This window comes from Bufo bufo, chromosome 4 (genome assembly GCF_905171765.1).
Source record: "Bufo bufo chromosome 4, aBufBuf1.1, whole genome shotgun sequence".
Classification (NCBI taxonomy): domain Eukaryota; kingdom Metazoa; phylum Chordata; class Amphibia; order Anura; family Bufonidae; genus Bufo; species Bufo bufo.
In genome coordinates, this window is record NC_053392.1 from 22,896,727 (window position 1) to 22,968,815 (window position 72,089).

General features: G+C 47.6%; 1 protein-coding gene across 1 annotated transcript; it reads left to right on the plus strand.

Moving 5' to 3' along the window:
- The first annotated feature begins 22,451 nt into the window (after positions 1-22,451).
- Positions 22,452-59,243, plus strand: LOC120998906. The gene is made up of 4 exons (XM_040429785.1): positions 22,452-23,130; positions 25,558-26,280; positions 26,563-26,681; positions 59,199-59,243. Exons 1-4 carry the CDS (start codon positions 22,452-22,454, stop codon positions 59,241-59,243), a joined length of 1,566 nt encoding a protein of 521 aa, XP_040285719.1.
- Positions 59,244-72,089: the final 12,846 nt, after the last annotated feature.

Genomic DNA, 72,089 nt, shown 5'->3' on the forward strand with positions numbered 1-72,089 from the left:
AGCCCTTACCCCAGGCCCGGCCCACACCCAAATAGATACTGACACTTGGCTTGGATTAAATTGGCCACAGCAGCCATTTTATTACATACATACATATAAATAAATAACCATTTAATTCCAACCTGTAACATATTCCTGAATCCCAACGGGGGAGGTCCTGGAAGCCCCAAACAGCCGAAGCTTATTACCGGGTTGAGCCGCCTTGCCACCAGCCATTAAAACGCCAGCTCGGAGGCACCCCTGACGGCCCAGCCCCCAAAATTATCCACAACCGACCACCAACTATGGAAGTCCAGCCCCAACCGTGGAGCCCTCCCATCCTCATCCTTTAGAATCTCACCAACTTCAAGGACCTCCCACCGCCACAAACGCCCGGGCTTGACTCCTTAAGCCCCGGGCGTCCCTCCACATACGTAACATAGTAACATAGTACATAAGGCCGAAAAAAGACATTTGTCCATCCAGTTCGGCCTGTTATCCTGCAAGTTGATCCAGAGGAAGGCAAAAAACCCTGTGAGGTAGAAGCCAATTTTCTCCACTTTAGGGGAATAAAAAATTTCTTCCCGACTCCAATCAGAATAACTCCCTGGATCAACGACCCCTCTCTAGTAGCTATAGCCTGTAATATTATTACACTCCAGAAATACATCCAGGTCCCTCTTGAATTCCTTTATTGTACTCACCATCACCACCTCCTCAGGCAGAGAGTTCCATAGTCTCACTGCTCTTACCGTAAAGAATCCTCTTCTATGTTTGTGTACAAACCTTCTTTCCTCCAGACGCAGAGGATGTCCCCTCGTCACAGTCACAGTCCTGGGGATAAATAGCTGATGGGATAGATCTCTGTACTGACCCCTGATATATTTATACATATTAATTAGATCTCCCCTCAGTCGTCTTTTTTCTAAAGTGAATAACCCTAATTTTGATAATCTTTCAGGGTACTGTAGTTGCCCCATTGCAGTTATTACTTTAGTTGCCCTCCTCTGAACCCTCTCCAGCTCTGCTATGTCTGCCTTGTTCACAGGAGCCCAGAACTGTACACAGTACTCCATGTGTGGTCTGACTAGCGATTTGTAAAGTGGTAGGACTATGTTCATATCACGGGAATCTATGCCCCTTTTGATGCAACCCATTATCTTGTTGGCCTTGGCAGCAGCTGCCTGACACTGGTTTTTGCTGTTTAGTTTGCTGTTTATTAAAATTCCTAGATCCTTTACCATGTCAGTGTTACCGAGCACCACATATCCAACCCTACAGCATTTAAATGCACCCCATCTGCTCGCCAAAACCCCCCAACACCCCCCTCCAGGTCCACATGCCACACTGCCACATTCCTTGCCATGAACCGGCCTATGGCCCGGTTAACCTTCACTCTCGCCTTGTTCACTCCCTCTACCGAACCCCCCCCCCCCCCCCCCCCCCCTCCCCCCCTCCACACCTTCCGGGGAACTATGTCCGACCACACAAGGCTCGGAAACAGCGACCACAACCTAAGGAGATCGAACTTGATGTCCTTTACCAACTCTCTCAGCGGCCTCGCCTCCAAATCATTGCCCCCCACGTGCAGGACCAATACATCCGGGGCCCTATCCAATCTCACAAACCTGTGCACCTCAGCCATTACGCCTCCCCACATCATCCCCCGCCGACCCAGCCATCTTATCACAGCTGTAGACCGATCAAACCCTAACTGTTGACCATCCGGCCGAACCGCTGCCCGGATGGCTCCCCAAAAAACGTACGAATGGCCTAAGATCCACACTAAAGCCGGCTCAGAACCTGTAACGACAGAAATGAAAAACAATAGCAACAACACATTCCACCTGCAAAGTTAACACCCTCCATGCTACAATCTTTCTGGCCGGATATATGAACGAAACCGGACCGATTCCCACCTCCCTATGCGCTTAATCACCTCCTGCCCCAAACCCCACCAAGCTGCCTCCGTCGCTGCCCCAATTCTGAACGAATGACTCGAGTACCCCTCCACCTCTCTGCCCAACTGACCCAGGCACCTCCTAAAAACTGCTGAAAACTGAAAGCGCGAAAGGAAAGACCCATCCGCGTGCACAAGAAGAGGGGACACTGATCCTCGCCCTACCGCCCCATACTCCCGCATACACTTAACCGGACACATCAAACAACCCGAGACCTCGAATAGAACAACCCTGCGACCCCTGCCTTTCACATCCGTTTTTGATCTCCTAATGACGAACTCCACCCTATCTTCATAAAGGTCTACGTCCTCCCCCAGCAACCCCCCTCCCTTACTAACTGACGGACTCACCAGCTCCCCCAACCTCAAAGCCCCAAAGAACGCCAGCGCAAAAGCCAACTTGAACAACCGCAACTCCCATAAGGAAACGCAAACCTTTTCCAGTTGCTCCCCCAACTGCAGGAGCAAGGAAAACGACACTGGCCTATGACTGTCCTCAACCGACCTCAAATGCTGCCAACCCTTAAGTGCCCTCACCACCAGGAAGGACTTAGTGACGTCTGGCAACTTCCGAAGCTTGAAACCAAAAGCTAGCCCGGCCATACAACCATTCAGCTTTGAAACCGACCACCCGTCCTCCCTACACTGCCCTATAAATAACAGCAACGATATCTCCGCTTCCTCATCTCCCATCCCCAATCTAGCCTTCCAATCCTCCCAACACTGCCATGCCCTGTGATATGTCACCCACGTACCGGGAGCTAATGAAGACTGGATAAGCCCTATTACGTTGTCTCCAGGAGTTCCCAAAGGCAGACCGGGCAAATCAGCCCTTCCTCCTCCACTTCCGGAGCCAGCTGACGAAAACGTTCCCACTGAAAACGAGAAAGAGCATCAGCAATACAGTTGTCAACCCCCGGGACATGCACCGCCACCACCCACGCATTGATGGTCAAACACTCCAAAACCAATCTCTGCAACAACCGCACCACCCGAGGTGACGAGGCTGACAACCCGTTAATTGCCTGCACCACTCCCAAGTTATCACAGTGGAAACGGACCTTCTTGTTCCTAAATTTTTCCTTCCACAGTAGGACCGCTGCCACTATGGGGAAAAGTTCTAGCAGCGCCAAATCCCTTACCCAGCCTCTACTCACCCAAGCGTCAGGCCACGCCCCCGCACACCACTGCCCCGAACAATACGCCCCATAACCACACCCCCCGGCCGCGTCGGAAAAAAGGTCGAAGTCAAATGCCTCCACTACATCCCCCATAAACATATCCCGGCCATTATACTGACTCAGAAAAGACGCCCAAACCCCCAAATCCTCCCTCAACTCCCTCCCCAACCTTATGTAATGATGAGGTGCCGTTACCCCCGCTGTCGCAGCCGCCAAACGCCTGCTAAATATCCTCCCCATGGGCATTATACGGCACGCAAAGTTGAGCTTACCCAGGAGCGACTGCAGCTCCCTCAGCTGAAGTTTTGCCCGTCGCTGCGCTCTCCCCACCTCCCTTTCCAAATCCTCCAGCTTATCCCGGGGCAGTCTACACTCCATGCGCTCCGAATCGATCACTATCCCCAGGAAGCTCAACTCCGTCGCGGGACCCACCGTTTTTTCGGCCGCCAGGGAAACACCAAACGCAGCAAACATCACCTCCAGTGAATGCAACAATAATGAACACACCCTTGAGCCCGCAGGGCCAATACACAGAAAGTCGTCTAAATAGTGAATGATAGATTCACATCCAGCCGAGTCCTTAACCGCCCACTCTAGAAACGAGCTAAACTGTTCAAAGTACGCACACGATAGTGAACAACCCATCGGTAAACAACGATCAACAAAGAACCCCCCATCCCAAAAACACCCCAACAAATGTAGGCTATCCGGATGAACCGGCAATAACCTGAACGCGGCCTCGATGTCCGGCTTCGCCATCAAAGCCCCCCTCCCAAACCGTTTTACCCACTGCACTGCCGCGTCAAACGAGGTATATACCACCGAACATAACGCTGGATCAATACCATCGTTGACCGACGATCCCTTTGGGAAGGATAAATGATGAAAGAGGCGAAATTTATTCGCCTCCTTCTTCGGAACCGCCCCCAGAGGCGACAGGCGCAAATTCTCCAACGGAGGCTCCGAAAAAGGCCCATCCATCCTACCCAATCTCACCTCCTTCTCCAGCTTCTCAGACACTACTCCCGGGTGCTCCCTAGCCGACCGCAAATTTTTCTTAAACAACACCGGACCCGCCGGAACAAAAGGGATACGAAACCCCCAAAGGAAACCCTCCCGCAACAGTTCCGCGGCCTTTTCGTCCGAGTACCTAGCGAGGAACGGTTCCATCCTTTCCAGACGAACCGGCGTCACCCCCTTTGCTAGTACCCTCGCCAGGGCCGTCTTTTCGAATGGGCACGCTGGGCAGTTGCCCGGGGGCCCCACTTGCCTGGGGGCCCGCCTGCCCAGTGAACCCACCAGCCAACTTCCCAACCGTCATTTAGCAGCGTTGCCGCAGGCCAGCGGCAGCCTCCCGCGAGCCCGCGGGAACGGCCGCCTAACACACACAGGCATGGGCATGGATCACACTCGCGGCTCTCTCTCAGCCTCTGACCTGTACCCGCCAGCCTGAGCCAATAGACATCACCGCCGTCGCTGCCACCGTACCGCCCACGACTTCCCTCCCCCTGAGGTGTGACGTCACTCACGAGAGCTGCCTGTCTGCTGCAACGAAGAGGAGCCGCGCTAGAGCCGCCGAGGAGGAACAATTGAGACAGGAGTACAGTCAGTGTCAGACTGTATCTCAATTTTGCAAGTAAGAAAGCAGCGCTGCAGTAAATGTGTTCTTGTTTTTTTTTATATATACACAGCATGGCGGCGGGGGGGGGGGGGGGGGGGTAGAGGGGGCCAAATGTCCTGCTTCTGTCTGCACTGGTCATAGAAACTGATGTAGGGTAGGGGTACAAAGTGTATCACTCAAAATGTGTATTAGGTGGATAGATTCAATCAAAATCTGAAATACGTGTGAATACCTGGCTAATGTTTATCACAAAGATCTTGATTATGGTGACCTACTAAATGAATGTGAGCATCTCAAGCACTACATGATTCTTGATCAAAATTGTGAGACTCTTCCTGCATTGTACAGAAAAATAATTTCAGACAACTTGAAATCTGTTTTTCCGAATGTGGAAATTGCACTCAGAGTGTTCATGTGCATGATGGTGACCAACTGTGCAGGAGAGCGTTCGTTCTCAAGATTGAAACTGATAAAAAATGAGCTTCGCAGCACAATGGGGCAGCATCGTTTGAACTGGCTTTCACTAATGTGCATTGAAAATGACATCCTAAAAACCATTGACTTCAAGCCAGTTATAAAGGAATTCTGTACAAAAAAGTGTCGCAAATTTAATAAATGATTAGTGTTTTTGTACTGTCCAATTTTAATCAGTAATGTCTTGTTTTTCAATTTCTTGCTTTTCAAGCTCATGTTATATTGTTCAAACGTTGTGTTTAATGTTTAAACACTGATTTTGTTGAAAGTACCAATAAATATCGCCTTATTGATAATTTGCATTTTTATTCTAGTGCGTGATTGTGTAGACAGGGCCCCAGTGCACTGTATTGCCCGGGGGCCTATAATGCTCTTAAGATGGCACTGACCCTCGCCTCCCCTCTGCCTAACCCCCCTGAAGCACCGCGTGGCTCCATGGGACCCTCCACAGCTGGAGCACTCGTGCTTGAACTTGCACTTAGCCCCGAACTTGCACCCCCCTTCATTAAATAGGAAACACAGTCCCTTAGCTGAAGCCGCTGCAAAGGCCGACTGCCCTCCTGCTCCCGACTCCCCCCGAAACGACTGAGCTCCCGACTCCCCCCGAAAGGACTGGGTCGACCGAACCGGCGCTGTCACCTTCAACCACAAAGCTATATCTTTGTGGTCCCATCTAATACTCGGGCGCACCGCCTTACGCTGCCTAAATTGTTCATCGTAGCGCAGCCACGTCTGCCCCCCATAAACCCTATACGCTTCCCCAATGGAGTCCAGATAGCAAAAAAGCGCAGAGCAGCACTCTGGCGCCTTTTCCCCCACCACGCTGGCGAATATCGCAAAAGCCTGTAACCAATTAGGGAACGTGCGCGGTATTAACCGGTACCGCCGCTTCTCCTCCTCCTCCTCCTTTTTACCCTCATCCTTCCTAGCCCTATCCAGGTTAAATTTCTCCAAGGGGAGCAAGGAAAAAATCTCCACGTACTCCCCTCGCCAAATTTTTTCCCTAACTTCCTGCTTCAAATGGACCCCCAACGGCCCTTCAAAGCAGACGTATACCTCTCCCTTCGCCTTATCATCCAGCCGCACCCTATCCTCCTGCTCTGAACCACCCGCCTGCGTCTGCACTGACGCCGTGGCACTTTGCGAACTGAACACGGGCTGACCCATCCCCCCCAACCCCCAAAATCTGCCCCCCACACCCTAGGCCGGTAACGGGGACGAACCTCCCGCCCCCCACCCAGCCATCAACCCCGCCAAACCCCCCAGCAACTGCCCTAACCTCCTACCCAACTCCCCTTGGGGCCCCCCTGCCGCCCCACCAGAAGAACTAGCAATAAACTGCACTAAAGGTCCCCAGAGCGCCTCACCTGGCTGCCTGGGAGCTGTGATCCCATCAGCCGAAGATCCTGGCTCCAGACGTTCCTCCCTCAGCGATGAGACAGATGACAGCCGATCCCCAGACGGTCCCCTGGTCAGGCCGGGACCAGAGACGTGACATCCACGGTCTTCACTCGACGCCCCAGAAAAGGCGGAGCCTGGAGGATCCCGCTGCACCCTCGCCGAGGGCCGGCTGCTCTGGTCCGCAGCCGCCCCGTGGTCCTCAGACACTTGCTCCAGCCGAGGGGCCTCATCCACAATCGCCTCCTGGACAAGGCCCGCCGTACCCGGTCCTGAACACTGGAGGGCGCTGGTACTCTGCAGGACAGACCTTCCCAGGCCTGCTCGAGGGCTCCGCCTGCTGGTCGGATTCCTCCCACGCCGCGGCTTACAAGCAGAAGCTTTACCTGCGGCCTGCCGGCGTGAAGGGTCCTTTTCAGGGCTCCGTCTGCGGCGCTGAGCCCGAGGGGAGGACAACTCCGGACTGAGGCGCTCCGGCGGCCGGACCCGCCGAGGCCGTGACACTGCAGGCTGAGGCGAGACAGGTTCCTCAGCCACCCCTCTCAGCAGCTGCTGGACCTGCTCCTGAAGCCAGCCCGGTCCTCTACTTGCCGCCGCCGTCCTAAGCTCCGCGATCATAGCGTCCACCTCCATCTCGTGCACGCGTCAGGTCAGTTCAATCTGTACCCCAAAATGGCCACCGTTCTCCTCCAGCCCTGGCTACTTAACCCCTCCAGATCCGCCCCCCAGCTTAAACTAGCCAACCCTAATCCCCCAGGGGCTCGCTGAACCAAACCCCCGTCATGGTAGCCTCCCCCCAGGCTACGCCCCCAGTCCGGCTATTTCTTTCAAGGTGCAAATTCAAGTGCGGATAGTGTCATCCTCAATAACTTCACATGCTACCGTGCATCTCCAAGTGTAATTCTGTCCGTAAAAGGATACTTTTCTTCCAGGGCCTAAATACTAGGCCTAGAATTTATATTCCCCTAAATCTGTGGTTACTGCTGTGCCTGTATTAGTGTAATACAGTACTTAAATAAATAGCCAGATAGTGTTAGGTGTTAATATAGTGGGACAGCGCTGCTCCTTGTTCACACAAGGCGTTTTTCCAGGAATGCAGGTAATCACTTTCTCTGGCTCAAGACAGACACCCTTCAGTTGTATAGTGGTGTGCTTCAACCCAGATTGAAGCTCAGCAAATCTATGCTGGATCGTTAAAGGCTTTTCTGCAAGATGTTAGATTCTCGCCCCTGACGAAGCTTTATGTGAAACCCGGGTCGGGCTGTGCGGAAAGAATACTATCATATTGATATGCTGAATAACATTTTTACTTCTGTGAGTATAATAAAACAGAAAGTTTTTACTGTGCCGGAGGTACTCTCACTATTGTGTGATTTATGACATCTTGCAGAAAAGCCTTTAACGATCCAGCATAGATTTGCTGAGCTTCAATCTGGGTTGAAGCACACCACTATCCAACCGAAGGGTGTCTGTCTTGAGCCAGAGAAAGTGATTACCTGCATTCCTGGAAAAACGCCTTGTGTGAACAAGGAGCAGCGCGGTCCCACTATATTAACACTTTGCATTTGTGAAGAACCCACTTCATTTCAGGAGACCAGCAGCGCAAGTACCGTTGAAACCTAGTGACTCATTTTATTTCATTTTATTGCAGATAGTCATAGGTGCCTGTAAAAAAAAGGCCTGAATTTGAATTCAATACATTGGGCCAAATCATTTTTTTCTTATTGTGGTGAACGGTAACAATGAGGAAAACATCTAGTAAGGGACGCGGACATGGTCGTGGTGGTGTTAGTGGACCCTCTGATGCTGGGAGAGGACGTGGCCGTTCTGCCACAGCCACACGTCCTAGTGAACCAACTACCTCAGGTCCCAGTAGCCGCCAGAATTTACAGCGATATTTGGTGAGGCCCAATGCCGTTCTAAGGATGGTAAGGCCTGAGCAGGTACAGGCATTAGTCAATTGGGTGGCCGACAGTGCATCCAGCACGTTCACATTATCTCCCACCCAGTCTTCTGCAGAAAGCGCACAGATGGCGCCTGAAAACCAAGCCCATCAGTCTGTCACATCACCCCCATGCATATCAGGGAAACTGTCTGAGCCTCAAGTTATGCTGCAGTCTCTTATGCTGTTTGAAGACTCTGCTGGCAGGGTTTTCCAAGGGCATCTACCTAGCCCTTCCCCAGCGGTGGAAGAGATAGAATGCACTAACGCACAACCACTTATGTTTCCTGATGATGAGGACATGGGAATACCACCTCAGCTAGTCTATGATGATGATGAAACACAGGTGCCAACTGCAGCGTCTTTCTGCAGTGTGCAGACTAGTGATGAGCGGCAGGGGTCATATTCGAATTCGCGATATTTCGAAAATATTTTGTAGAATATTCATCGAATATTCGCAAATTCGAAATATTCTACGATTTTTTTTACTCAGAAAATCTGCAAGGTAATGATCGTGTTATATGCGAACTTTAAAATTTTTATTGCAAATTTTTCAACTTTTAGACAAAGAATATTATAGCACTATATTAGCTAAATTGCTCTATATTCGTTTTATTTTTTGAATATTCGCTATATTGCTATAACTTCGTTTTTTCGAATATTCATAATATTTTAAAACAAGAATATATAGCAATATAGCGAATATTCGAAAAAAACGAATATAGAGCAATTTAGCTAATATAGTGCTATATTCTTCTTTGTCTAATAGTTGCAATTTTTTTCTCATCAGAAGTTCAGATTGGAAAAAAATTACAACTATAAAAAAAAAAGATTATAGCACTATATTAGCTAAATTGCTCTATATTCGTTTTTTTCGAATATTCGCTATATTGCTAAAACCAGAATATATAGCAATATAGCGAATATTCGAAAAAAAAAGAATATAGAGCAAAATTCGCAAACAACACTACTCCTAAAGTCAAGTATATTGCAGCTTTCTTATTGGCCCACAAGCTAGAAGCAGGGAGGGATCATGTGTACTGATAAAAAAAAAATAATAATATTCGTGATCAACACTAGTGCACACTGAACAGGAGGTCAGGGAGGAAGACTGGGTGGAAGACAATGCAGGGGACGATGAGGTCCTAGACCCCACATTCAGAGGAAGAGGCAGTGGTGAGACCGAGCCAACAGCGTAGCAAAAGAGGGAGCAGTGGGCAAAAGCAGAGCACCCGCCACCAAGAGAGTTCGCCTGCTACTGGCCAATGCCACCTGGGACCGAGCACCCCAAAGGCAGCTTCAAGGAGTTCCCTGGCGTTGCAGTTCTTCAAACAATGTGCTGACGACAAGACCCGAGTGGTTTGCACGCTGTGCCATCAGAGCCTGAAGCGAGGCATTAACGTTCTGAACCTTAGCACAACCTGCATGACCAGGCACCTGCATGCAAAGCATGAACTGCAGTGGAGTAAACACCTTAAAAACAAGGAACTCACTCAGGCTCCCCCTGCTACCTCTTCTGCTGCTGCCTCGGCCTCTTCCTCCGCCTCTGGAGGAACGTTGGCACCTGCCGCCCAGCAAACAGAGGATGTACCACCAACACCACCACCTCCGTCACCAAGCATCTCCACCATGTCACACGGCAGCGTTCAGCTCTCCATCTCACAAACATTTGAGAGAAAGCTTAAATTCCCACCTAGCCACCCTCGATCCCTGGCCCTGAATGCCAGCATTTCTAAACTACTGGCCTATGAAATTCAGGCTGGTGGACACAGACAGCTTCAAACAGCTCATGTCGCTTGCTGTCCCACAGTATGTTGTTCCCAGCCGCCACTACTTCTCCAAGAGAGCCGTGCCTTCCCTGCACAACCAAGTATCCGATAAAATCAAGTGTGCACTGCGCAACGCCATCTGTGGCAAGGTCTACCTAACCACAGATACGTGGACCAGTAAGCACGGCCAGGGACGCTATATCTCCCTAACTGCACACTGGGTAAATGTAGTGGCGGCTGGGCCCCAGGCGGAGAGCTCTTTGGCGCACGTCTTTCCGCCGCCAAGGATCGCAGGGCAACATTCTTTGCCTCCTGTAGCCTGCTCCTCCTACTCAGCTTCCTCCTCCTCTTCTTCCACCTGCTCATCCAGTCAGCCACACACCTTCACCACCAACTTCAGCACAGCCCGGGGTAAACGTCAGCAGGCCATTCTGAAACTCATATGTTTGGGGGACAGGCCGCACACCGCACAGGAGTTGTGGCGGGTTATTGAACAACAGACCGACGAGTGGTTGCTGCCGATGAGCCTCAAGCCTGGCCTGGTGGTGTGCGATAATGGGCGAAATCTCGTCGCAGCTCTGGGACTAGCCGGTTTGACGCACATCCCTTGCCTGGCGCATGTGCTGAATTTGGTGGTGCAGAAGTTCATTCACAACTACCCCGATATGTCAGAGCTGCTGCATAAAGTGAGGGCCGTCTGTGCACGTTTCCGGCGTTCTTATCCTGCTGCTGCTCGCCTGTCTGCGCTACAGCGTAACTTCGGCCTTCCCGCTCACCGCCTCATGTGCGACGAGCCCACCAGGTGGAACTCCACCTTACACATGCTGGACAGACTGTGCGAGCAGCAGCAGGCCATAGTGGAGTTTCAGCTGCAGCACGCACGGGTGAGTCACACTGCGGAACAGCACCACTTCACCACCAATGACTGGGCCTCCATGCTAGACCTGTGTGCACTGTTTCGAGTACTCCACCAACATGGCCAGTGGCGATGACGCCATTATCAGCATTACAATACCACTTCTATGTCTCCTTGAGAAAACACTTAGGGCGATGATGGAAGAGGAGGTGGCCCAGGAGGAGGAGGAAGAGGGGTCATTTTAGCACTTTCAGGCCAGTCTCTTAGAAGTGACTCAGAGGGAGGTTTTTTGCAACAGCAGAGGCCAGGTACAAATGTGGCCAGACAGGGCCCACTACTGGAGGACGAGGAGGAGACTGTCTGGGTGCCGGGGCCTAAATATCTGGCAGTGGCCTGTTCCAGTGGTGGGTGACATGAAGCCTGATTCTCTGCTATGACATGAAGCCTGATTCTCTGTTATGGGACCTCTCTCCTTTGTCTGGGTGTCGGGGCCTAAATATCTGACAGTGGCCTGTTCCAGTGGTGGGTGACATGAAGCCTGATTCTCTGCTATGGGACCTCTCTCCTCTGTCTGGGTGCCGGGGCCTAAATATCTGACAGTGGCCTGTTCCAGTGGTGGGTGACATAAAGCCTGATTCTCTGCTATGACATGAAGCCTGATTCTCTGCTATGGGACCTCTCTCCTCTGTCTGGGTGCCGGGGCCTAAATATCTGACAGTCGCCTGTTCCAGTGATGGGTGACATGAAGCCTGATTCTCTGGTATGGGACCTCTCTCCTCTGTCTGGGTGCCCTTTCCTGGGCTATTTTACAGCCTTTTTTGTGCCGAAAAGTTCGGGTCCCCATTGACTTCAATGGGGTTCGGGGCAAAGTTCGGGTCGAGTTCGGATCCCTAACCCAAACATTTTCGGGAAGTTCGGCCGAACTGCTCGAACCCGAACATCCAGGTGTTCGCTCAACTCTAGTTCCCTGGCGTGGCAGTTCTTCAGAAAATGTGCTGACGACAAGACACGTGTGGTTTGCACGCTGAGAGCCTGAAGTGAGGCATAAACTTTCTCAACCTGAGCACAACCTGCATGACCAGGCATCTAAGTGCAAAGCACGAGCTGCAAAGGAGTAGACACCTCAAAAACCAAGAAAGATCTGTAGCTCCTCCTACTTCCTCTTCTGCTGCAGTCTCGGCCTCTTCATCCACCTCTGGAGTGACAGTGCCACCTGCCACCCCGCAAACAGAGGATCTGCCAGCACCACCACCATCTGGGTCACCAAGCATCCCCACAATGTCCCACGGAAGTGTTCAGCTCTCCATCTCCCAAACACTGGACCATAAGAGGGAGTACCCCCCCCCCACCCACCCGCGATCCCTGGCCCTGAATGCCAGGATTTCAAAATTACTGGCCTTTGAAATGCAGTCATTCCGCCTGGTGGAGACAGAGAGTTTTAAAAGCCTTATGGTGGTGGCTGTCCCACAGTATGTCGTGCCCAACCACCACTACTGGAGAGCACCCGACAGCAGTAGGGAGGGTGATGAGGGACTGGTGGTGCCCCTTCCCTTTCCCAGGTTATGAACAGGCCCCTCTACCTGGTTATATGGCCCAGTGGGCAATAGATGGCAAAAGAAGGGGATGGGATGGAAAGGGTTAATGCGGAGAGTGGTGTTGCTATGGAGAAGGAAGGGGAGGTGGCAATCGCAGGGGATATATACGCCCCCCTTTGCGCCTGCCTCTTCCTCTGTTCGGTGAAGGCAAGCTTGTCCCGCCCGCCCTCCCTTGTATTGGTTTTGATTATTTTATGTTTGGATGGTCATGTTGTATTTCCTTTTTTTCGAGGTTCCTGGTTGGTGTGGAATTCGGAAGTCACAGCTGGCGGCAATGTAGAGAACAGGAGCATGATGGGAGCAGATTTGGCGCATGTGCCCTCTGGTGTCCAGGGGTTGGCACACGCACAGAAGGAGTGGTTGGAGGAGGAGTTAAAAATTGCCTTTGTAATGTGAGCTGTGGCCGACAATCACCCAGTAAAAGAGAGTTTTAAAGTTGAACGGTGCCCGTGTCCTTTGTCTTATGATAAGTTAATAAAGGGGGTGGGCCTGAAGGTATGTTTTATCCTAACCCCCCTTTTCCCTGAATACCAACAGTCTTTTCCAGGCATGCCATCCCTTCCCTGCACAACCAAGTGGGGAAAAAAATCAGGTGTGCACTGCGCAACTCCATCTGTGGCAAAGTGCACCTCACTACGGATACGTGGACCAGTAAGCACGGTCAGGGATGTTATATCTCCAAACAGCACACTGGGTAAATGCAGTGGCGGCTGGGCCTGAGGCAGATAGCAGTTTGTCTCATGTCCTTCCACCACCGAGGATTGCAGGGCGCTTCAGTTTGCCTCCTGTTGCTTCATCCTCCTACTCCGCTTCCTCATCTTCTACCGACTCTTCATCCAGTCAGCTTAACACCTTCACCACCAACTTTAGCACAGCCAGCGATAAACGACAGCAGGCAGTTTTAAAACTTATCTGTTTGGGGGACAAACCCCACACCGCGCAGGAGCTGTGGACGGGTCTTGAACAACAGACCGATGAGTGGTTGGTGCCAGTGAGCCTCAAGCCCGGCCTGGTGGTGTGCGATAATGGGCGAAATCTCGTAGCAGCTCTGGAACTAGCCGATTTGACGCACATCCCTTGCCTGGCGCATTTGCTGAATTTGGATGTGCAGAGGTTCCTTAAAAATTACCCCGAAATGTCATAGCTGCTGCATAAAGTGCGTGCCGCCTGTGCTCGCTTTCGGCGTTCTCACCCTGCTGCTGCTCGCCTGTCAGTGCTGCAGCGTAACTTCGGCCTTCCCGCTCACCGCCTCATATGCGACGTGCCCTCAAGGTGGAACTCCACCTTGCACATGCTGGCCAGACTGTGTGAGCAGCAGCAGGCGATAGTGGAGTTTCAGCTGCAGCACGTACGGGTGAGTCGCTCTGTGGAACAGCACCACTTCACCACCAATGACTGAGCCTCCATGTGAGACCTGTGTTCCTTGTTGAGCTGTTTTAAGTACTCCACCAACATGGCCAGTGCCGATAACGCCGTTCTCAGCGTTACTATTACAGTTGAGCGGACACCTGGATGTTTGGGTTCGAAAGAGTCGGCCGAACTTCACAAAAAAGTTCAAGTTCGGGACCCAAACTGTACCCGAACTTAAACCCCGAACCCCATTGAAGTCAAGGTGGACCCAAACTTTTGAGCACTAAAATGGCTGTAAAAATGGAAAGGGCTAGAGGGCTGTAAATGGCATCAAAATGTGGTTAAAAGCATGGCAAGTGCTCTGCAAACATATGTGGATAGGGAAATGACTTTAAATAACATAAAATACGTAAAAATATAAATAATAATCTTGATCTAGGAGGACGAGGTCCATATGGAGTAGGAGGTTGAGGAGGCGGTGGATGTGGCGGTGTATGTGGAAGCGGCGGTGGAGGAGGAGGAGGTAGCCTACACTGCTTTTTAGTTTTACATTTTAATATTTTTTTTTTAAATTAGGGTACACCTCAAAACATTGGGAAATATAACCTGTGATAACCCCCTCCAGTCGTGCTAAACACACGTTCAGACAATACACCGGCTGCAGGGCAGGCAAGCACCTCCAAGGGGTAAAGGGCAAGCTCATGCCATGTGCCCAATTTGGAGACCCAGAAGTTGCAGGGGCTGACCCCTGTCAGTCAGTTTGTGTAGGCGTGTGCACACTCACTGCCCCACCATGTCGCACATCCCCGTGATGTTCACGATCAAATTTGATATCTGCTCTATTAACTTTCAATGTTCTTTTATACGCCTAACATGATGATCACGGGTGGCGGGGAATCAGAATTCCAGGCCGGAGAGGGAGCCTGAGAAAAGGATACCACATGCAAGGGAGGTCAATGAATGAAATTAAATGTAATCAAGCAGAAATGTGGAACAAAGTATTGAAACATAAGCTTCCAAGTTAAAGAGGGGACGCGCGGCAATTACCCACTCACGACTCGGGGAGGTAGTGACGATAAATAACAATACAGGACTCTTAAGATGCCCTGTTATTGGAATGATTTATAGAGATGTCGCAAACATAAAATTTTCTGTTCGCGAACGGCGAACGCGAATTTCTGCAAATGTTCGCGAACGGGCGAACCGCCATAGACTTCAATAGGCAGGCGAAATTTAGAACCCACAGGGACTCTTTATGGCCACAATAGTGATGGAAAAGTTGTTTCAAGGGGACTAACACCTGGACTGTGGCATGCTGGAGGGGGATCCATGGCAAAACTCCCATGAAAAATGATGTAGTTGACGCAGAGTCGGGTTTTAATCCATAAAGGGCATAAATCACCTAACATTCCTAAATTGTTTGGAATAACGTGCTTTAAAACATCCAGTGTGTGTATACGATCAGGTAGGATGTTGTATCGATTAGATAGTGTAAGGGTTACGCCCGCTTCACAGTGACAGACCAAACTCCCCGTTTAACGCACCGCAAACAACCACAAACAGTCCATTTGCAGAACCGCAAACTCCCCATTTGCACAAGGTTGGATACCAAGCTAGCCATGTCCCGTTCCTTGTCCTCACTGTCGTCATTGAAGGTCTCTTCCTCCACCCAGCCACGTACAACACCAAGGGTCCCTGAAAGGTGACTACAAGCCCCCTGGCACGCCTGCTGTGGTTCGTCTTCCACCTCCTCAAAGCCACCTTCCTCCTCTGACTCCTCTTCTTCAGACTCCTCTCTCTGCATTGCCGCAGGTCCATCAATCGACAACGACAAGGCTGCTTCTGGTGGTGATGGTGACCACAACTCTTCCTTTTCATACTCATCTACGGCCTGATCCAGCACTCTTCGCAGGGCACGCTCCAGAAAAAACGCATATGGGATGAGGTCGATGATGTTGCCTTGGGTTTGACTGACCAGGTTTGTCACCTCCGCAAAAGGACGCATGAGCCTACAGCCATTGTGCATGAGCGTTCAGTAACGTGGCCAAAAAATACCCAGCTCCGCAGAGGCTGTCCTCTTTTTTTTTAATTAAAAAAATGTTTTAAAATTAAAAAAGATGGTTGGTCGGTCCTCTTACTTCCAATTTGGGCCACTGTGTGTGCGCCGTGCAATGTACTGTGCCACCCTATATGAGTGGTGTGTTAAGTAGTACTATTCTTATCAGTTTAATCCCTGTTACGTCCCCTATCCGGGGCCAGTGTATGGAATAGATTTTAGGAACCGGGAGATGGAAAAAGATGGTTGGTCGGTCCTCTTACTTCCAATTTGGGGCACTGCGCGTGCGCCGTGCAATGTATTGTGCCACCCTATATGAGTGGTGTGTTAAGTAGTACTATTCTTATCAGTTTAATCCCTGTTACGTCCCCTATCAGGGGACGTTTATCGAATAGATTTTAGACAAAAGCAAAGAGTTGTCAATAGTTGACACACTCATGACATAAATTTTATTCCTCTATGCGTCAATTTTGGTGTAGTGATGACTGTGCTCGTGCGCACGTTTGGGAGATTGCAGGCGGTGGTGGTTTTTCAAAGCCTATGGTCGTGCTGAGGTAGTTCAGTGACCCAGAAAACAATGATTCTGCAGTGTGGGCCCATTGTTGGCCTAGTAGGCTTTAATGATCACCTTAGATGATCACAAAGAAAATTAATGTTTTTTCTATGCAAAATTATCCAGCCGATCGCTTTTGGTCTGTTCACAATGAAGCAATGACCTTATCATCTGGGGTGTGCCAACATTGCCAACACACTCATAGAGGTGATCGCTTCATTGTGATACGCAAGCCCCTTCACCAAAACAAGGTAACGATCACGAAGGGGAATTGACACATGTATGTGCCTTTTTGTTTGTTTTGTTTTTGCAGCTACAGTGTAGCACCAGAGGCCCTAAAAATTAGGCATGTACACATGCCTGAAAACTAGGTATTGTTGCAGCCGCTGAAAGGCAGAAAGTGAACTAAAACATTGCGGCTTGAACCCTAGTTGGTGGCGGAGAAGTCACGCAAGTCATCCGGCATGCAGAGATTAAATACAGCAGCGTGTGGACCATTTTTAGCCCAAGGCATCTCATCAGGCTTTTTTTAGTCAAATGCATCGCCCACTTTCAGTCCCTTCGGGATCCATGCCTCATTCATCTTAATAAAGGTGAGGTAATCTAGACTTTTTTGACCTAGGCGACTTCTCTTCTTAGTGACAATACCTCCTGCTGCGCTGAAGGTCCTTTCTGAGAGGATACTTAAAGCGGGGCAGGCCAGAAGTTCTATCGCAAATTGGGATAGCTCAGGCCAAAGGTCAAGCCTGCACACCCAGTAGTCAAGGGGTTCATCGCTCCTCAGAGTGCCGATATCTGCAGTTAAGACGAGGTAGTCTGCTACCTGTCGGTCGAGTCGTTCTCTGAGGGTGGACCCCGAAGGGCTGTGACGATGCGTAGGACTTAAAAAGCTCTGCATGTCGTCCATCAACACGTCTGTAAAGCATCCTGTCCTTGCCGGCGTGGTCGTGGTAGGAGGAGGATTACTTTCGCCTCTTCCCCTGTTAGATTCCCGTTGTGCTCTGACATCACCCTTATATGCTGTGTAAAGCATACTTTTTAACTTGTTTTAGAACTGCTGCATTATTTACGACTTCCGGTAATTCGGTAACATTTCAGCCACTTTCTGCTTATACCGGGGGTCTAGTAGCGTGGCCACCAAGTACAGGTCGTTCTCATTCAGCCTTTTTATACGAGGGTCCCTCAACAGGCATGACAGCATGAAAGACCCCATTTGCACAAGGTTGGATGCCAAGCTACTAATGTCCCGTTCCTCATCCTCACTGATCTCATTGAAGGTCTGTTTTTCCCCCCAGCCACGTACAACACCACGGGTACCAGATAGGTGACAACGAGCACCCTGGGATGCCTGCTGTGGTTGGTCTTCCTCCTCCTCAAAGCCACATTCCTCCTCTGACTCCTATTCCTCAGACTCCTCTTCCAGCGTTGCCGCAGGTCCAGCAAGCGATGATGATAAGGCTGTTTCTGGTGGTGATGGTGACCACAACTCTTCCTCTTCACGATCATCTACGGCCTGATCCAGCACTCTTCGCAGGGCACGCTCCAGGAAGAAAACAAATAGGATGATGTCGCTGATGGTGCCTTCGGTGCGACTGACTAGGTTTGTCACCTCCTCAAAAGGACGTATGAGCCTACAGACATTGCGCATGAGCGTCCAGTAACGTGGCAAGAAAATACCCAGCTCCGCAGAGGCTGTCCTAGCACCCCGGTCATACAAATACTCGTTAACGGCTTTTTCTTGTTGGAGCAGGTGGTCGAACATTAGGAGTGTTGAATTCCAATGTGTCGGACTGTCGCAAATCAAGCGGCTCACTGGCACGCCATGGCCGTGTAGGAACGCCTGAAATGGCCACACACCTTCCTGGCTTGCTTGAGGACGTCCTGTAAGCGTGGGTACTTATGCACAAAGCATTGTACGTTCAGATTCAGCACATGTGCCATGCACGGCACATGTGTCAACTTGCCCAAATCCAATGTCGCCAACAAATTGCTTCCCTTGTCACACACCACTTTGCCAATCTCCAGTTGGTGCGGGGTCAGCCACTTATCCACCTGTGCGTTCAGGGCAGACAGGAGTGCTGGTCCGGTGTGACTCTCTGCTTTCAGGCAAGTCAACCCCAAGACGGCGTGACACTGTCGTATCCGGGATGTGGAATAGCCCCTGGGGAGCTGGGGGGGTGCAGTTGATGTGGATCAAGACGCAGTAGCAGAAGAGGACTCAGCCGAGGAGGTTAGCAAAGAGGATGGAGTAGGAGGAGTAGAGGAGGTGGCAGCAGGCCTGCCTGCAAGTCGTGGCGGTGTCACCAACTCCTCTGCAGAGCCACGCATTCCATGCTTGGCAGCCGTCAGCAGGTTTACCCAATGCGCAGTGTAGGTGATATACCTGCCCTGACCGTGCTTTGCAGAACAGGTATCAGTGGTCAGATGGACCCTTGCTTCAACACTGTGTGCCAGACATGCCATGACTTCCTTTTCCACAATAGAGTACAGGTTGGGGATTGCCTTTTGTGAAAAAAAAATTCGGCCGGCTACCTTCCACTGCGGTGTCCCAAAAGCTAAAATTTTTTTGAAGGCCTCAGACTCCACCAGCTTGTATGGTAAAAGCTGGCGGGCTACAAGTTCTGACAAGCCAGCTGTCAGACGCCGGGCAAGGGGGTGACTCTATGACATTGGCTTCTTATGCTCAAACATTTCCTTGACAGACACCTGACTGTGGGCAGATGAGCAGGAACTGCTGAAGGTGAGAGGCGGTATGGAGGGTGAGAGGGGGCAAGGAGGACAGCAGTGGTTGACGTGGCAGAAGATGCTGGACCAGGAGGAGGATGGTGGCTTTGAGTTTGTGTGCTGCTTGTACTCATCATGTGTTGATCACATAGGCGTTTGTGATGTGAGATCATGTGCCATCGCAAATCAGTTGCACCTAGGTGGGTGTTGGACTTCCCACGACTCAGTTTCTTTTGGCACAGGTTGCAAATGGCATCGCTGTTATCAGAGGCAGACACACAAAAAAAATGCCACACTGCTGAGCTTTGCAATGACGGCATTCTGGTGGTGGCAACAGCATGCGTTGATTGGCGTGCTGTCTGGCTGACCTCGGGTGCCGATACATGCTGTCTGACTGTGCCACTAACTCCTTGCGACGACCTCCCCCTGCTTCTAACTCGTCTTCTCCTCCTCTCTGTCTCCCCATCTGAACTTTCCCCCTGTTTTTCTTCTCTTCGAGCGAGCTCCCACGTGACATCCATGGACACATCGTCATCATCAACCGCTTCACTTGTATCTGACAACTCAGCAAAGGAAGCAGCAGCGGGTACAACATCATCATCATCACACCGTACGTCCGTGTGTGTAATGCTGCCTGACTGAGACATATCCCTGTTATCTACATCCTCTGGCAATAATGGTTGCACATCACTCATTTATTCCAACTGATGTGTAAATAACTCATCTGACAGATCAAGTGAAGCGGCTGTGGTGCTAGTGTTGGTGGTGGTGGCGGGCGGGCGAGTGGTAACTTGAGAGGTGCCCGAAGCTGAGCAGGAGGAGGATGGTGCGTCAAGGTTCCGAGCGGAAGCTGTAGAAGATAGGGTGTCCTGTGTAAACCAGTCAACTATGTCCTCAGAATTTTTTGAATTTAGGGTACGTGGCCTCTGAACACTGGGCATTGTTCTAGGGCCAAAGGAAATCACAGCACCACGACCACAATGGCCCCTGCGGGGTGGCCTGCTCTGCCTGTCATTTTTTTTTAGATTAGTGGTACTATGCGTGCAAGGTACTGTGCCACCCTATATGAGTGGTGGGCAGTGGGCACAGTACAGTCTGTGGGCCTGACACACACTGGCAGGCAACTGCAATTATATTACAGAGAAAAAATTTAATTACTTTTTTATCTGCAAGGTACTGTGCCACCCGATATGAGTGGTGGGCACTGGCAGTGGGCACAGTACAGTCTGTGGGCCTGACACACACAGGCAGGCAACTGCAATTATATTAAAGGGTAAAAATTAAATGACTTTTATCTGCAAGGTACTGTGCCACCCGATATGAGTGGTGGGCAGTGGGCACAGTACAGTCTGTGGGCCTGACACTCACTGGCAGGCAACTGCAATTATATTACAGAGAAAAAATTTAATGACTTTATCTGCAAGGTACTGTGCCACCCGATATGAGTGGTGGGCAGTGGGCACAGTACAGTCTGTGGGCCTGACACACACTGGCAGGCAACTGCAATTATATTACAGAGAAAAAATGTAATTACTTTTTTATCTGCAAGGTACTGTGCCACCCGATATGAGTGGTAGGCAGTGGGCACAGTACAGTCTGTGGGCCTGATACTCACTGGCAGGCAACTGCAATTATATAACAGAGAAAAAATTAAATGACTTTTTTATCTGCAAGGTACTGTGCCACCCGATATGAGTGGTGGGCACTGGCAGTGGGCACAGTACAGTCAGTGGGCCTGACACACACAGGCAGGCAACTGCAATTATATTAAAGGGTAAAAATTAAATGACTTTTATCTGCAAGGTACTGTGCCACCCGATATGAGTGGTGGGCAGTGGGCACAGTACAGTCTGTGGGCCTGACACTCACTGGCAGGCAACTGCAATTATATTACAGAGAAAAAATTTAATGACTTTTATCTGCAAGGTACTGTGCCACCCGATATGAGTGGTGGGCATGGGCACAGTGCAGTCTGTGGGCCTGACACTCACTGGCAGGCAACTGCAATTATATTACAGAGAAAAAATTAAATGACTTTATCTGCAAGGTACTGTGCCACCCGATATGTGGACCTGACATTCACTGGCAGGCAACTGCAATTATATTACAGAGAAAAAATTAAATTACTTTTTTTATCTGCAAGGTACTGTGCCACCCAATATGAGTAATGGGCACTGGCAGTGGGCACAGTACAGTCAGTGGGCCTGACACACACCGGCAGGCAACTGCAATTATATTACAGAGAAAAAAATTTATGACTTTTTTATCTGCAAGGTACTGTGCCACCCAATATGAGTGGTGGGCAGTGGGCACAGTACAGTCTGTGGGCCTGACACCTACTGGCAGGCAACTGCAATTATATTAAAGGGTAAAAATTAAATGACTTTTTTATCTGCAAGGTACTGTGCCACCCGATATGAGTGGTGGGCAGTGGGCACAGTACAGTCAGTGGGCCTGACACACACTGGCAGGCAACTGCAATTATATTAAAGGGTAAAAATTAAATGAGGCCTGTGGCCTCTCACACACGGGCAGGCAACTGCAATATATATATCAAAAAAAAAAAAAAAAAAAAGCAGACTGATGTACCAGCCCTAAAAAGGGCTTTTTGGGCTGCTGACAGGATGCTGTCCTTACAGCAGATGAGTCTTTGATGACTGGAGTGGACACAGAACACTGGCCTAGCTAACGGTTTCCCTATTAATTCAGCAGCAGCAGCACTCTCCCTGCTCTAACTAACACTGCAGCTTCAGAAAGTCAGTCCGGACTGGAGCGCAGCGGTGGGGGAGGACGCGCATGAAGAGGCCGGGCGGTGAAGGAGAGGTGAGGAAAGGGTTAGTTGTTTGTGGGGGCGGGTTAGGAGGAAAGGCGCGAGTTGGCAGGGCAGCGGTGGGCGTGGCCGGAGCAGAGACGGAGGAAGGAGGCGGAAGTGAGGTCAGTGCGGCCAGGGGATCCAAACGTGCAGGACGGACCTCAGGATGTCGGCGCCAGGAATGTCGGTGGAAGAGATGCTGGAGAGGTTGCGGCGAGAGGCGGAGGTGAGGGGGCCTGGCTGGCTGCAGGAACAGGTGGGTGCCTGCATAGTTTCGCCTGCTCCTGTGGCTACCCCCATTGCTAGGGCTGCCCGGCTGCGGCGGAGTATACCGCCGGCGCGCCTAAGCCCTGAAATCACCCCCCGGGCCCGGCGCCGAATAGGGAGCCCCCCTGTGGACCCTCGGCGGCGGAGAGCGGCCGCTCAGCCTTCTGCGAGCCGCTCTCGCCGTGGGAGGAATCCCGATTCTCGGCGGGGCCCTGTGAGGAGCGGGACGCCCCTTCCCCCGTTCCCTGCAGCAGTGGACTTGGAGGCGGGACCAGGAACGGTGGACCGGCCCAGTCCTTCCTTAAGCGGGCGGTCCACTCGGCGTTCAGAAAGTATCCGGGTTCCTCGGGCTGCTCTGATGGGAGAGGAATACCAGGGCAGGCCCAGAGAAGATGTTAGCAGTGTGGAGGAAGATCCCCTTGCGGTGGCGGGTGCTGCGGTATCGTCCAGGCGTCCAGCTAGCGTGGTGCAGAGGGTCGTGCAGATGGTCCAAGAAGAGCAGCCGTCGACATCCAGGAGCTTTGACGGTGAAGTGTCGTTACGGCGGGAGTCAGGATCTACGGCAGCGGGAGTCACAGCGCCCGTGGTGCCTGGTGAGATTGGTTGGGGATCTGTTTTAGCGCAGGGTTTCCCGGGTGGGGGGGGTGGGACCATGGGTGAGTTTGGTAAGGGTTTGGGGCAGTTTTTGGGGGGATTGGCGGGTTGGTTGTCGGGTATGGGTGCTGGTGCTGGGTCTCCGTTGCCGGGGTGGGGAGTGGTGCCGGGGTTAGGGGCAGGGACGCAGGTTGTTACGGCAGGGTCGGTGTCGGTGGAGACGCAAGCGGGGGGGGAGGAGGAGGTGCAGAGGTTGGATGATAGGGCCCGGGGTGAGGTGTATGTGTGCTTTGAGGGGCCGCTGGGGGCTCATTTAAAGCAGGAAGTGAGAGAAAAGATCTGGAAGGGAGAGTATGTGGAGATATTTTCGCTGCTCCCATTGGAAAGGTTTAACTTGGATAGGGGCAAGAAGGATGAGGGAAAAAAGGAGGATGAGGATAAGCGTAGGCATAGATTGATTCCACGTACCTTTGCTAATTGGCTACAGGCGTTTGCCATATTAGCAAGTGTCATTGGGGAACGGGCGCCGGAATGCTGTTCGGCGCTGTTTTGCTACCAAGACGCTATTGGGGAGGCTTATAGGGTGTATGGTGGTGTGGGCTGGCTCCGTTATGACGAGCAGTTCCGGAAGCGTAAGGCGGTGAGGCCTGATATCCGGTGGGATCATAAGGATATTGGGTTGTGGTTGAGGGTGACGGCGCCTCCTAGGGCTGGGCAGTCCTTTCGTGGGGAGTCCGGGGGGGCATCCCCTGGGGCGTTGGCAGCGGCATCGGCAAAAGGGTTGTGCTTCCTTTTTAATGAAGGAAATTGCAGATTTGGTGCCAAGTGCAAATTTAAGCACGAGTGCACAGGGTGTGGGGGAGCCCATGGAGCTAACCGTTGCTTCAAAGGGGGAAAGAATAGGGGGGGTGATGGTGCTGGAAAAGGGACGGATGCTGATGCGGGTGGAAGAGATGCAGGTGTTCCTAGATAGATATCCGGATCGGGTGGCGGCCGGGTTGTTGGGGGATGGTTTTAGGTTTGGCTTTCGTATTCCATCAGTGGTTACGGCGGGGCCTACGGTTCTTAAGAATCTTAGGTCCGCGCTTGTTCACGCTGTTGTGGCAGAAAAGTTGAAGAAGGAGGTGGAGTTGGGGCGGATGGCGGGTCCATTCAAGGTGCCGCCGATTCTGGGATTGAGGGTGTCCCCGTTAGGTGTGGTGCCAAAAAAGGAGCCGAACAAGTTTCGGCTCATTCATCATTTGTCTTATCCAAAAGGTGCGTCGGTCAATGATGGTATAGATCCTGAACTTTGTTCGGTGGTATATACCTCCTTTGATGCGGCTGTAAGATGGGTGAGGCGGTTGGGGCAGGGGACGTTGATGGCTAAGGTGGATGTGGAGGCGGCCTTTCGATTGCTTCCGGTACACGTGGAGAGCATGGGTTTGTTGGGTTGTTTTTGGGAGGGGGAATATTTTGTGGATAGGTGTTTGCCAATGGGGTGCTCTCTGTCGTGTGCATATTTTGAGACCTTTAGCTCATTTTTGGAATGGGTAGTGGTGGAAGTTTCAGGTTGTTCATCCGTTATCCATTATTTAGACGATTTTTTGTGTTTAGGGCCGGCGAATTCGCGGGTGTGTTCTTTGTTGCTGCACACGGTGCAGTCGGTTTTTGCGCGTTTTGGGGTACCATTGGCGCGGGAGAAGACGTTGGGGCCGGTGACAGAGTTGTGTTTTTTGGGGATTGTTATAGATACTGAGCGGATGGAGTGCAGGCTTCCGCAGGATAAGTTGGTGGATTTGCGTTTGGAGATTGGCAGGGCCTTGGTCAAGGAGAAGATTAGGCTGAGGGATTTGCAGTCATTGCTGGGTAAATTAAATTTTGCTTGTCAAATTATGCCAATGGGTAGAATTTTTTGTAGACGGCTGGCTGCGGCTACGGCGGGGGTGTCAGCACCGTATCATTTTATCAGGTTACGCAAAGAGTTAAAAGGGGATTTAAGGGAGTGGGCGGAGTTTTTGGGTCAGTACAATGGCAGGTCTTTAGTGATGGCGGAGTTGTGTGATAGTGTGGAGTTCGAGTTGTATACCGATGCATCGGGGGGAGTGGGTTTTGGGGCTTATTGCCAGGGACAATGGTGTGCGGGAGTATGGCCGGATTCGTGGGTAAGTCGGGGTTGGGTGAGGAACATGGCGTTGTTGGAACTTTTTCCCATTGTGATGGCGGTTGTGTTGTGGGGTGAGAAATTTGAAAACAGGAAGGTGCGTTTTCATTGTGACAATTTGGGGGTGGTTCAGGCTATCAACAGTTTGTCCGCATCTTCTCCGCCGGTGGTTAGGCTGTTACAGTTTTTGGTATTACGATGTTTGTCAATTAACATGTGGTTGGTGGCAGAACATGTGGCTGGAGTGTCTAATTCAGTGGCGGATTCTCTTTCTCGTTTACAGTGGGAGCGGTTTCGGCTTCTTGCGCCAGAAGCAGAGCTGGAAGGTCTGGAGTGTCCGCCGTGGCTGTGGGGGATCCTGGAGGAGAAGTGATGGGGATGTTGAGGGATTCGTTGAGCCCGGGTACTTGGAGGGAGTATGGTAAGGCGTGGGCGACCTGGGAAACTTGGAACGGATCCTGGGGGGCTGGTGTTGAGGATGGGGATGTGAGGTTGTTGATGTTGTTAGGACAGTTGAAGGGCGAGGGGTGGTCGGTGTCAAAGGTGAATCATTTGATTGCGGGGGTTGCGTTTGGTCTTAAGTTGCGGGGGTTGCCGGATTTGACTAAGGGTTTTTTGGTTAGGCAGGTGTTGAAAGGGTGGCGTAGGGGTGCAGGCAAGGTGCCGGATTATCGGAGGCCGGTGTCCTTTGAGTTGCTGGTGCAAATGGGCGATAAGTTGAGTTGTGTTTGTAGTTCTGGATGGGAGTTAGTGCTGTTCAGGGCTGCATTTGCTTTGGCGTTTTTCGGTGCTTTTCGCTTGGGGGAGTTGGTGTGTGATAGTGTGAGTAGAGCGGGGGGACTTAGGAGTGAAGATGTTGAGTTAGCGGGGGATAGGGTGTATGTCCGGATTCGGAGGTCAAAGACTGATCAGGAGGGCAGGGGGCAGCGGTTTACGTTGTTCCCGGTACCAGGTTGTAGTATGTGTCCGGTGCGGTGTGCAGGTTCTTATGGGGCAGGGCTACAGCGTAATGAGGTTCCTTTTCTTAGGCACGAGGATGGCTCCTTTTTGTCTAGGTTTCAGTTCCTGGCAGTTTTTAAAAAATGTTTAAAGCTCTTGGGTTATTCTGGTCATTCGTTCAGAATTGGTGCGGCAACTGAGGCAGCCAGGTGGGGCGCCAGTGAGGAGGTGATTAGGAAGATTGGGCATTGGGAGTCGGTGCGTTTCAAATCATATGTGAGGCCTGCATTATTGTAGTTGTACGGTAGGTGATAGGTGGGTCTTAATTTGTTCTTTTTTGTGTTCACAGGTCGGACGGTGACGGCTTTGGTATGGATTCTGGGGCACTCCTATGTGTTCTGGGGTGCGATCAGAGCAGATGTGAGGCCGAGTGGGCGACAGTTGGGTTTTAGTCCGGAGTGTGCTACGGTCAGGTGGTTAGGGGTTAGAGGTATGTTGTGGGGTGGAGTTTTGCGGGAGGTGCATCATTTCGTGCGATTGGATCGTCCTCCGGATGTGTTAGTTTTACATGTGGGGGGGAACAATTTGGGCAAGCGTCCTTTTAGGGAGTTGGTTCGGGACGTCAAGTTTGACTTGCTCAGGATCTGGGCGTTGTTTCCAGGGATGATAACAGTTTGGTCAGACATTGTGCCGCGGAAGGCGTGGAGGGGTGCGAGGTCAGTGGAGAGCCTTAACAAGGCTCGGATTAAGGTAAACAGAGCAGTTGGCCGGTTTATGGCAAGGAATGGCGGTGTGGTGGTGCGGCATGAGGTGTTGGAGAAAGGGGAGGGTGCATTTTGGAGAGCAGATGGAGTGCACCTGAATGCGGTGGGTACGGATTTGTGGGCTCTGGGGCTCCAGAGTGGCGTTGAAGTTGCTTTGCGTATGTGGAGGGACGCGCAAGGTTGAGGTGGTCAAGCTGCGCGTTCTTGGAGGCGGGGGAGGTCCTTGAAGTGGAGGAATATGGTGGTACCTGAGGATGGGAGGGCCCCGCGGGAGGGGCTGGACTCTCATTGAGGAGCTGGTAGGAACTAATTACGCGTCCATCAGTTGCTGCCTCCGAGCTGGGTTCAACGGCTGGGGGCAAGATGGAGACGCAGGTGTTCCAGCGTTTATGGAGTTATTGGGGCTTCTAGGACCTCCCTCGTCATGGGTTAACTTATGTTATATATTTTGTATGTATTCAATAAACGGCTGCTGTGGCCGATTAAATCCAAGCAGTGGTGTGGTGTGTTTATTTCCTGGGGTCAGGATGTGGGTTTGGGGGTAGGATGATGGTTGAGCTAGTGGGACTGAACAAATAGCCAGTGCCCTCTTCATGAATCTAAGGGCTCTTTCACACTTGCGTTCTTTTCTTCCGGCATAGAGTTCTGTCGTCGGGGCTCTATGCCGGAAGAATCCTGATCAGGATTATCCCCATGCATTCTGAATGGAGAGAAATCCGTTCAGGATGCATCAGGATGTCTTCAGTTCCAGACCGGAACGTTTTTTGGCCGGAGAAAATACCGCAGCATGCTGCGCTTTTTGCTCCGGCCAAAAATCCTGAACACTTGCCGCAAGGCCGGATCCGGAATTAATGCCCATTGAAAGGCATTGATCCGGATCCGGCCTTAAGCTAAACGTCGTTTCGGCGCATTAACGGATCCGACGTTTAGCTTTTTCTAAATGGTTACCATGGCTGCAAGGACGCTAAAGTCCTGGCAGCCATGGTAAAGTGTAGTGGGGAGTGGGGGAGCAGTATACTTACCGTCCGTGTGGCTCCCCGGGCGCTCCAGAGTGACGTCAGAGCGCCCCACGCGCATGGGTGACGTGATCACATGGATCACGTCATCCATGCGCATGGGGCGCTCTGACGTCATTCTGGAGCGTCCCGGGAGCCGCACGGACTGTAAGTATACTGCTCCCCCGCTCCCCACTACTACTATGGCAGCCAGGACTTTAATAGCGTCCTGGCTGCCATTGTAACACTGAACGCATTTTGAAGACGGATCTGTCTTTAAATGCTTTCAGTTCACTTGCGTTTTTCCGGATCTGGCGGGCACCTCCGGCAAATGGAGTGCACGACGGATCCGGACAACGCAAGTGTGAAAGAGCCCTAAGATGGATGCTGTCCTTGCTTGCTTGTCCTTTGATAGGAGGTGGGAGAGTCGGGGAGGGAGGGTTTGCTGATTGGCTGGAATGTGTCTGCTGACTGTGAGGTACAGGGTCAAAGTTTGCTCAATAATGACGTATAGGGGGCGGACCGAACATCGCATATGTTTGCCCGCCGCGGCGAACGCGAACAAGCGATGTTCGCTGGGAATTGTTCGCCGGCGAATAGTTTGGGACATCTCTAATGATTAATAAAAAATTATAGGCAATGTCACTGTGGTATTTTTGATTTGTAAACGTTAGCCAGGAGAGGCCCAGCTGCCGCTTTGTTGACTCTAGATAACTTCTGCCTAATCGCACGCCCCTGTGACGTCCACCATACATTTGGATATCTTCTCTATCAACTTTCGATGTTCTTTTCTGAGCCTACCATGTTGATCACGGTTATCGGCAAATCAGGGTTCCACGCCGGAGAGGGAGCGTGAGAAAGAGAGACCTCATCCAAGGGAGATAAATGGAATAATTTTATTTTTGGATCGAGCGAAAATGTGGGAAAAGCTGTTAAAGCGCAAATTTTGAACAAATTATTTAAGCGCAAATGTGGGACAAATTATTAAAGCACAAATATGGTAAAATATATTGAAGCGCAAATGTGGGAAAAATTTGTAAAGCGCAAATGTGGTACAAATTATTGAAGTGCAAATGTGGGACAGATTGTTAAAGTTTAAGCATTGAATAAAAGGAGTTGGCGCGCATCAATTAACCACCTCAGCCCCCCTAGCTTAAACACCCTTAGGCCCCTTTCACAAGGGCGTTACGGGAAAATGTGCGGGTGCATTGCGGGAACACACGCGATTTTTCCGCGCGAGTGCAAAACATTGTAATGCGTTTTGCACGCGCGTGAGAAAAATCGCACATGTTTGGTACCCAAACCCGAACTTCTTCACAGAAGTTCGGGCTTGGGATCGGTGTTCTGTAGATTGTATTATTTTCCCTTATAACATGGTTATAAAGGGAAAATAATAGCATTCTGAATAGTAAAACAGCGCTGGAGGGGTTAAAAAAAAAAGAAAAAATAATTTAACTCACCTTAATCCACTTGATCGCGGCCCGGCATCTACTTCTGTCTCCTTTGTTGAATAGAACCTGTGGTGAGCATTAAATACAGTTACAGGACCTTTGATGACGTCACTCCGGTCATCACATGATCCATCACCATGGTAAAAGATCATGTGACGTACCATGTGATGACCGGAGTGACGTCATCAAAGGTCCTGTAACTGTATTTAATGCTCACCACAGGTCCTATTCAACAAAGGAGACACAAGGAGATGCCGGGCTACGCGATCAAGTGGACTAAGGTGAGTTAAATTATTATTATATTTTTTTTAACCCCTCCAGCGCTGTTTTACTTTGCATTCTGTATTCAGAATGCTATTATTTTCCCTTACAACCATGTTATAGCAACCGTGCGTGAAAATCGCACCGCATCCGCACTTGCTATAGATCATACTGCGATTTTCACGCAACGCATAAGTGATGCGCGAAAATCACTGCTCATCTGAACAGCCCCATAGAAATGAATGAGTCGGTATTCAGTGCGGGTGCAATGCGTTCACCTCACGCATGGCATCTGCGCGAAATACTCGCCCGTGTGAAAGGGGCCTTAATGACCAGGCCACTTTTTGCACTTCTGCACTACACTACTTTCACCGTTTATTGCTCGGTCATGCAACTTACCACCCAAATGAATTTTACCTCCTTTTCTTCTCACTAATAGAGCTTTCATTTGGTATTTCATTGCTGCTGACATTTTTACTTTTTTTGTTATTAATTGAAATTTAACGAAATTTTTGCAAAAAAATGTCATTTTTCACTTTCAGTTGTAATTATTTTTTTAAAACACGACATCTATATATACATTTTCTCTAAATTTATTGTTCTACATGTCTTTGATAAAAAAAAAATGTTTGGGTAAAAAAAAAATGGTTTGGGTAAAAGTTATAGCGTTTACAAACTATGGTACAAAAATGTGAATTTCCGCTTTTTGAAGCAGCTCTGACTTTCTGAGCACCTGTCATGTTTCCTGAGGTTCTACAATGCCCAGACAGTAGAAAAACCCCACAAATAACCCCATTTCGGAAAGTAGACACCCTAAGGTATTAGCTGATGGGCATAGTGAGTTCATAGAACTTTATATTTTTTGTCACAAGTTAGCGGAAAATGATGATTTTTTTTTCTTTTCTTACAAAGTCTCACTAACTTGTGACAAAAAATAAAAACTTCCATGAACTCACTATGCCCATCACGAAATACCTTGGGGTGTCGTCTTTCCAAAATGGGGTCACTTGTGGGGTAGTTATACTGCCCTGGCATTTTAGGGGCCCTAATGTGTGGGAAGTAGTTTGAAATCAAAATGTGTAAAAAATGCCCTGTGAAATCCTAAAGGTGCTCTTTGGAATGTGGGCCCTTTTGCCCACCTAGGCTGCAAAAAAGTGTCACACATGTGGTATCGCCGTACTCAGGAGAAGTTGGGCAATGTGTTTTGGGGTGTCTTCTTTCCAAAAATGGGGTCACTTGTGGGGTAGTTATACTGCCCTGGCATTTTAGGGGCGCTAATGTGTGAGAAGTAGTTTGAAATCAAAATGTGTAAAAAATGCCCTGTGAAATCTGAAAGGTGCTCTTTGGAATGTGGGCCTATTTTTCCACCTAGGCTGCAAAAAAGTGTCACACATCTGGTATCGCCATACTCAGAAGAAGTAGGGCAATGTGTTTTGGGGTGTCTTTTTACATATACCCATGCTGGGTGAGAGAAATATCTCGGCAAAAAACTACTTTTCCCATTTTTTTTATACAAAGTTGGCATTTGACCAAGATATTTATCTCACCCAGCATGGGTATATGTAAAATGACACCCCAAAACACATTGCCCAACTACTCCTGAGTACGGCGATACCACATGTGTGACACCTTTTTGCAGCCTAGATGCGCAAAGGGGCCCAAATTCCTTTTAGGAGGGCATTTTTTGACATTTGGATCCCAGACTTCTTCTCACGCTTTATGGTCCCTAAAATGCCAGGGCAGTATAAATACCCCACATGTGACCCCATTTTGGAAAGAAGACACCCCAAGGTATTCAATGAGGGGCATGGCGAGTTCATAGAAGATTTATTTTTTTTGGCACAAGTTAGCGGAAATTGATTTATTTATTTTTTCTCACAAAGTCTCCCTTTCCGCTAACTTGGGACAAAAAGTTCAATCTTTCATGGACTCAATATGCCCCTCAGCAAATACCTTGGGGTGTCTTCTTTCCAAAATGGGGTCACATGTGGGGTATTTATACTGCCCTGACATTTTAGGGGCCCTAAAGCGTGAGAAGAAGTCTGGAATATAAAGGTCTAAAAATTTTTACGAATTTGGATTCCGTGAGGGGTATGGTGAGTTCATGTGAGATTTTATTTTTTGTCACAAGTTAGTGGAATATGAGACTTTGTAAGAAAAAACAAAAAAACAAAATCAATTTCCACTAACTTGTGCCAAATGGAGCCTTACAGGGGGGTGATCAATGACAGGGGGGTGATCAGGGAGTCTATATGGGGTGATCACCCCCCTGTAATTGATCACCCCCCTGTAAGGCTCCATTCAGACGTCCGTATGTGTTTTGCGGATCCGATCCATGGATTCGTGGATCCGTAAAACACATACGGACGTCTGAATGGAGCCTTACAGGGGGGTGATCAATGACAGGGGGGTGATTAATGACAGGGGGGTGATCAGAGAGTCTATATGGGGTGATCACCCCCCTGTCATTGATAACCCCCCTGTAAGGCTCCATTCAGACGTCCGTATGTGTTTTGCTGATCCGATCCATGGATCCGTGGATCCGTAAAACACATACGGACGTCTGAATGGAGCCTTACAGGGGGGTGATCAATGACAGGGGGGTGATCAATGACAGGGGGGTGATCAGGGAGTCTATATGGGGTGATCACCCCCCTGTAATTGATCACCCCCCTGTAAGGCTCCATTCAGACATCCGTATGTGTTTTGCGGATCCGATCCATGGATCCGTGGATCCGTAAAACACATACGGACGTCTGAATGGAGCCTTACAGGGGGGTGATAAATGACAGGGGGTGATCAATGACAGGGGGTGATCAGGGAGTCTATATGGGGTGATCAGGGGTTAATAAGGGGTTAATAAGTGACAGGGGGGGTATAGTGTAGTGTGGTGCTTGGTGCTACTTATTACAGAGCTGCCTGTGTCCTCTGGTTGTCGATCCAAGCAAAAGGGACCACCAGAGGACCAGATAGCAGGTATATTAGACGATGTTATCAAAACAGCGTTTAATATACCTGTTAGGGGTTAAAAAAAAATCGCATCTACAGCCTGCCAGTGAACGATCGCCGCTGGCAGGCTGTAGATCCACTCGCTTACCTGCAGTTCCTGTGAACGTGCGCACCTGTGTGCGCGCGTTCACAGGAAATCTCTCGTCTCGCGAGATGACGCGTATATGCGTGACTCTGCCTGAGACTGCTGCCTCCGGAACGCGATCCTGCGTTAGGCGGTTCGGAGGCGGTTAAAGAAGAATTTCTTAAATTTTATTCCCTGTCAACTATGCAGAGCAGGAGTTTATTCACGTCCAAAATTGTAAAGTGTCAACCCAAGAATGTAACAGAAAAATTACAGAAATGTATTAACCTGTCTACTTGGTAGAGTAGGGGTCTATGACAGAAAAAAATTGTTTATTGTCACCCGAAAATGTAAAAGAAAAATTATTTAAATTTATTAAGCTGTCAACTAGGTAGAGGAGGGGTATATTACACCCAAAAATTTGTGAATTTCACCTGAAAATGTAACAGACAAATGAGTTATTTTTTATTACCTGTCTATTAGGTATAGCAATAGTACATCGCACCCAAAAATTTGTGAATTTTACCCGAAAATGTAACTGACAATTTATTTTTATTTTTACCTGTCTACTAGGTATAGCAATGGTACATCGCACCCAAAAATTTGTGAATTTCACCTGAAAATGTAACAGACAATTTTTTTCTTTTTACCTGTCGACTAGGTATAGCAGTGGTACATCACACCCAAAAATTGGTGAATTTCACCCGAAAATGTAACTGCCAATTTATTTTTATTTTTACCTGTCTACTAGGTATAGCAATGGTACATCGCACCCAAAAATTTGTGAATTTCACCTGAAAATGTAACAGACAAAATAGTGAAATGACATAAAATAAAATAAACTTTTCAAAAAAAATAAAAATAAATTTGATTTAAGAGGTGGAGTTCCATATGGAGTAGGAGTTTGAGTAGGCGGTGGACGTAGCAGTGAAGGTGGAAGCGGCGGTGGAGGAGGACGAGGTAGCCAACATTTTTTATTTTTTTTTATTATCATTTTTTTTAATATGGGTACACTCCAAAAGAGTGTGAAATATCCAAAATGCAAGAATGAGCAATTGCGCTGCAGTATAACAATGGCTGGTTAAGGCCGTTATACATGTCTATTCTGCACAAGGTATGGACAAGTCCTGTGGGATCCATGCCTGGTTCATTTTAATGAACATGAGATTGTCCACATTGGCTGTGGACAGGCGGCTACGGTTGTCTGTGATGACTCCCCATGCCGAGCTAAACACGTGTTCAGATAATACACTGGCTGCAGGGCAGGCCAGCACCTCCAAGGCGTAAAGTGCAAGCTCAGGCCATGTGCCCAATTTGGAGACCCAGAAGTTGAAGGGGGCAGACCCGTTATTCAGTACGTGTAGGCGTGTGTTCACATACTGCTCCACCATGTTGGTGAAATGCTGCCTCCTGCTAAGATGTTTCATATCAGCTGGTGGTGCTGGTTGTTGTGGCGTGCTGACAAAGCTTTTCTACATTTCGACCATGCTAACCCTGCCTTATGAGGTGCTGGCGGTGCCCCAGCTGCATTGGCGACCTCTTCCTCGTCCTCTGCCTCCACCTTGTGCTTCCACTGTGCCCCCGCTGTCAGGTGGGAATGCCACCAGCAGCGCGTCTACCAGCATGCGCTTGTAATCACACATCTTGCGATCACGCTCCAGTGAGGGAATTAAGGACGGTACGTTGTCCTTGTAACGGGGATCCAGCAACGTGGCCACCCAGTAATCAGCACAAGTTAGAATGTTGGCAACTCGGCGGTCGTTGTGGAGACACTGCAGCATGTAAACGCTCATGTGTGCCAGGCTGCCCAGAGGCAACGAAAAGCTGTCCTCTGTGGGAGGTGTATCGTCTATGTCCTCTGTATCTCCCCAGCCACGCACCATTGATGGCCATGAGCTGGTTTGGGTGCCACCCTGCTGTGAACATGGTTCCTCCTCCTCCATCTCCTCCTCCTCATCCTCCACCTCGTCATCCTCCAGAACTGTGCCCTGGCTGGACAATTGTGTACCTGCCGTTTGTGGGTGCAGGAACCCACCCTCGGAGCCACTTGTGAATGACTAGCCGGAAACCCTATAAAATGATCACTCTTCCTCCTCATCCTTTTGTGCCACATCCTCTTCCATCATCGCAAGCAGCGTTTTTTCAAGGAGGCATAGAAGTGGGATAGTTACGCTGAGAATGGCGTTATCAGCACTGGCCATGTTGGTGGAGTACTCGAAACAGAGCAACAAGGAACACAGGTCTTGCATGGAGGCCCAGTCATTGGTGGTGAAGTGGTTCTGTTTCGAAGAGCGACTCACCCGTGCGTGCTGCAGCTGAAACTCCACTATCGCCTGCTGCTGCTCACACAGTCTGGCCAGCATGTGCAAGGTGGGAGTTCCACCTTGTGGGCACGTCGCGTATGAGGCGAGCAGCAGCAGGGTGAGAACGCCGAAAGCGCGCACAGATGGCCCGCACTTTATGCAGCAGCTCTGACATATTGGGGTAATTTTTAAGGAATCTCTGCACCACCAAATTAAGCACATGGGATGTGCGTCAAACCGGCTAGTCCCAAAGCTGCTATGAGATTTCGCCCATTATCGCACACCACCAGGCCGGGCTTGAGGCTCACTAGCAGAAACCACTCATCGGTCTGTTGTTCAAGGCCCGTCTACAGCTCCTGCGTGGTGTGGGGTTTGTCCCCCAAACAGATAAGTTTTAAAACTGCCTGCTGTCATTTACCTCTGGCTGTGCTGAAGTTGGTGGTGAAGGTGTTACACTAACCGGATGAGGAGCCGGTAGAGGATGAGGAAGCGGAGTAGGAGGAGGAAGCAACAGGAGGCAAACTGAAGTGCCCTGCAATCATCTGTGGTGAAAGGATATGCGCCAAACTGCTATCCGCCTCAGTCCCAGCCGCCACTGCATTTACCCAGTGTGCTGTTATGGAGATATAACATCCCTGACCGTGCTTACTGGTCCACGTATCCGTAGTGAGGTGCACTTTGCCACAGATGGCGTTGCGCAGTGCACACCTGATTTTGTTCCCCTACTTGGTTGCGCAGGAAAGGGATGGCTCGCCTGGAAAAGTAGTGCCGGCTGGGCACGACGTACTGTGGGACGGCCACCGCCATAAGGCCTTTAAAACTATCCGTCTCCACCAGACGGAATGACAGTAATTTAGAAATGCTGGCATTTAGGGCTAGGGATCGCGAGTGGGTAGGGGGGTAATTCCTCTTCCTCTCCATAGTTTGGGAGATGGAGAGCTGAACGCTTCCGTGGGACATTGTGGAGATGCTTGGTGACCCAGGTGGTGGTGTTGCTGGCAGATCCTCTGTTTTCGGGGTGGCAGGTGGCACTGTCACTCCAGAGGTGGATGAAGAGGCCGAGACTGCAGCATAAGAGGGAGCAGGAGGAGCCAGAGACCTTTCTTGGTTTTTGAGGTGTCTACTCCACTGCAGCTCGTGCTTAGCACTTAAATGCCTGGTCATGCAGGTTGTGCTCAGGTTGAGAACGTTTATGCCTCACTTCAGGCTCTGATTGCACAGCGTGCAAACCACACGTGTCTTGTCGTCAGCACATTGTCTGAAGAACTGCCACGCCAGGGAAGCTGGCTTTGGTGTGCTCGGTCCCTTGGTGCGGTGGGCAGTAGCAGGCATACTGTCTAGGGGATGGCCGCTCCGCTTTTGCACCCTGCTCCCTCTTCTGTTGTGCTGGTGGCTCTGTGCGACCACCGCCTCTTCCTCCGAACTACACAGGTCACTCGCATGACCTTGATTCCATGTGGGGTCGAGGACCTCATCGTCCTCCACATCATCTTCCACCCAGTCTTCACCCATGGTCCTCCTATGTACTCATCTTGAAACATAAGTGGTTGGACATCAATGCACTAAATCTCTTCCACTTCTGGGGCAGGGATAGGTGGATGGCCCTGGGAAAACCTGCTAACAGAGTCTTCAAAAAGCAGAAGAGACTGCTGCATGACTTGGGGCTCAGACTGCTTGGCTGATTTGCAAGGGGGTGAGGTAAAGGACTGATGGACATCGGCTGCAGGTGCCAACTCTGATCTTTTAGCAGGAGACTGGGTGGGAGACAATGTGAAGAAACTAGAGGCACTGTCAGCAACCCAATCTACTATCGCCTATACTTGTTCAGGCTTACCCATTCGTACAGCCGCATTAGGCCCAACCAAATACTGCTGCAGGTTCTGTCGCATACTCGCACCTGAAGAAGGGGTTTCACTTGTGCGTGTAGCTGGCACAGATTGACCACATCCTCTCCCTGCAACAGGAGCTCCATCAGCAGCACCACGACCTGGGCCACTTCCCTTATTGGACACTCTCCTCATATTTTTCAAATTTAGGATCTTGCCCTAAATGGGTGTTTAATTAATAGCAGAATAGAACCACAGTATGTAAAGGGTGTATCTCACACACCCTGATCCAGACTAGGCCGCAACTATAGATTTGTGCCCAAAATGGGTGTTTGTTTAATGACTGAATAGTACCACATTATTGTTTTAACCATAAGAGCAGGAGTACAAGCAAATGGTGATGGACACGTATTAGTGTCATACAGCATCACCTTACATTAGATGATATTATGACAAGTAACAATAACACGAACAGGCGGAAGTCTGCACATTGGATCAAGGACGCATTCTGCATCAAATGGATTATATCTCCATAAAGGTTTAGAATCACAGAGAATATTTCGTGAAGTCCAGCCATAGTTTCCAAAGAGCTCAGAAGTTTCTGTGAGAGTGGTTCTTCCAAGCGGACAGTTCTTCAAACCTAGATAGTAAGCTAGCCATATTATATGCTGCAGGGTCAGGAAGATTAATGCCAACTGAAGATTTAGGTATCTCCAGAATGTGGAGGCCTATGCGAGCTTTTTTTCTTGTTCCAAATGAATTTACGGATATCTCTATTAAGGGATTGGAAATAAGTGTTGGGGATAGGAAGAGGTAGGACCTGTTGCAGATAATTTAGTCTTGGCAGGACAAGGGAAGTAAATAGTTTTTTTTTCGGCCAAACCATGATAGTGTTGGGAAATATAAGTTATTGATTTGAGATTGCATGGATTGTAGCAGAGGGACATAGTTAAGATTGCATAGATTGGAGAGATCAGAACTAATTTTGACTCCTAGGTACGTTATGATAGGTGAATCCGAGTTGAAAGGTAAACGGGAAGCGAGTTTAGATTTGGTGTGAGGGTTTAACCCTATATCTAGGACATGGGATTTCTTCATATTGATTTTAAAGTTAGACAGGGGGCTAAACCTTTCTAATTGATCATAGAAACGGGGTAGAGAAGTAGAGGGGTTGGTAGTTAGGAGTAATAAGTCGTCCGCGAAGGCAGCATCTTTATGTTCCTGGCCACCTAGCTTGATGCCTTCGATCAGGGGGTCTTGGCGTAAGGATTGGAGCAGGGGTTCCATGACCAGAACAAAGACCAGAGGGGATAAGGGGCAACCTTGGCGGGTTCCGTTCTTAATGGGGAAAGGGGGAGAGAAGGTGTCATTTACCAGCACCGACGCCGAGGCATTGAGGAACATTTAGAAGACCGCCTGTATGAAGGGGTCGGGAAGCCCAAATTTCATAAGGGCAAGGCGCATAAAGTCCCAATTGACTCTATCAAATGCTTTTTCGGCGTCAGTGCTGACAAGGACTAATGGGCAAGGTTTCTTTTTAGCGTAAAAGATAGCGTTCAGGATCCTCGTTGAGTTATCTTTACCCTCCCTGCCAGAGACAAAACCTGTTTGGACTTTGTAGATTAAAGAGGGTAGTAGCGGGGATAAACGGTTAGCAAGTATTTTAGCCAGAGGTTTTAGGTCCAGGTTCAGTAAGGATATAGAGCGATAATTTTCACAATAAGCAGGATCTTTATCAGTTTTGGGGATAATTGTAATATGTGCTCTGGTCATATCTGGGGTTAGGGGTATTCTTTTAAGAGACTGGTTAAAAAGTAGAAGTAAATGGGGAGCGAGGGAGTCACTGAATATGCGGTAATATATGGCTGAGAGACCATCTGGCCCGGGGGCTTTATTTCTTGGGAGTTGTTTTATAGCTTCCTTCAATTCTTTGGGCGTAAAAAGAGATTCTAAGGAGATCTTTTGAGATTGATTTAAGTCTGGGAGGGATAGGGACTGAAGAAACTTCTGAAATTGCTTCGGAATTGAAGGGAGCCTCGGCTGGATAGGTAGCTTTAGGAATGTTGTATAGAGCGTGATAGAAGTCTCGGAATTGAGAGGCTATATCTTTGGTTTTGATGACAGTTCCCCCATTTTTGGTGTGGAGTTTACATATATGGTTATCGGATCGTCTTTGTTTTATCCTATTCATCATGAATCTCGATGCCCAATCGCCGTGGGTGAAAAATTTTAATTGGGAGTTGACACAGTGTTTAGCTGAGGCAGTATTTAATAGGTTCTTTAATTCGGATCTGAGTCTATTGAGGTCAGCAAGTTGTGGGTCAGAGAGAGTTTGTTTATGTTGAGTCGCCAGTTTTTTAATATTCAGGAGAAGATTATCTATTTGGGCCGTTCTTAACTTTTTTTTTAATCAAATCTTTATTTAGATTTTCTTTCATCATCATGACATTAGCGTACATACGGGTGTACATCGAGAACAAAACAAAGTAAAGTTGAACAACGAAACAGTACATCTATGATCTGGTACAGAGATAGCATATGGACATGTATGAATTCACAAGAAGCAGTGATAAGGTTTCAAATAAGTGATACTACTTAATTAACGTGGTGACTAAAGCATCCAGGTAAAATTTGTCAATACTGACAGTTCTGCTCCTCCCCAACTGTACATAGCAAAACAGATAATCATATATTTTTTAAAACATCAGACTCAAGATTCCTTAGCCATACATGCATACACAGGCAAGAAACGTTCTTAACTTTTTAACATGAGAACCTAAGCTAATAAGTTGCCCTCGCATATAAGCTTTATGGGTATCCCACAGAGTGTGGGAGAGGTTTCTGGAAGGGCATTCAAAGTGAAAAAGTCTTCCAGGACTTTTTTTAGTTTGGAGACATGGGTTGGGTTGGAGAGAAGCTGCTCATTAAGTCTCCACCTAAATGCCCTGGGAAGGGCCAGTGAGGGGGAGACGGAAAAAAAGATATAGGGGCATGGTCAGAAAGGTGAATTGAATCAATACAAGGGTTAAGAAGACAAGATTGAATATGTTCCTTAGAAACTAATAAATAATCGAGTCTCTGATATGAACCATGTACATTTGAGTAAAAGGTATAATCCCTTACAAAGGGATTTAGCAATCTCCAAACGTCGACCAGGTGTAAGTCAGCTAATGAATTGCTAATTGTTCGGAGTGCACGTTTAGATAATGCAGATTTGCTGGTGAATGAATCAAAAAACGGGTACAGATTGACGTTGAGGTCACCGCCTAGAACCATGGTGCCTTCCTGAAAGGGGGTTATTATAGGGATAAGGTCTTTGAACCAGGCTGCCTGGTCGACGTTTGGGGCATATACATTTATAAAGGTGTATCTCACACGGTCTGAACCAGTGTAGGCCTGAATTAAATATTTCTTTGCCCAAAATAGCTGTATTTCAAATGGCTGTATTTCAAATGCCTGAATCAAACCCCTCTATGTAGAGTGTGTATCTCACACGGTCTGAACCAGTGTAGGCCTGAAATAAATATTTCTTTTCCCAACAAGGCTGAATTTGAAATGGCTGTATTTCAAATGCCTGAATCAAACCCCTGTATTTAGAGGGTGTATCTCACACGTTCTGAACCAGTGTAGGCCTAAATTAAATATTTCTTTGCCCAAAATGGCTGTATTTTAAATGGCTGTATTTCAAATGCCTGAATCAAACCCCTGTATGTAGAGGGTGTATCTCACATGGTCTGAACCAGTGTAGGCCTGAATTAAATATTTATTTGCCCAAAATAGCTGTATTTCAAATGGCTGTATTTCAAATGCCTGAATCAAACCCCTGTATGTAGAGGGTGTATCTCACACGGTCTGAACCAGTGTAGGCCTAAATTAAATATTTCGTTGCCCAACAAGGCTGTATTTCAAATGCCTGAATTAAACCCCTGTATGTAGATGGTGTATCTCAAAGAGCCTGAACCAGTGTAGGCCTAAATTAAATATTTCGTTGCCCAACAAGGCTGTATTTCAAATGGCTGTATTTCAAATGCCTAAATCAAACCCCTGTATGTAGAGGGTGTATCTCACACGGTCTGAACCAGTGTAGGCCTAAATTAAATATTTATTTGCACAAAATAACTGTATTTCAAATGGCTGTATTTCAAATGCCTAAATAAAACCCCTGTATGTAGATGGTGTATCTCAAAGGGCCTGAACCAGTGTAGGCCTAAATTAAATATTTCTTTGCCCAAAATGGCTGCATTTCAAATTGCTATATTTCAAATGCCTGAATCAAACCCCTGTATGTAGAGGGTGTATCTCGCAGGGTCTGAACCAGTGTAGGCCTGAATTAAATATTGTGCAATATGGGATTGGCACACTCAAACATGCGGAGCCCCACGGAGTTGAAACAATTTATTGTAACTACGTTTGGTAAAATGTAATAAAATACAATAAAATACAAATATAATAAAATGCAATTGTAAATAAAATAGAATTAAACAATGGTTGTAGTTGCTCCTATGTTGTTCAGATCAACTTATAACAGATACTAATAAGTATCCTAAACTAGTAAGATGTTCTGAGTATTTTCAATGGCGGGTGGACCTGCAATGATATACAGTAGAGTCTATGTATATTTGATTGCAGATCCTAACAACAAGGTATCATCATACAAATTAATAGCACTCTGTATGACTACAATTCATGCATTTCCTAACTATTATGTACTCAATTTCTCATGGATCTATGTTCAAGTTTTTAGAGAATTATCGAAAATAACTTCAGAAAAACCTATTCAAATTTTCGAGGGTTGCCGAAAATAATTTTTCGAAAAAAATTATTTTCGGAAAGATTTTTCCACACAAAGTTCTGATTATATTCGCATTCAGAAAACAACGTTACGAAAGTCTTTATGCAATAATCACATGCAATAGTTCTTTATATAGGCACTGTGTTGTTATCTCTTTGTAAGATGTAAGTTTGAAATCAGTACCGATAACCCACACTTGTGGGCTTACCTGTCCTTTTTGTTCAGCTGGTTTTTCTGAGTAGTTGTCACTTCCGACTTTAGGCCGGCGTCCCGGTCTTTACTGTGTCGGCATCTTAGTACTCTGTATTTCGCATGGGGTATATCCCCAATGATGGATTTCAGCTGATTAAAGGCAGGTTAATATAGAGCGTCTTGTTTGAATCCTCGGTGTCCTTAAGTTTTAACAGTGCACTGTTCGTTCGAGGTTCAAATCTTTCCGTGGCGAAAGTTTCACCCCGGAAAGATTTGAACCCCGAACGAACAGTGCACTGTTAAAACTAAAGGACAACGAGGATTCAAACAAGACGCTCTACACTGCGTGCAGAATTATTAGGCAAATGAGTATTTTGACCACATCATCCTCTTTATGCATGTTGTCTTACTCCAAGCTGTATAGGCTCGAAAGCCTACTACCAATTAAGCATATTAGGTGATGTGCATCTCTGTAATGAGAAGGGGTGTGGTCTAATGACATCAACACCCTATATCAGGTGTGCATAATTATTAGGCAACTTCCTTTCCTTTGGCAAAATGGGTCAAAAGAAGGACTTGACAGGCTCAGAAAAGTCAAAAATAGTGAGATATCTTGCAGAGGGATGCAGCATTTTTAAAATTGCAAAGCTTCTGAAGCATGATCATCGAACAATCAAGCCTTTCATTCAAAATAGTCAACAGGGTCGCAAGAAGCGTGTGGAAAAACCAAGGCGCAAAATAACTGCCCATGAACTGAGAAAAGTCAAGCATGCAGCTGCCAAGATGCCACTTGCCACCAGTTTGGCCATATTTCAGAGCTGCAACATCACTGGAGTGCCCAAAAGCACAAGGTGTGCAATACTCAGAGACATGGCCAAGGTAAGAAAGGCTGAAAGACGACCACCACTGAACAAGACACACAAGCTGAAACGTCAAGACTGGGCCAAAAAATATCTCAAGACTGATTTTTCTAAGGTTTTATGGACTGATGAAATGAGAGTGAGTCTTGATGGGCCAGATGGATGGGCCCGTGGCTGGATTGGTAAAGGGCAGAGAGCTCCAGTCCGACTCCGACGCCAGCAAGGTGGAGGTGGAGTACTGGTTTGGGCTGGTATCATCAAAGATGAGCTTGTGGGGCCTTTTCGGGTTGAGGATGGAGTCAAGCTCAACTCCCAGTCCTACTGCCAGTTTCTGGAAGACACCTTCTTCAAGCAGTGGTACAGGAAGAAGTCTGCATCCTTCAAGAAAAACATGATTTTCATGCAGGACAATGCTCCATCACACGCGTCCAAGTACTCCACAGCGTGGCTGGCAAGAAAGGGTATAAAAGAAGAAAATCTAATGACATGGCCTCCTTGTTCACCTGATCTGAACCCCATTGAGAACCTGTGGTCCATCATCAAATGTGAGATTTACAAGGAGGGAAAACAGTACACCTCTCTGAACAGTATCTGGGAGGCTGTGGTTGCTGCTGCACGCAATGTTGATGGTGAACAGATCAAAACACTGACAGAATCCATGGATGGCAGGCTTTTGAGTGTCCTTGCAAAGAAAGGTGGCTATATTGGTCACTGATTTGTTTTTGTTTTGTTTTTGAATGTCAGAAATGTATATTTGTGAATGTTGAGATGTTATATTGGTTTCACTGGTAAAAATAAATAATTGAAATGGGTATATATTAGTTTTTTGTTAAGTTGCCTAATAATTATGCACAGTAATAGTCACCTGCACACACAGATATCCCCCTAAAATAGCTAAAACTAAAAACAAACTAAAAACTACTTCCAAAAATATTCAGCTTTGATATTAATGAGTTTTTTGGGTTCATTGAGAACATGGTTGTTGTTCAATAATAAAATTAATCCTCAAAAATACAACTTGCCTAATAATTCTGCACTCCCTGTATATAGAGAACTATTGCATGTGATTATTGCATAAAGACTTTCGTAACGTTGTTTTCTGAATGCGAATATAATCGGAACTTTGTGTGGAAAAATCTTCCCGAAGATGTTTCCGAAAAGAATTTTTGATTGAGTACACAACAACCAGGAAACGCATGGACTGTAGTGATTAAAAGTACAAAGAGATAGTAATACAGTGCCTATATAGAGAACTATTGCATGCGATTTTGCATAAAGACTTTCCTAGTGTTTTTCGAATGTGAATATAACCGGAACTTTGTGTGAAAAAAATCTTTCCGAAAATAATTTTTTTCGAAAAATTATTTTCGGCAACCCTCGAAAATTTGAATAGGTTTTTCTGAAGAGTTATTTTCGATAATTCTCAAAAAACTTGAACATAGATCCATGAGAAATTGAGTACTTAATAGTTAGGAAATGCATGAATTGTAGTGATGCAGAGTGCGATTAATTTGTATGATGATACCTTGTTGTTAGGATCTGCAATCAAATATACATAGACTCTACTGTATATCATTGCAGGTCCACCCGCCATTGAAAATACTCAGAACATCTTACTAGTTTAGGATACTTATTAGTATCTGTAATAAGTTGATCTGAACAACATAGGAGCAACTACAACCATTGTTTCATTCTATTTTATTCACAATTGCATTTTATTATATTTGTATTTTATTACATTTTACCAAACGTAGTTACAATAAATTGTTTCAACTCCGTTGGGCTCCGCATGTTTGAGTGTGCCAATCCCATATTGACAGTTACACAATTTGCAGGGTGAATTAATCAGATTGTGCACCTCTTATCGTTGTGGGGCTAGTGAGCTATTTCCAAGTTACCTGAATTAAATATTTCTTTGCCCAACAAGGCTGTATTTGAAATGGCTGTATTTTAAATGCCTCAATCAAACCCCTGTATGTAGAGGGTGTATCTCTCACGGTCTGAACCAGTGTAAGCCTTAATTAAATATTTCTTTGCCCAAAATAGCTGTATTTCAAATGGCTAAATTTCAAATGCCTGAATCAAACCCTTGTATGTAGAGGGTGTATCTCACACGGTCTGAACCAGTGTAGGCCTAAATTAAATATTTATTTGCACAAAATGGCTGTATTTCAAATGCCTGAATCAAACCCCTGTATGTAGAAGGGGTATCTCGCAAGGTCTGAACCAGTGTAGGCCTGATATAAATACTTCTTTGCCCAACAAGGCTGAATTTCAAAAGGCTGTATTTTAAATGCCTCAATCAAACCCCTGTATGTAAAGGGTGTATCTCACACAGCCTGAACCAGTGTAGGCCTGAATTAAATATTTCTTTGCCCAAAATAGCTGTATTTCAAATGGCTGTATTTCAAATGCCTTAATCAAACCCCTGTATGTAGAAAGGTGTATCTCACACGGCCTTAACCAGTGTAGGCCTGAATTCAATATTGGTGCACCAAATGGCGGTATTTAAAATCTCTGAATGTAACCCAAATGTATTAAGGGTGTATCTCACAATGACATCTGCATCAAAGGCTGCCAACTACATATTTTGTGCCCATACGCAGTGGCGTACACAGAAATCATTGGGCCCAATAGCAAGAATTTAAATTGGGCCCCCATGCCCGTTCTTAGTCCCTCCCACTATACGCCCTGGCTCCTCTCACTACACTCCCTAACTTCTCCCATGCCCAACCTCATGCAGCAGTATTTTGTTCTACAAAATGGCAGTACTCATGCCCAACAGACCCATTATAGTGAATGGGATCTGGTAGGTTCCGACGGTGTTCAGCATATATTGACAAGAATCTGGGGCATTACATGATGTAATACCACCCAACTTTCCTGCTGTCCAGGATGGCACATGCACAGAGACATGAAAAAAAAGTTTAAGGAAGTGAATGCCCCCCTTCCCCCATCCTATGTGTCATGCAGGACAGCTGGGAGACAGTGACATTACTTGCTATCCTGCATAACACATGTGCAGAGAAAGCTGAGTGAACCCCTCCCCCCTGCCTTTCCATGTTATTATTATCTGCTTTTATGCCTTGCAGGATAGCAGGAAATCTGAGTGACATTACATGATGTAACAGCACCCAGCTTTTCTGCTGTCCTGCATGGCACATGTGGAGAGACATGAGAATAGTCTGAGAAAGCTGAGTAACACAGCTCCCACCTCCCCTCATATCTTCTCCTGCCTCTGCACTTGTGCCATGTAGGACATCAGGAAAGCTAAGTCACATTGCATAATGTAGTGACAACCAGCTTTCCTCCTGTTCTGAATGGCATATGTGCAGAGGAATAGCCTGGGAAAGCTGAGTGACCCCCCCCCCTCCACACATACACCTCTGCACTGTCCTCACCTACAAGTCGTCACTTAGGGCTCTTTCACACTTGCATTCTTTTCTTCCGGCATAGAGTTCCGTCGTCGGGGCTCTATGCCGGAAGAATCCTGATCAGTTTTATCCTAATGCATTCTGAATGGAGAGAAATCCGTTCAGGATGCATCAGGATGTCTTCAGTTCCGGAACGTTTTTTGGCCGGAGAAAATACTGCAGCATGCTGCGCTTTTTGCTCCGGCCAAAAATCCGGAACACTTGCCGCAAGGCCGGATCCGGAATCAATGCCCATTGGAAGGCATTGATCCGGATCCGGCCTTAAGCTAAACGTCGTTTCGGCGCACTGCCGGACCCGACGTTTAGCTTTTTCAGAGTGGTTACCATGGCTGCCGGGACGCTAAAGTCCTGGCAGCCATGGTAAAGTGTAGTGGGGAGCGGGGGAGCAGTATACTTACCGTCCGTGCGGCTCCCCGGGCGCTCCAGAGTGACGTCAGGGCGCTCCAAGCGCATGGATGACGTGATCCATGTGATCACGTCATCCATGCGCATGGGACGCTCTGACGTCATTCTGGAGCTCCCCCGGGAGCCGCACGGACTGTAAGTATACTGCTCCCCCGCTCCCCACTACTACTATGGCAGCCAGGACTTTAATAGCGTCCTGGGTGCCATAGTAACACTGAACGCATTTTCAAATGGAGTGCACGCCGGATCCGGACAACGCAAGTGTGAAAGAGCCCTAACTTCATTACTGGTTGGGTTGTGGCAAGCCAGAGGAATCAGGCGTGGTGGGGCTAGCAGGCGGGAGGCGGAGCTACCAGGCAGGAGGCGGGGCTAGCAGACAGGAGACAGTTAGGAAGATAGACGGGGCGGGGACTCTCCTCCACTGCGGGCCCCCCTTCCTCACGGGCCCCATAGCAGCTGCGTAGTCTGCCTATATGGTAGGTACGCCACTGCCCATACGAGTGTTTGTTTAACAACTGAATTTGACAGCAGTATATAAGCCTGTAATTTCACACGTGCTGATGCTGCAAGGCCTGAAAATAGTGGTTTTTGGCAAAAAAGTGTGTTTTTAAAACCTTAGAAAATGATGGGTGTATTTCTAGCTTAAATTGCACACTGACTAATCCAGATGTTGTAGATTGCCAAAAAATAGTTTTTTTGGTAACAGAATATGAAAGCTGTATATATTAAACTTGAATTTAACACTTGCAGATCAGGAAAATACAGTTTTTTGACAAAAAAGTGTGTTTTTTAAACCCCAGAAAATGATGGGTGTATTTCTAGCTTAAATTCTACATTGACTAATCAAGATGTTGTAGTTTGCCCCAAAAAATGGTGATTTGCAATGTCCCAAAAGCTCAGATGCAGTGCTAGTGCACTGAGCATGCATCAAATGGCCACCGCCGCCGCCCACCTAACTAACAGAATTATAAAAGTTTTTTTTTTGGTCAATGGCCTCAGGGCAGGGTAAAACGATTGTGCCCTGCACCCACACAACTATTTCTCTGTAGATCGCTGAGTTAGATTCTCTCCTATTCTATCCCTGAAATCACAAGTCCAGCAGCATCCTCTCCCTATACTTGTGCAGCTCTACGTGACTCAAGCTTATATAGAGGCAGGGTCACATGCTGCTCTGGCAAAAAACAGCCATGCCATTAGTAGGCATGGCTGTGATGGCTTCTAAGGTCAGACAGTTAACCGCTTGTTGATAGGCTGCTCTGCAGCCTTTCAAAAAGCGGCAAGAAAGCGCCGAACACCGAACCCGAACTTTTACTGAAATGTTCGGGTTCGGGGTCTAAAAATCCTAAAGTTCGGTACGAACCCAAACTTTACAGTTCAGGTTTGCTTAACCCTAGTGAACACCCAGTAATCTGGTGTCTAAAATGCTTATAACGCGAGGGTCACTGGAAATGCAGCCTAACATGAAGTCAGCCATGTGTGTCAGAGTATCAACAGGCAAGACGTCTATGTCGACGTCAGCATGACTCTCCATCTCCTCATCCCCTTGTGCCCATCCAACAAGGACCTTCTGGTATTGCACCATTTTACTTGCCCTCTCCACCGCAGGAATGAGATATGAGAAGATCTCTTTGTAGCGGGGGTCAAGAAGGGTGAACACCCAGTAATCCGTGTTGTCTAAAATGCATATAACGCGAGGGTCGCTGGAAAGGCAGCCCAACATGAAGACAGCCATGTGTGCCAGAGTACCAACAGGCAAGACGTCTATGTAGACATCAGCATGACTCTCCATCTCCTCATTCTCCTCCTCATCCCCTTGTGCCCATCCACGTCGAACCAGTGAAATTAAAGTTCCATCGGTAATACCCTCTGTAGCAGAGGCAACATTCTCCATTCTCATTGTCTAATTCGCGTTGAGAAGACAAAATGTGGGTGGTCTGTCTATCACCCACACTAAAGTCCTCCCCCATTTCCAAGTCTGCCACATTCAGAGCCTCGTCCTTTATTGTGAGCAGCGATTGTTTGAGTAGACACAGAAGTGGGATGCTGATTATAGCGTTATCGCCACTAATCATCTGTGTGGATTCCTCAAAGTTTTTTAACACCTCACAGAGGTCTGCCATCAATGGCCACTCCTCGCTTGTGAATAGTGGAAGTTGACTCGAAAGGTGACGACCATGTTGCAGCTGGTATTCCACAACTGCCCTCTGCTGCTCACAAAGCCTGGACAACATGTAGAACGTAGAGTTCCAGCGTGTGCTCACGTCGCACAACAGTCGGTGAGCTGCAAGTCCCAAACGCTGCTGCAGCGTTGACAGAGCGGCTGAAGCTGTGGACGACTTGCGCAAATGGGCACCCACGCGGAGCGCCTGTCACGGATGTATGTGAGCAACCATAGAACTACACAGTACAGAGCTACCAGAAGAGTGAGGACACAAGCAAAAATGGAGTTTGCATGCCTCTCTGAAACGAACAAAATTCTCACTGCCCCCGGAGAACGTCTCCGGAAGTGAGACCTTTGTCTCGCAACAGACTCCATGAGCCGGAGCAGGGCCCAATGCTTGAAGCTGGGTCACAGATTGACGGAGATCCGCTACTTCCAAAGAAAGACCCTGCATGCGGTAAAACAGGTCAGAAAGCGGATCCATGTCAAAAAAGGACGGTTTTGGTGGATTATAATGTCACGGATGTATGTGAGCAACCATAGAACTACACAGTACAGAGCTACTGACTGGACCCAGAACTAGGGAGGATAAAGGGTGACCCCTGTCCGACCCTCAACGCTCTCCCTATTCTGCTAAAGCACATGCCCGGATCCAAATGGTGGAACGAGGCATGCCCACGTGCCTAAGACTAATGACCCCTGTAACCCCTACAATAGTGGAAGGGGCACAGCCACCAGTGCCCTACTCAGTATATGGAGGGAACCGTGGCCACCTCAGATCCAGTCAGAAAATAAACAGGAACACAACAATGTCTGCACACTTAGCTGGAGGTGTTGCAGCCGCAGAGAAGACGGATCCAAGGACAGGCTGGCAATATCCGGAGTGCTAGCTGCAGCAGAACACAGGTCCAGTGAACTGATAGCTACAAGTGAAGAAACTAAAGCAAGAGCTACAACTGAAGTGAGAACTATAATCCACATCCTATCATAGGAGGAGGGGGTATATAAAGAGAGGGAAATCAAACACATGAAAAACAGCTGTGGTGAAAGAAACCAAAAGTAAACAGAGTAGTGAGAACTCCTCCCAGCTCTAGTAGTGACATCATCACAGGGGTGGAGAAACAGAGCTGTGAGAACGTCCCAAAGCTCTGGTAGTGACAGTACCCCCCCCTCTACGGGTGGACTCCGGACACCCAGGACCCACCTTCTCAGGATGAGCCCTATGAAATGCCCTGATGAGGCGAGTGGCTTTAATGTCCGACACCGGAACCCACATCCTCTCCTCAGGACCATAACCCTTCCAATGAACGAGGTACTGAAGAGAACCACGGACCATGCGAGAGTCCACAATTCTGGAAACCTCAAACTCCAGATTGCCATCAACCAAAATCGGAGGAGGAGGCAAAGAGGAGGGTACCGTGGGCTGGACATATGGTTTTAAGAGAGATCTGTGAAATACATTATGTATCTTCCAAACCCGTGGAAGATCAAGACGGAAGGCAACAGGATTGATGACTGACAAGATTTTATAAGGCCCAATAAACTTGGGACCCAATTTCCAGGAGGGAACCTTCAACTTAATGTTTCTAGTAGACAAACACACCAGATCACCCACATTCAGGTCCGGACCAGGCACACGTCTCTTATCAGCCACACGCCTATACCTCTCACTCATCTTTTTAAGATTACTCTGAATCTTTTGCCAAATGGTAGACAAAGACGAGGAAAATCTCTTCTCCTCAGGTAAACCAGAAAGAGCCCCTCCCGAGAATGTCCCAAACTGCGGATGGAACCCATATGCACCAAAGAATGGTGACTTATCAGAAGATTCCTGACGACGGTTGTTCAGAGCAAACTCAGCAAGAGGGAGAAATGAACACCAATCCTCCTGGTTCTCTGCCACAAAACAGCGCAAATATGTCTCCAGATTCTGATTGAGGCGCTCAGTCTGACCATTCGACTGCGGATGAAAAGCAGAAGAGAAGGACAGCCGAACCCCCAGGCGAGAACAGAAAGCCTTCCAGAACCTGGACACAAACTGCGTGCCTCTATCGGAAACAATATCAGAGGGAATGCCGTGCAATTTAACAATATGGTCGACAAAAGCTTGCGCCAACGTTTTAGCATTGGGTAAACCAGGGAAAGGTACGAAATGAGCCATCTTGCTAAAACGGTCCACCACCACCAGGATCACCGACTTCCCCGAGGAACGAGGAAGATCCGTGATAAAGTCCATGGACAGGTGTGTCCAAGGACGGGAAGGAATGGGTAACGGGAGAAGGGAACCTGAAGGCCGTGAACGAGGGACCTTAGCGCGAGCGCACGTCTCACAAGCAGCCACAAAACCCTCCACCGACTTACGAAGAGCCGGCCACCAAAATCTCCGAGCAATGAGATCTACCGTGGCTCTACTCCCGGGGTGACCAGCAAGAACCGTATCATGATGCTCCTTAAAGAGTTTGTGACGTAGCTCAGGAGGCACGAACAACTTCCCAGAAGGACAACGGGCAGGTGTCTCAGTCTGGGCAGCCTGGACCTCGGCCTCCAAATCGGAATATAGAGCAGAAACAACTACCCCCTCCGCCAAAATGGGACCCGGGTCCTCGGAGTTTCCTCCTCCCGGAAAACAGCGAGAGAGAGCATCAGCCTTCACATTTTTTATCCCAGGTCGGAATGTAACAACAAAATTGAATCTGGAGAAGAACAGAGACCATCTGGCCTGTCTCGGATTCATACGCCTGGCCGACTCCAAGTATGCCAGATTCTTATGGTCGGTAAAAACGGTGATAGGGTGCCTGGCCTCCTCCAACCAATGGCGCCATTCCTCGAAAGCCAACTTGATGGCCAACAACTCCCTATCTCCCACATCATAGTTTCTCTCTGCCGGGGAGAGTTTTTTAGAGAAAAAGGCACAGGGTCGCCACTTGGCAGGGGAAGGGCCCTGGGACAAAACCGCACCCACACCCACCTCGGAAGCATCCACCTCAACAATAAAAGGTAAGGAAACATCGGGATGCACCAAGACGGGAGCAGACGCAAAATTCTCTTTAATCTTAGAAAAGGCTGTAAGCGCCTCCTCCGACCAAGAGGAAAAATCCGCCCCCTTTTTTGTCATGTCAGTGAGGGGTTTGACAACAGAGGAATAATTCAAAATGAACTTTCTGTAATAGTTCGCAAAACCCAGAAAGCGCATCAATGCCTTCTGATTCTCAGGAAGCTCCCACTCAAGTACAGCACGGACCTTCTCGGGATCCATGCGAAAACCAGAAGTAGAGAGGAGAAAACCCAGAAATTGAATCTCCGATACCATAAAAAGACATTTCTCCAGCTTGGCGTACAATTTATTTTCCCGCAGAATCTGCAGAACCTGAAAAAGATGATCCTGATGGGTCTGAACATCAGGGAAAAAAATCAAAATATCATCAAGATACACCAATACAAATTTCCCCATTAAATGATAGAAAATACTATTAACAAAATGCTGAAAGACGGCCGGAGCATTCATCAGGCCGAAAGGCATAACGAGATTCTCGAAATGCCCGTCAGGGGTATTAAAGGCCGTTTTCCATTCATCCCCCTCTCTGACCCTGACCAGGTTGTACGCGCCTCTCAAATCCAATTTGGAAAACACCTTGGCCCCAACAATTTGATTGAAGAGGTCCGGGATCAGAGGAAGGGGATAGGGATCGCGAATCGTGATACGGTTCAGCTCCCTAAAATCTAGGCAAGGTCTCAGAGAGCCATCTTTCTTTTTAACAAAAAAAAAACCCGCGGCCACAGGTGACTTTGAGGGACGAATATGCCCCTTTTCGAGACTCTCGGAGATGTAAGTTCGCATAGCGATTCTTTCCGGTTGTGAAAGATTGTAGAGGCGTGCTTTTGGCAGCTTGGCGCCGGGAATGAGGTTAATGGGACAGTCAAACTCCCGGTGAGGAGGTAGCTCCTGAACACCGCTCTCGGAAAACACGTCCGAGAAATCAGAGAGAAATGATGGCAGCGTTTTAGTAGAAACCTCTGCAAAAGTCGCTGTGAGACAATTCTCTCTACAAAAATCACTCCACTCATTTATTTGCCTTCCTTGCCAATCAATAGTGGGGTTATGTCTAGTGAGCCAGGGTAACCCCAAAACTAGAGGAGACGGCAATCCGTTAAGGACAAAACAAGATATATCCTCCACATGAGTGTCACCTACAGCTAGCCGGATATTGTGAACAATGCCCTTTAGAGATCTCTGTGAGAGTGGAGCAGAGTCAATAGCAAAAACAGGTATATCTTTATCTAATGTGCAAACCTGAAAACCATGCATGGCTACAAATTGAGTGTCAATAAGATTGACGGCCGCTCCACTATCGACAAAAATCTCACAAGAAATGACTTTGCTCTCTAGCGCCACCCTGGCAGACAGGAGAAAACGGGAACTGCAGGTCAGAGGAAAAGCATCAAATCCTACATCAACTTTGCCCAAAGTAGCAGAACTTGATGATTTACCTTTTGAGATTTTTCTCTTATTATCGCTCTTAGTACGGTTCAAGAATCTCCTAGACGGACAAACATTTGCCAAATGACCTATGCCCCCACAACAAAAACAGACCATACTCTGAGGACTAAATCCTCTTTTATCAGGGGCAAGTCGACCTAGCTGCATGGGCTCCTCCTCAGAGGGGAGCGAGACAGGATGAGGCCCCTGCACACTGAATGAGTCCGCACCACTGCCCCTAGACTGACAATGGCTGGACAGAGAGGTCTCGTTTCTTTCTCTTAGACGCCTGTCAAGGCGTACCGCCAATGACATGGCAGACTCTAAGGACGTTGGTCTCTCATGGAAAGCAAACGCATCCTTTAATCTCTCCGAGAGACCATGACAGAACTGACTCCGGAGTGCAGCATCATTCCAACCCGAATCAGCTGCCCATCTCCGAAATTCAGAACAATAAAGCTCCGCAGACCGTTTGTTCTGGCATAAAACACGTAGGTTAGATTCGGCCAGAGCAACACGATCCGGGTCATCATAAATCTGCCCCAGGGCCACAAAAAATCCTTCCACGGATCGAAGGGAGGGATCCCCTGATGGCAGCGAAAAAGCCCAAGTCTGAGCATTACCCCTGAGCAGGGAAATGACAATCCTCACCCTCTGCTCCTGATTACCAGAAGAGTGAGGACACAAGCAAAAATGGAGTTTGCATGCCTCTCTGAAATGAACAAAATTCTCACTGCCCCCGGAGAACGTCTCCGGAAGTGAGACCTTTGGCTCGCAACAGACTCCATGAGCCGGAGCAGGGCCCAATGCTTGAAGCTGGGTCACAGATTGACGGAGATCCGCTACTTCCAAAGAAAGACCCTGCATGCGGTAAAACAGGTCAGAAAGCGGATCCATGTCAAAAAAGGACGGTTTTGGTGGATTATAATGTCACGGATGTATGTGAGCAACCATAGAACTACACAGTACAGAGCTACTGACTGGACCCAGAACTAGGGAGGATAAAGGGTGACCCCTGTCCGACCCTCAACGCTCTCCCTATTCTGCTAAAGCACATGCCCGGATCCAAATGGTGGAACGAGGCATGCCCACGTGCCTAAGACTAATGACCCCTGTAACCCCTACAATAGTGGAAGGGGCACGGCCACCAGTGCCCTACTCAGTATATGGAGGGAACCGTGGCCAACTCAGATTCAGTCAGAAAATAAACAGGAACACAACAATGTCTGCACACTTAGCTGGAGGTGTTGCAGCCGCAGAGAAGACGGATCCAAGGACAGGCTGGCAATATCCGGAGTGCTAGCTGCAGCAGAACACAGGTCCAGTGAACTGATAGCTACAAGTGAAGAAACTAAAGCAAGAGCTACAACTGAAGTGAGAACTATAATCCACATCCTATCATAGGAGGAGGGGGTATATAAAGAGAGGGAAATCAAACACATGAAAAACAGCTGTGGTGAAAGAAACCAAAAGTAAACAGAGTAGTGAGAACTCCTCCCAGCTCTAGTAGTGACATCATCACAGGGGTGGAGAAACAGAGCTGTGAGAACGTCCCAAAGCTCTGGTAGTGACAGCGCCTTTACAATTAGCTCTGTCAAATTTGGGTATGTTTCAATAAAGCGCTGAACCACTAAGTTTTATACGCGCGCTAGGCATGACACGTGCATCAGGTTGCCGAGCTCCAAAGCCGCCACCATGTTACGGCCATTGTGCCACACAACCATGCCTGGTTGTAGGTTAAGTGGCGACAGCCACAGCTCGGTCTTGTCCCTTATACCCTGCCACAGCTCTGCAGTGGTGTGCTGTTTGTCCCCTAGGCAGATCAGCTTCAGCACGGTCTGTTGACGTTTCCCCACAGCAGTGCTACACTGCTTCCAGCTAACGACTGATGGCTGACTGCTGGAGGTAGAAGTGGTGGAGGTAGCGGCGGAAGAGGAGGAGGAGAAGTGGGGGTTGGAGCCAGTAACATAGCTGCTGGCGGAGAACCTGATGGATGTAGGGCCCGCAATCCTGGTTGTGGGTAGCACCTGTGCCATCCTAGGGTACGACTCACTCCCGGCCTCCACAACATTTACCCAGTGTGTGGTCAGTTAAATGTAGCGTCCCTTGCCACCAGCACTTGTGCATGTGTCTGTGGTGAAGTGGACCTTCCCAGTAACTGCATTGATCAGGGCACGGGTGATATTCTGGACACATGTTAGTGTAAGGCGGGCACGGCAAACCGTGAAAAATAGTGGCGGCTGGGGACCGCGTACCGAGGGCCGGCCGCCGACATCAGGCTGCGGAAGGCTTCAGTCTCCTCAAGCCTATATGGCAACATTTCACTGCCTCTGTATCCCAATCGCCACTTCGCAAATAAGATTGTGGGGTGAAGATGCCAGTGAAAACAGGCCGAGACCTATCGTAGGCCTCAAGCCTTTCTCTAGTGTTTCCGAGCAGGCTGCGCTTCTGGTCAATGTCAGTATAAGGGCTCATGCACACGACCGTATGCCCTCCGAGACATACAGTCCGTGAGCGGGCCATATGTCCCGGAGCGGCATACATTGTGCGCACAGGAGCACACAGCATCATAGGTTACTATGATACTGTGCGCATCGGGCCGCCCGCAGAACTATTGTCCCGCACTCATATGATATTATGAGTACAGGACAATAGCCCTGCGGGCGGCCTGATGCGCACAGCATTATAGTAACCTATGATGCTATGCGCTCCCGTGCGCACAATGTATGCCGCTTCGGGACATATGGCCCGCTCACGGACCATATGTATCAGAGTGCAAAGAAAAAGGGGGTCAGTTAGCACATCCCAAAGCGCAGGGGCACGTTGATATGGCTGAGAACAACACTGTAAAACAAAACATGCAATGCAACAGCTCTCTGCAAACCAAATAAAGTACAAAAATGCATAATAATTGCAAGTGCTATACTAATAAGTTAGAGATGCTTGGCAAATCATTTTGTACAAAATTATTTGAGCCCGTCTGCCGCACGTCAAGGAGCTCGTCTGCCCCATAGGCTGATTTTAATTAGTGTGAGTATATAGCTTGGTCTGCTCTCCCTCACTCACTGGAAGCCATTTGGCACCAGGAGAGAGATAGTTTGTGGACTCTCATTGCAGTCTTTGGTGGCCATTTGGCACCAGGAGTGGTGTGGAGTGGGCCCGGCATGCATGTTGGTACCTGCATTCCTTGGATATAATGGAGGCCATTTTGGCACCAAAAATGACAGAAATTAAAGCAGGCCCAGCATGCATGTGGAACCTACACTCGCTGAATTATATGGTAGCCGTCATGGCACATAACAGGTAGAATTTAGTGTTAGGAACCCGTCTAACAGAGATCGCCTTGACGTGCGGCAGACGGGCTCAAATAATTGTGTACAAAATGATTTGCCAAGCATCTCTAACTTATTAGTATAGCACTTGTAATTACTATGCAATTTTGTACTTTATTTGGTTTGCAGAGAGCTGTTGCATTGCATGTTTTGTTTTACATATGTATCAGAGGGCATACGGTCGTGGGCATGAGCACTAACACTGACATTAAAATACAATGCACTATATAAATTTTATAAGCAATCAAAAGATTAAATGGTAGAAAAGTAAAAAAAAAAACATTGAATAAAAAAAATACAATTAAAGAAAATATGCCTTTTTCCACAAAAAAAACTTCTCAATGAAAAAAATTACAAAAATAAAATCTCCCCCACATGTTTGGTATCACTGCATCCATAATGACCTGCACTACACAAATACCATGCAAATTATCACGTACCGTACGGTGAACACATAATTTTTTTTTTCTGGAATGGAATTAAAAGTGATCAAAAAGCATTATGTACCCAAAAATGAAAACTACGAGACATCCTGCATCCAGCCTTCACACAGCTCCGTAGAAGGAAAAATAAAAAAGTCATTTTTTCTTTAAAAAAAAAGTGTTTTTGTTAATCAAAAGTAGTAAAACACTATAAACCATATGTATTTGGTGTCGCTGTAATTGTACTGACCCAGAGAATAAAGTACCGTATTTTTCGCTTTATAAGACACACTTTTTTTCCCCCAAAAGAGGGGGGGAAATGGCAGTGCGTCTTATAAAATGATGCTTGACTTTTTTTTTTTACAGGGATGATACTGATATATCGCCGGCTGCTATGCTGCACAGTGTGGCCGTCGATACATCAGTTACAGTGCGGGGAGAGAGGAGGGGCTGGAGGCAACTCACAGCAGGGCCTGGTGTAGTCACTGTATTACACTGGGCCCCGCGCACAAAAAATCTCTTTGTATGTAAAGTCTTTCTTTAATCCTGAATCAATCGCTCTCCTATTGATAAACTAGCCTAATCGCCTGCATCAGTACTCACTATGAATGCAGCGTGCGGTCCCTCCGGCGCATGACTTCATCCTGCTTCATTAATGAAGTGGGAGGAGCGTGACTGACATACAAAGAGATTTCTGTGCGCGGGGCCCAGTGTAATACAGTGACTGCACCGGGCCCCGCTGTGAGTTGCCTCCAGCCCCTCCTCCCTCCCCGCACTGTAACTGATGTATCGACGGCCACACTGTGCAGCATAGCGGCCAGCGATACATCAGTGTCAGCTAGTTTATCAAAAGGAGAGCGATTGATTCAGGATTAAAGAAAGACTTTACATACAAAAAATAAAGTACTGTAATGCTGCGAAACATAGGGCCATGAGGGGGACCAGCATAAGATGCTATATGTGTGTCATCCACACATATAGTATCTTATGCTGGCCCCCCTCATGGCCCAATGTATCATAGAACACATCCCCCATAAATGTGCATCATCCACAGATCCCCCCCATAACAGTGTATCATCCACAGATTTCCCCCCATAACAGAGTGTCCTCCACAGATCCCCCATAACAGTGTGTCATCCACAGAGCCCCCATAACAGTGTCATCCACAGATCCCCCATAACAGTGTGTCATCCACAGATCCCCCATAACAGTGCGTCATCCACAGATCCCCCATAACAGTGCGTCATCCACAGATCCCCCATAACAGTGCATCATCCACAGATCCCCCCAAAACAGTGCATCATCCACAGATCCCCCCCATAACAGTGTATCATCCACAGATTTCCCCCCATAACAGAGTGTCCTCCACAGATCCCCCATAACAGTGTCATCCCCAGACCATTAGTTCAAAATCCACCAAAAGCACACCTTTTGGTTCAAAATATTTTTTTTCTTATTTTCCTCCTCAAAAACCTAGGTGCGTCTTATAATCACTTTGTCCTCTTAGCTCTTTCTAGGAAAAAAAAAAGCAAGTGTTTACAATATAAATTTTGTGGTCATTTTTCAGCATAAATAACATAAACTAATACAAAAAAATAATAAAAATAAATAAAGTTACCGTATTTTTCGCTTTATAAGACGCACCTGATTATAAAGCGAAAAATACGGTAACTTTATTTATTTTTATTATTTTTTTGTATTAGTTTATGTTATTTATGCTGAAAAATGACCACAAAATTTATATTGTAAACACTTTTTTTCCTAGAAAGAGCTAAGAGGACAAATTTTGGGACATATTTTGAAGGCACAACAACTAACAAACTAACAAACTGAACTGGTTGATACTTGTAGCAGAGGCAGCTGGAAAATGGCTGCTAAAAATTGTCTGAAGACGCAGAAGTGAACCACATTTTCATAACAACGAGACAATTTATACTTTTGCTTGCCTGACCAGAAGTCCAAGACACCGCATGGGGCACAGGCCATGGAATTAAAATTTGGGTGATGGTGCGGAAGTGCAACACATCTGCAGAACAACAAAACAGTTTACACTTTTGCTTGCCTGGCCAAAAGTCCAACACACCACACAGGACAGAAAAATAAAATTCCGGCAAAGTGCACCACAATTTCCACAGCTAAGTAGTACAGCAGCAACTGAACCTCCAACAACTTGGACAGATTAGAGTCAGCTTGTTGTTGGTCGAGAATAGTTCTCATGGCCACACATTGTCTTATAGATGTCTTATGAAGGAGCAAAGGACAAGCAGGAGAAGAGGCAGTAACTGATGATGATGATAAGGACACTGTACTGCTCGGGGATGTGGACTGTCTGTCACAAAGAATACCAGGAGAAGAAAGACAGACTTACTCTGATTGGAAATGCTGGCCTGATCTATTTACCACAGGATCCGATGAAGCCGCCTCATGGGCTGCAATAGAGCCCGGTACCTATTTTTGAACACGGATGGCTTATATTAATCCTGCAGATTTTGCACACGTCTGTGGCTTTGTGTCTGCGATGTAAAGAAAACATGCCACACGGGAACTGCTGGCACAGAGCTGGAGGCCCTGCCAGTGAAGAGAAGTTCAGGCCAGATGTTGCTGTGCTCTTTAGTGCCACTGCAGCCACCACTCTCCTCCTCCGGTCATCTCCTGCCCTCAGCACCCTGACCTGTACGCGTGGTCCTGTCCTACATACAACACTCCTCATAGTCCTCACCCTGCCCACCACTGTTAGCCGCCTGTGATATGTCATCATAGGTTTCTTGTCTGTATTTGTAGCAAGTGCCACCATCACTACCACTGTCACCTCCATGGCTACAAGTACCACTACTACTGGCCACGTGGCTGCTGCTGCTACTAAACACATTCTGAAGAGGCCGATGCCTTTCATTTCCACTCTTCAGTTTTCCAGATATTTTATTATGAGGCCTTTCAATAGAAATTTACCAGTTTCCTATAAAGGAAAAGTCAAGGGTTTTCTAAATGGAAAATCATAAGTTTTGTACACAGATTACTGAATGGTACAAGCAAAATAGCAAGTGTTTTTTTTTTTTTTTTGTAATTTATAGATAAAAGTGCAATGAAAAGTCCTCAATCTCCTCTCTCAGCCAGTGAGCCGGTCAGGGCACCTCCTGCCAGCGTCATGTTAGCACCTTCTTCCCTCCATCTGGTTTCTCCTGACAATTCTCATAGCAAAAAGGAGCTGTTCACTGTTTTATCTGATTCTTCCAAAACTTATATAAAATTTAGATTCATTTTGTGGACAAGTTTTTGTGTAATTCACAAGAAATCTGGTTCATTTAGAACCAAATCGCTCTTTCTTACCATTAACCCTTGTTTTTCACTTTTATTTTTTTATTGGGATGGCTATTTGTATCTAATTGTTTTAAGTCTTAAAGTGTCCTTGGCGGTACTTACTACTGGTGTTTACCATCACTGTGTTATCGGACTGGTATATCAGTAACAGGTGAATGGGTTTCTATTGGTCCCTGTTACCGATTGATATGGAGGTAGATGTTTGGTTGGTCTGCATTTCATGGTCCCTCTGCCTTCCTCCCTATAATCTGGTCCTGGTCAGAAATCCTATGGTCATTGATTAGTGAACAGTCATGTTTAGATCCTCCTTACAATTAGATATGAATTACTTCTTCTTACATCATCTTTACTACAAGAAGCCATTAGAAAGTCAGAAGAAATGCTGAATACTTACGAATCACACTCAAATACATTTGGATTCTTTAGAAATGTAGACATGTGATGTCTTGTAACAGAGGACGCTAGTTGTATTATCCCTCCAACTATCAGGTCCCCTGGGCTTTGGGTGAAAGAAGGTTCATCAGTCATTTCCAGTCTGCATGGAGAAGGTCCAGAACAGGTTCTGTCAATGATAATAAGCATCAGGGCGAAGAACTTTATGAGGCTCCTCATGATTTCCTAAAATAACAGAAACATATCCCAAGTTAAGACATTGTCAGTCTGGTCCTTCATGCTACATATGATGTATCTTATTAGAGAAGTAGATGAGAGTCACAGTGAAAAAGCTCCTCTTACATTCTAGAAAAAGAACAGCATGGTGGCATAGATGGCCTAATGTGTAATAAGGATTATACTGAGAAAGAGCCCCAGCTGGAAAAAGGAGTGATATGTCATAGAAAGCAAAATATTTCTTCCTGATCCCTGTGGAGATGACACTGGATGAACCTTCAGACAAGGATTTTACTATATAAACGCTTATGTAAAACAGGACTGCAGGTAATCAACAATTCCAATTACTACATGTATACGGCTAATGAGTGCAGAAAGCTTCCAGAAATCATGACTTACAATGTTATATATCACACCTGGCTAAGGGGCTAGGAATGTCATTACTGATAGATATGTCTAAATGAGGGGTGTCAGGGTCCATGTGATGTCTCAGTGAGGAGTGTCAGGGTCCATGTGATGTCTGAGTGAGGGGTGTCAGGGTCCATGCTATGTCTGAGTGAGGGGTGTCAGGGTCCATGTGATGTCTGAGTGAGGAGCGTCAGGGTCCATGTGATGTCTGAGTGAGGGGCGTCAGGGTCCATGTGATGTCTGAGTGAGGAGCGTCAGGGTCCATGTGATGTCTGAGTGAGGGGTGTCAGGGTCCATGTGATGTCTGAGTGAGGGGCGTCAGGTTCCATGTGATGTCTGAGTGAGGGGCGTCAGGGTCCATGTGATGTCTGAGTGAGGGGCGTCAGGGTCCATGTGATGTCTGAGTGAGGGGCGTCAGGGTCCATGTGATGTCTGAGTGATGGGTGTCAGGGTCCATGTGATGTCTGAGTGAGGGGCGTCAGGGTCCATGTGATGTCTGAGTGAGGGGCGTCAGGGTCCATGTGATGTCTGAGTGAGGGGCGTCAGGGTCCATGTGATGTCTGAGTGAGGGGAGTCAGGGTCCATGTGATGTCTGAGTGAGGGGCGTCAGGGTCCATGTGATGTCTGAGTGAGGGGCGTCAGGGTCCATGTGATGTCTGAGTGAGGGGCGTCAGGGTCCATGTGATGTCTGAGTGAGGGGCGTCATGGTCCATGTGATGTCTGAGTGAGGGGCGTCAGGGTCCATGTGATGTCTGAGTGAGGGGCGTCAGGGTCCATGTGATGTCTGAGTGAGGTGTGTCAGGGTCCATGTGATGTCTGAGTGAGGGGTGTCAGGGTCCATGTGATGTCTGAGTGAGGGGCGTCAGGGTCCATGTGATGTCTGAGTAAGGGGAGTCAGGGTCCATATGATGTCTGAGTGAGGGGTGTCAGGGTCCATGTGATGTCTGAGTGAGGGGCGTCAGGGTCCATGTGATGTCTGAGTGAGGGGCGTCAGGGTCCATGTGATGTCTGAGTGAGGGGCGTCAGGGTCCATGTGATGTCTAAATGAGGGGTGTCAGGGTCCATGTGATGTCTGAGTGAGGGGTGTCAGGGTCCATGTGATGTCTGAGTGAGGGGCGTCAGGGTATATGTGATGTCTGAGTGAGGGGCGTCAGGGTCCATGTGATGTCTGAGTTATGGGTGTCAGGGTCCATGTGATGTCTGAGTGAGGGGTGTCAGGGTCCATGTGATGTCTGAGTGAGGGGCGTCAGGGTCCATGTGATGTCTGAGTGAGGGGCGTCAGGGTCCATGTGATGTCTGAGTGAGGGGTGTCAGGGTCTATGTGATGTATGAGTGAGGGGTGTCTGGGTCCATGTGATGTCTGAGTGAGGGGCGTCAGGGTCCATGTGATGAGTAGAAGTGGCTGTCACTTACCTGTTAGTATGGAGATCCTGACTGTACAGTGACAGGTGAAGATGAGTCCAGATCCTCTACTTCGCAGAGTCTGTCTCTGATCCTCACATTTATCTTCTCCTTACATCAGCGCTGGCTCATCTGTGGAGAGATCAGGTAGAAATAGAAGAGTTCGGGGAATTATGAGAAATTCAGAAATATGTTTTACCAGAAGATGCCATATTCTTATTTAGTCCCCTGTGTCTTGATTATAAAAATATAAAAATAATTCTGAAGTTTCTCACATCTGCTCACTGTAAACTATGATATATTTAGAAGTGCCGCAGTAACATCAAACTATTGTGCACCAGTAGAAATAAGTGAATTGTAAAAGGCTCATTCGTGAGGTCTGGTAAAAAATAGTGACCAGTAGAGGTGAGGTCACCGTACCTCCCCTGTTATTATCCAAGTGGGTGTGTAGGGTCCTGGAGCAGGGAGCACTTTGATGTTTGGACATTTGTCTATTTCCCCAATGCAGGGTTATAGACTTCTTACTTTGTTTTACTTGAAGGGGTTAACTTGCACTGTTTAATACTCTGCAACTGCATTTTATATGTTGTAACACATATATATACAGGGAGTGCAGAATTATTAGGCAAGTTGTATTTTTGAGGATTAATTTTATTATTGAACAACAACCATGTTCTCAATGAACCCAAAAAACTCATTAATATCAAAGCTGAATATTTTTGGAAGTAGTTTTTAGTTTGTTTTTAGTTTTAGCTATTTTAGGGGGATATCTGTGTGTGCAGGTGACTATTACTGTGCATAATTATTAGGCAACTTAACAAAAAACAAATATATACCCATTTCAATTATTTATTTTTACCAGTGAAACCAATATAACATCTCAACATTCACAAATATACATTTCTGACATTCAAAAACAAAAAAAAAACAAATCAGTGACCAATATAGCCACCTTTCTTTGCAAGGACACTCAAAAGCCTGCCATTCATGGATTCTGTCAGTGTTTTGATCTGTTCACCATCAACATTGCGTGCAGCAGCAACCACAGCCTCCCAGACACTGTTCAGAGAGGTGTACTGTTTTCCCTCCTTGTAAATCTCACATTTGATGATGGACCACAGGTTCTCAATGGGGTTCAGATCAGGTGAACAAGGAGGCCATGTCATTAGATTTTCTTCTTTTATACCCTTTCTTGCCAGCCACGCTGTGGAGTACTTGGACGCGTGTGATGGAGCATTGTCCTGCATGAAAATCATGTTTTTCTTGAAGGATGCAGACTTCTTCCTGTACCACTGCTTGAAGAAGGTGTCTTCCAGAAACTGGCAGTAGGACTGGGAGTTGAGCTTGACTCCATCCTCAACCCGAAAAGGCCCCACAAGCTCATCTTTGATGATACCAGCCCAACCCAGTACTCCACCTCCACCTTGCTGGCGTCTGAGTCGGACTGGAGCTCTCTGCCCTTTACCAATCCAGCCACGGGCCCATCCATCTGGCCCATCAAGACTCACTCTCATTTCATCAGTCCATAAAACCTTAGAAAAATCAGTCTTGAGATATTTCTTGGTCCAGTCTTGACGTTTCAGCTTGTGTGTCTTGTTCAGTGGTGGTCGTCTTTCAGCCTTTCTTACCTTGGCCATGTCTCTGAGTATTGCACACCTTGTGCTTTTGGGCACTCCAGTGATGTTGCAGCTCTGAAATATGGCCAAACTGGTGGCAAGTGGCATCTTGGCAGCTGCACGCTTGACTTTTCTCAGTTCATGGGCAGTTATTTTGCGCCTTGGTTTTTTCACACGCTTCTTGAGACCCTGTTGACTATTTTGAATGAAACGCTTGATTGTTCGATGATCACGCTTCAGAAGCTTTGCAATTTTAAGAGTGCTGCATCCCTCTGCAAGATATCTCACTATTTTTGACTTTTCTGAGCCTGTCAAGTACTTATTTTGACCCATTTTGCCAAAGGAAAGGAAGTTGCCTAATAATTATGCACACCTAATATAGGGCGTTGATGTCATTAGACCACACCCCTTCTCATTACAGAGATGCACATCACCTAATATGCTTAATTGGTAGTAGGCTTTCGAGCCTATACAGCTTGGAGTAAGACAACATGCATAAAGAGGATGATGTGGTCAAAATACTCATTTGCCTAATAATTCTGCACGCAGTGTACCTATAAACACATATAATATCAAAATGGTTGTTCAAACCTCTTAGGGTAATAGCGATAAAAAAATATATCATATTGATGACCTAAAAAATATAGAGATAAAAAATGATAAAAATTGAATGTAAAAACGAAGCTTAATAGAGGTCCAAGAAAATATAATATATATATATATATTGTGAGGATTCGCTCTGGTAGGCAGGGTAAGCGGAGGCAGAACAGAGGCAAAAGAAACAGTTTGTAAAACAAAACCTCAGTGTTTATTCACACAGGAGAAAAAAACAAAGCAACAATTTTCAGTTTTAGTGTTTGTTCACACAAAGGAAAGTCCAGATCACAAAACAGTCACCTTGTTAGCAGGTTTTTCCAGCGTCCACAACAGGCTTTAGGGGGCCTGTTTCCCCGCATGAGGCTCTCACCCCTCTAGCACGGCACCATGCCTCAGATCCCAAGACAGAGACCTTGATTCTGAGCCCAGCTGCCTATTTAAAGGACAGCCAGGTTCTGCCAAAACCCGGACCGGCACTTAAACTCCGGTCCGGTACTTGATCTCACCTGGCTGGAAATCAGCCTAGCCGCCCATGTTGAGAGAAAAATACCTGCTTTCCCAAACAAAACCCCTTTGCTCCCATTTTGCATGAGCTGAGCTCAAAGATCTGAAACATTTTCTACTTACACAAAAGACCCATTAATTTCAAATATTGTTTACAAATCTGTCTAAATCTGTGTTAGTGAGCACTTCTCCTTTTCCGAGATAATCCATCTAACCTCACAGGTGTTGCATATGCAGCGTCCCACTACGTGTGTGTGGGCAATGCTTAAAAGTACTTTTTGATCCTAACAATTGCATTGTACAGTAATGTATAACTTTGCATTTTTGTATCTGCACAATCCCTGTTAACAGGCCTATTAGGTGTAATTTATACATTCCACCACTAGATGGGGATAAAGTTCAGGTCCTATATATACCTAGGTCAGGCCTAGTGAGGCAGTTCAGTTCAGATCAGTTCTGGTTAGTGGAGGTTGAATAGAGTGAGACCACAGGTCAGTGTGAAGATCAGTGAGTATATTGACACTGAGAGAGTGAAAAGGTGCAGATCCAGCACTTCAGCTCTAAAGAGAAGTTTTAGTCCAGAAAGGGACAAGAGAGAAGGACAAATTCAAATTCATCCAAAGGATAAAAGCTGTAAACCAGGCATAAAGGACCTTTGGGATATCTTAGGTGAAGGATACCCTAGCCTCCGGCAACCTCACCAAAAGTTCCACTGACGTAGAAGTAAGCCACTGCTCCAAAAACCAAGAAACCTGACAAGGGGGCGGAGCTAGCGCTGGACTGAGATGGACGCTTAGTTCATTGCTCTGCTAAGATGACCGTCCCTAGCACCAGCTATAATTAGCCCCAGCGAGTGAGGATGGTGAAAATAGGGAACCCCAAGCTTGGAGAACATCCCGCAATCCCCAAAGGCCAGATTCCAAGTGGCGATATGGAAAAATTCCTTAAAAAAGCGGCCGCAACTATCGCACCACGTGAGTCAAAGATGGCGCCGGCTCAGCATCCCAAGGCCCTGAAGTGCACCCCTGCACACTCCGAGGGGAACAGCGACTCAGAAGAGCGCCAACCTAGCTCTGACCTGCCGCTTACCAGAAGATACCTGGATCGGGCGCTCAGCAGAGTTATGGAGCCCATTCTCACTGAACCTTCTGCTTTTAGACAAGAGGTGAGACACATAGGGGAACGGGTGGAAACACTTGAAACCCACCAGGCCGCATCCCTGAACCACCAGTCAGCGGTCTCTGCCTCACTCCGTCGTTGCATAGCACATCTCAATGAGCTGCACAATGCCCTGAAAGACAAGGAGAACAGAGGGCGCCGCAACAACTTAAGATTCAGAGAGATCCCCGAATCAGTAGTGCCGGGAGAGATTACCACTACCATCATCTCCATATGCGGCTCCCTGTTAGGTCCCGATTACCCTCATGAAATCGCCATTGAACGCGCACATAGGGCGCTACGCCCTAAACCTAAGCCGACTGGGCCACCCCGCGACATCATATGCAAGTTCTTGAATTTCCCAGTCAAAGCGGCCATCCTGGATGCTGCACGCAATCATGCTGATCTCTCATATGAAGACTCCAGGTTGGAGATATACCAGGATCTAGCCCCTTCCACCCTCAAGAAGCGGAGCGCCCTAAAACCCCTGACCGACTGGCTTCGGTCTAACAAAGTCCTATACCGCTGGTCCTACCCATTTGGACTTTCCTTCTCTATCGCAGGCAAGCGGATTAACATCTCGTCCCATGCTGACATCGCACCTATCCTTAAAGATCTGGACATTCCCCCTATGCAGATAGAGAACTGTGGTCGAGTATACCACGACCTAGGAGACCTGCCAGATCTCCCCAAAGTGTCGCCATTTGAGGTCCAGCGAACCCCAAAATCATCAAGATCTAAGAAAAGGGGCCATCGGCTTACACCCAGGAGCCTCTCCCAGGAACCTTAAAAGGACTTAAGTTTCAGTCTACCTGTTCCAATTATTATTTCCTGGAAGTGCCACACCACAGCCATCCGCTGTCACCTCTGATTTTTATATATTATGAGTATTAACCATTTTTTTCTCCCTACATTATAGAATCTAATTACTAGGCCCATCCTTACCCACTACCTTATGGCCCTCATTTGGGTGCAATACGGTCTAATACCTGGTCATCTGACCAACTATCCCCCATATGTCTAAAGCGTACTCTTTTATGTTCGCTTATTTCTGTTACGTTGTTTTAACCTGTTACGTATTTGTTTTCCCTCATACTCTTTCCCCAAGGTACTTGTCAACCTCACCTACACATTGTGAGATCCCCTGACCTGCATCCGGAATCTGACAGCGGTATCCCTTTCCTTTACCGTACTCTCCTGGAGGACACACCATTGGCTACAAGGTACTCTAACATACACAGCACGCAATGGCTGACCTACATATAGCCTCCTACAACGTTAAAGGCTTCCATTCCCCTTCGAAGCGAAGTCAAATTTTTTCTATTCTCAGGAAAGCCGGAGCTGATGTAGTGTTCCTCCAGGAGACCCACTTTCGATTTAACCATTACCCCAATATGCAATTCTCCCACTACTCTAATTGGTACCATTGTGGGGGAAGTACCTCAGCCTCAGGTGGAGTTAGCATAGGATTTCAGAGGAAAATTCCCTTTACATATGTAAGCCATACACAAGACCCTGATGGAAGATTTATCCTGGTAAAGGGCAACATAGGTCCACAAACATATACCTTCATAAATTTATATGCCCCCAACTCTAACAAGTCCCGCTGGTTCTCTAGCATCTATCCGCTCATTGATTCTTTCAAGGAAGGGATAGTAGTACTAGGAGGAGACTGGAATATAGCCTTACACCCACAAATAGACACATCCTCCCAAAAATCATCTCAATCCAATAGATCCCTTAAAAACATCCGAGATAACCTATGGAATCTCCAGCTGATAGATGTGTGGCGATCCCTCCATCCTAACACATCAGACTATACATTCTACTCCCCAATGCATGGTACCTATCATCGCCTAGACTACATATTGATCTCCAAAGAACACCTTCACCTCTGTAAGGAGGCCTCAATAGGTTCCATGCATCTTTCAGACCACTCTCCAACCTTCCTCACTGTTATGGCCCCAAATAGTATCCCCACGTGTTTTAACTGGAGACTAAATTAATCTTTACTGGGACATTCAAATAGCCAAAGGCTACAAAGCTCCTGTTTCTAGTCAGATAAGGCGTAACATTTATTTCTTTAATTAAAACTAATACAAAACAAAAGCTTTTTTAAAAAGCATTTTTTCTTTTTTCTCCTGTTTTGTATTAGTTTTAATTAAAGAAATAAATGTTACGCTTTATCTGACCCGAAACAGGAGCTTTGTAGCCTTTGGCTATTTGAATTATATTATTTGTAAAAATCCTGGGTCCAAAGGGTCTATGAAAAATAATTTATTGGGACATCAATCCACAATTGATTTGGTCTCCAAACACATTAAAGAATACTTCTCCTTAAATAAGTGCCCTGACCTCCCTGCTAACATCTTATGGGATGCACATAAACCCTTCATCAGGGGTCAATTTATCAACATCGGATCTTATCAGAAAAAACTTAGGGAGAAAGCAATAGACTAAGCCCTCAAGAACATTCAAAGGCTCGAATCATACCATAAAAAGAGTCCCACAGATCCCCACCTACAGGAGTTATTGAATCATAGAGCAAAACTTAAAATCCTCCTACAAGCTAAAGTGGCTAAATATTACATGAATTCCCAGCATAAATATTTCGCCCATGGCGACAAGGCCCCCAAATTTCTTATGAGTAGGATAAAAGGAAGGAGAGCCGACGGCAAGCCGTTTTTTTCTTCTCCCCAGATTGCTGCCCAGTTCCGCTCATTTTATGATAACTTTATAACCTCCCCCCAATATAACCCCAGAAAATCGGGCATCCATTATTTCAACATTCGGCCGAACTTCCCGGAAATGTTCGGGTTCGGGATCCGAACCCGACCCAAACTTCGTCCCGAACCCAAACCCCATTGAAGTCAATGGGGACCCGAACGTTTCGGCACTAAAAAGGCTGTAAAACAGCCCAGGAAAGGGCTAGAGGGCTGCAAAAGGCAGCAAAATGTAGTTAAATCCCCTGCAAACAAATGTGGATAGGGAAATAAATAAAAATAAAAATAAAATAAATAAAAATTAACCAATATCAATTGGAGAGAGGTCCCATAGCAGAGAATCAGGCTTCATGTCAGCAGAGAATCAGTCTTCATGTCATAGCAGAGAATCAGGCTTCACGTCAGCCAAAACTGGAACAGTCCATTGTCATATATTTAGGCCCCCGCACCCAGACAGAGGAGAGAGGTCCCATAACAGAGATTCAGTGTCTTCATGTCATAGCAGAGAATCAGTCTTCATGTCATAGCAGAGAATCAGGCTTCACGTCAGCCAAAACTGGAACAGTCCATTGTCCTATATTTAGGCCCCGGCACCCAGACAGAGGAGAGAGGTCCCATAACAAAGAATCAGGCGTCATGTCAGCAGAGAATCAGTCTTCATGTCATAGCAGAGAATCAGGCTTCATGTCACCCAACACTGGAACAGTCCATTGTCATATATTTAGGCCTCGGCACCCAGACAGAGGAGAGAGGTCCCATAACAGAGATTCAGGCTTCATGTCAGCAGAGAATCAGTCTTCATGTCAGAGCAGAGAATCAGGCTTCACGTCAGCCAAAACTGGAACAGTCCATTGTCATATATTTAGGCCCCGGCACCCAGACAGAGGAGAGAGGTCCCATAACAGAGATTCAGGCTTCATGTCAGCAGAGAATCAGTCTTCATGTCATAGCAGAGAATCAGGCTTCATGTCACCCACCACTGGAACAGTCCATTGTCATATATTTAGGCCCCGACACCCAGACAGAGGAGAGAGGTCCCATAACAGAGAATCAGGCTTCATGTCAGCAGAGAATCAGTCTTCATGTCATAGCAGAGAATCAGGCTTCACGTCAGCCAAAACTGGAACAGTCCATTGTCAGATATTTTGGCCCCGCCACCCAGACAGAGGAGAGAGGTCCCATAGCAGAGATTCAGTCTTCATGTTATAGCAGAGAATCATACTTCACGTCACCCAAAACTGGAACAGTCCATTGTCAGATATTTTGGCCCCGGCACCCAGACAGAGGAGAGAGGTCCCATAGCAGAGATTCAGGCTTCATGTCATAGCAGAGAATCATGCTTCACGTCACCCAACACTGGAACAGGCCACTGTCAGATATTTTTAGGCCCCGGCACCCAGACAGAGGAGAGGTTCATTCAACTTTGGGTTGCCCCGCAATATAATGGTAAAATGAAAATAAAAATAGGATTGAATGAGGAAGTGCCCTGGAGTACAATAATATATGGTTAAGGGGAGGTAGTTAATGTCTAATCTGCACAAGGGATGGACAGGTCCTGTGGGATCCATGCCTGGTTCATTTTTATGAACATCAGCTTGTCCACATTGGCTGTAGACAGGCGGCTGCGTTTGTCTGTAATGACGCCATGCCGTGCTGAATACACGTTCAGACAAAACGCTGGCCGCCGGGTAGGCCAGCACCTCCAAGGCATCAAAGGCTAGCTCTGGTCACGTGGACAATTTGGAGACCCAGAAGTTGAATGGGGCCGAACCATCAGTCAGTACGTGGAGGGGTGTGCACAGGTACTGTTCCACCATGTTAGTCAAATGTTGCCTCCTGCTAACACGTTCTGTATCAGGTGGTGGTGCAGTTAGCTGTGGCGTGGTGACAAAACCTTTCCACATCTCTGCCATGCTAACCCTGCCCTCAGAGGAGCTGGCCGTGACACAGCTGCGTTGGCGACCTCTTGCTCCTCCTCTGCCTTCGCCTTGGGCTTCCACTTGTTCCCCTGTGACATTTGGGAATGCTCTCAGTAGCGCGTCTACCAACGTGCGCTTGTACTCGCGCATCTTCCTATCACGCTCCAGTGCAGGAAGTAAGGTGGGCACATTGTCTTTGTACCGGGGATCCAGCAGGGTGGCAACCCAGTAGTCCGCACACGTTAAAATGTGGGCAACTCTGCTGTCGTTGCGCAGGCACTGCAGCATGTAGTCGCTCATGTGTGCCAGGCTGCCCAGAGGTAAGGACAAGCTGTCCTCTGTGGGAGGCGTATCGTCCTGCGTTTCCCCCCAGCCACGCACCAGTGATGGGCCCGAGCTGCGTTGGGTGCCACCCCGCTGTGAACATGCTTCATCCTCATCCTCCTCCAACTCCTCCTCATCCTCGTCCTCCAGTAGGGGGCCCTGTCTGGCCACATTTGTACCGGGTCTCTACTGTTGCAAAAAACCTCCCTCTGAGTCACTTCGAAGAGACTGGCCTGAAAGTGCTAAAAATGACCCCTCTTCATCCTCCTCCTCCTCCTTGTTCACCTCTTCTTCTATCATAGCCCTAAGTGTTTTCTCAAGGAGACATAGAAGTGGTATTGTAACGCTGATAACGGCGTCATCGCCACTGGCCATGTTGGTGGAGTATTCGAAACAGCGCAACAGGGCACACAGGTATCGCATGGAGGCCCAGTCATTGGTGGTGAAGTGGTGCTGTTCCGCAGTGCGACTGACCCGTGCGTGCTGCAGCTGAAACTCCACTATGGCCTGCTGCTGCTCGCACAGTCTGTACAGCATGTGCAAGGTGGAGT

Bases quoted from the DNA above. Each gene is read 5' to 3' on its own strand.
- LOC120998906 (XM_040429785.1), top strand. From the start codon at position 22,452: ATGTCGGTGGAAGAGATGCTGGAGAGGTTGCGGCGAGAGGCGGAGGTG. The intron at 23,131-25,557 runs GTGAGATTGGTT...TCTCGTTTACAG, and splicing joins CACAGCGCCCGTGGTGCCTG to TGGGAGCGGTTTCGGCTTCT. The intron at 26,281-26,562 runs GTAATGAGGTTC...TTGTGTTCACAG, and splicing joins TTATGGGGCAGGGCTACAGC to GTCGGACGGTGACGGCTTTG.